The 71,701-nt window shown below is 42.4% G+C and overlaps 3 protein-coding genes across 4 annotated transcripts; 2 read left to right on the top strand and 1 right to left on the bottom strand.

Moving 5' to 3' along the window:
• Positions 1-1,808: 1,808 nt before the first annotated feature.
• On the top strand, positions 1,809-4,655 carry LOC146635220 (interferon-induced protein 44-like). 2 transcript variants are annotated; one of them, XM_085345861.1, is made up of 7 exons: positions 1,809-1,848; positions 1,946-1,979; positions 2,115-2,307; positions 2,928-3,083; positions 3,217-3,388; positions 4,283-4,383; positions 4,479-4,655. In XM_085345861.1, the coding sequence occupies exons 1-7, from the start codon at positions 1,809-1,811 to the stop codon at positions 4,653-4,655; spliced, it is 873 nt and encodes a 290-aa protein (XP_085201987.1). The 2 variants fall into 2 exon arrangements, with proteins under 2 accessions (XP_085201987.1, XP_085201980.1); XM_085345854.1 differs by having other exon boundaries at positions 2,112-2,307.
• Positions 4,656-22,304: 17,649 nt separating this feature from the next.
• LOC146635219 (polyunsaturated fatty acid lipoxygenase ALOX15B-like) lies at positions 22,305-31,537 on the bottom strand. Its single transcript, XM_085345392.1, has 14 exons — positions 31,400-31,537; positions 30,357-30,555; positions 30,133-30,211; positions 29,494-29,610; positions 29,301-29,404; positions 28,535-28,701; positions 28,222-28,362; positions 25,744-25,947; positions 25,461-25,547; positions 25,207-25,376; positions 24,521-24,642; positions 24,292-24,392; positions 22,755-22,925; positions 22,305-22,484 (listed from the first exon to the last, which is right to left on the bottom strand). The coding sequence occupies exons 1-14, from the start codon at positions 31,535-31,537 to the stop codon at positions 22,305-22,307; spliced, it is 1,980 nt and encodes a 659-aa protein (XP_085201518.1).
• Positions 31,538-57,294: 25,757 nt separating this feature from the next.
• LOC146635218 (uncharacterized) lies at positions 57,295-58,764 on the top strand. The gene is made up of 8 exons (XM_085346145.1): positions 57,295-57,373; positions 57,446-57,481; positions 57,559-57,738; positions 57,868-57,981; positions 58,142-58,204; positions 58,288-58,362; positions 58,447-58,554; positions 58,661-58,764. Exons 1-8 carry the CDS (start codon positions 57,295-57,297, stop codon positions 58,762-58,764), a joined length of 759 nt encoding a protein of 252 aa, XP_085202271.1.
• The last annotated feature ends 12,937 nt before the right edge of the window (positions 58,765-71,701 follow it).

Raw genomic sequence — 71,701 nt, 5'->3', positions numbered from 1 at the left:
CCGAAGATTCTGGAATGCGAAGCTCCACAGGAAATGAAGGTGTGGTCTAATTTAACACCCACAGTGTTAAAATGCAGTAACGACTAAAATCCACAGTAACACTTTTCAGGAATCAACTCCCGATGTGTTATTTTAACTCGATTAAGTGTTGAACTAACTCGGAACTCTGTTGAATTCTACTGAAAAATTCAGAAAAAATTCAGATAAAACATTACGTGGCTCTGGTTCTACAGGGATTTAAAAATAGTTACGCAAAACGGAGCGTGCCCGCTCCGACCAGCTTTAACCCTTTAAGACCTACCATAGAACCAAGTCCGCCAGAGCTTATATTATATTTTTACATGTTGTAGTGCCATTTTTGGGAGAATTTCAAGTTGCTATACATCAATACAACCATTATAGCCCAGATTTTCATAATATGTATGCATTAAGTGCATAGTACTTACATAAATTGCAAAAAAGTGCAATAAACTACAAAAAAATTGAATATCGTTTTTGCTTTTTTAACATATATTTCTAGTTACAGAAATTTAAGAGGCTTATCCCTCAAAACTGTAAATACAAAAAAGTTGCACAAAATAGTTTCCTACCACAGGAAATTTATTTTGAGTGTCTTCATAGTTTTATTTTTGAAATACACCAATTTCTATACACTGCAGGAAAAACGAAAATAAATATTATAGTGCAAATTTGCAAAAAAGCAGCATCTGCATCAAAATAAACTATTTCCAGCAGTGCAATATGAGTCCTAAGCATCCCAGAAACGACACAGAAAGTCATAAAGTCAAAGATAACTTTTAAAAACACCAGTATAGGCTCATGAGGCCTTGATGGTAAAAAACTACATTTCCGCGAAAATGACATCACTTCCGGTTTCGGGCAGGTCATGGCGGACATGCGATAGTTCACGCTGATGGACGTAGGAAGTGTTACAAACAGCTGATCGGATCGGCAAAGCGTGTTTCTGGAATATTATGTTTTTGTTGCTGCAATTGCTTTTTATGCAGTTTTTGCAAAGCTTTATGTGGAAGGAAACTGTGACCTAGGACAAGCTGATGGTATAAGATGTAAGTACAACTCCTCTGGTTTCATATGCAAAAAAAATTATTGCGCTAGCTTACGTGGTTGCAGAGCTACCGGGATTTAAAAATAATTACGCAAAACAGAGCGTGCCCGTTCCGACCGACTTTAAAGGGTTAAAGGGTTAAATCCAAACCCTGAATAAGCCTAGTCGCCCATGACAAGTTCACATAATAACAAAGTAATTATGCTTTGTTATCCTTGTGTGAAGCATTTTGTGATCTTTTATCTAGAAAGGTGCTATATAAAAAATTTTTTTACTTACTTATAAGTTTTAAAAAAGTAATAATTTGCAGAACCCCTTGTGGGAATACATGACTTTATATGATAGAAGTATATCAAACTCAACCAAATGAAAAGCCACAGTTAAAATTTTATCATTTTCCAGAAATCATAAAGACACAGTGACACAGCACACTGTTAGGATGTAAGATTAAATATTTTCAGTAAACGTGACAGTGGAAACATCAATGTGTTTCTGTTTTCATGTTATCTATAAACAAGATGAAAATGAAAGTAAACTGTGACAAAGGGGAAGTTCTAGAAGTCACATGTTCTGCTAAATTGAAAGAAAAAAACGGATTTGGAAGACTTTAAAACTGTAGATAGGTTCACATTCTGGCATTGGGTGGCAGGCTTTGTCAAGCAAAGGTAGGTTCATTTTAATCCAAAGCAAGAATGAAATCGTTTCTGTAAACTTTGAATTAAATAGAATAAATATTTCAGTTATGGGTTCTTCGTCTTCAAAAACAGTTGCTCCATCTCTATGTAAGTTTATTCAAAAGCTATAATGATACGAGTTGTCATCCAAAAAAAAATGTACTATACATAAATATTATTTTCTCTTTAAACTGTTTCATGTCAGTTCTTGAAAACCCGTGGAGGCAAATTAACAATGGGTGAGTGAAGCTCACAGAAAAAAATACATTTGAATTATTTCCTCTGTTTAGTCAGTAAACTACCCAGTTGTTCCATGTCTATTCATTTTTTCCATGTAAGGTGTGAGATAATGTAATATTTCCTTTCCTAAGCAGAGAGAACTCAACTGATCAGCATTTTGTGGAGAACTACAAACCTGAGGTTGAAGAACAAAATCTTAGGATCCTTCTTCATGGTCCAGTTGGAGCTGGAAAATCTAGTTTCATCAATTCTGTAAACAGTGTCTTACAAAAGAGAGTATGTTGCGAGGCTTTGGTGGCTAACTCTTGTGACTGTTTCACCAAAAAGGTATGGACAAAGTACAACTATGCCAGTAACAGTTAATATGTGACTCACTAAATAACTTGTAGGCAGAGCAGTGATCTGGCTTTATCCATGAATGTGCAAGTTGGTGAAGGCTTTTTACTGTCATGTATGCCAAGTTAACATGTGGTGAGAACTGGAATCGGATAGTCTTATGTTCCACCAAATGAATGCACCATGTTCCTATCCTATCAGTAGCATCAATGAGCTAACCCTGTAATACTTGGTGCTAATGAGCACTAGCTATTACTAGATGCAATAGCTATCATTGTCTGATTTTGTTAGCCCCTCCTGCCTCACAAGCTCGTGTTACAAATGCCGCTTTCTAGTAGTAGTGGCACTTTAGTTTCTCTATCAGATTCACCCCTTGCTCACCACCTCTGGTTTCAAAAGGCCAAAATAATAACTTAAAAATTTTCACCTTGAAGTTTCGGTATGAAATTCCACTAACCCAGCGGTGATGCTGTGGCGGCAACAAATTATGAAAATAACAAGAGCTCAATAGATTCTAAAATTCTTCTGAATTTATAATCATTATGGGACCTGTTTCTGAGAGTGTTTGAATGTTAAAATAAATAAATGTATTCTCCATATGTGATCCACAGTATACAACCTACAAGATCAAAAAGGGAAATGCCTTTTACCCTTTTGTCCTAAATGACATGATGGGGTTGAAAAACACAACCAGCAGAAGAAACAGAAGGATTCATGTGAAAGATGTCAAACAGGCGCTGAAGGGCCACATAAAAGATGGTTACGTGGTAGAGTTACTGCATTTTTAAAATTCTGACATTCAGTTAAAAGAATGAGATTTTTACATTATTATTATTATTATTATTTTTGGTAATTCATCATTTTACATTATTTGTTTTATATTTACACTTTATCTTTTAGTTCAACCCTGAAAACAAACTGTCAAAAGGCGATAGATACTACAACAGAACTCCAACTGAGAACGACAAAGTGCACGTTTTGGTTTGTGTTGTTGATGCCAACACTGCATCTCTGATGAATGATGCCACTGTGGAAGCAATACAGGACGTCAGAGATGAAGCCACTGAGCTGGGTGAGCAAAAATCACTCCTTCTTCTTTTTACAATGGGAACTAACTGCCTTAAAAAAAATCTAATGTAAGCCATCAGTACTTGTTATTGTTATTGCTATTTCAGTGTAAACACCCATCAATAAAGAATAACACTTATTCACATTGTTAAGCTATAAGTCAGCCCTTAATTCCTTATTAATGAAGCATTACTCTTAGTATATAATTTATAAATACAGATAGAAATGTATTAATTAGTAAGCTCACACGTAAAATATATAATTCAAAGTCAAAATATGTGATTTTTTTTAGTTAAATACCTCCTCAAAAAAGAGGATTATTTTTGTCTTATATAGCATTTATAAGTGAAAATTAAAGTAAATGAAGAATTGAACAAATAAGAGCTATCTTCACAAGAGCAAAATAGCACAAAGCACAAAGACATAAATAATATACAAACAGTATACAAACATAACCCACCTGAGATTTGCAGAATGTAGGTAGGATCAGAGTCTAAAACAGAGTTTGTAAAATGGGTTTAAGAGAGAGCTACACTGAGCAATTGGAGCCACAGCGCATCAGTTTCTTTGCTAAAACACCCACAGATTCCCCGTGTATATCCTGTACATTATCTCAGCTGTCAATACTATTCCACCAACATCAGACTCGTATGTGCCACGCAGCAGCTCCAAGTACCTGGTCTTTGGATTCACAGTTATAATCACAGTTCACAAATCACAGTCACAGTTGTAACCACAGTCACAGTTGTAACCACAGTCATTTGGAAGTTACCAAATTTTTCATGATTCTTCCAGATAGAAATTGGACCACCGTCTTTTATGTACAACTAGAAGTGTTAGGAAACACTTATCTCACATCACAATCCATTCACTCAATATTTGTATTTTATTTTGTCAGAGATTCCACAAGTGGCAATTTTCACCAAAATTGACGAGGCTTTTCCTGAGATAAAACATGATGTGACAAATGTCTACAAGAGCGAATGTCTGCAGAAAAGGGTACTTTATTTTAATAGAACTGTATACAGGAATGCATTATAACTGTCAAAATAATTCTCATATTTTTTATATTTCTTGTTTGTTTTTTAATTTAGATTGAGGAGTTCAGCAAACGTGTGGGCATCCCTATTAACTTTATTTTTCCAGTGAAGAACTACCACTCAGAAACAGAACTGAATCCTGACATGGATGCTATAATAATGAACGCCATGAGACACATCATTGACATTGGAAATGACTCCCTCAACAGAAAGTTAAGATCCCAGACCTAGACATCCACTGTACTGAAAGTGTGGTTTTCGTTAAAACCATCACAATAATTGTATGTTTTGTGTGGGAAGCATGGTTCCATCAAAATTCTGAAATCAAGAAATTTAAGGTCTATATTTCCCTGAAAAAAGATGTGTTTTAAGACTAGTAGAAAAATATGAATCCTCTAAATTTGTTTTGTAAATGTTTATTATTAAAGTTTAGTTTCCTGTATTACCAGATGCTCTGCCAAAGGCCAAAGGGAGACTGAGCCTTTAAATACACACATGAGGCAATTAGGCAGATATGAAACCCCTGGGTGAACAAAAATTCATCTGACTATAATAAAGGAAACAAAACAGAAGGAAGAAAAGGAACAAAAATGCCAACAACAAAACCTGTAAATGTAATAAACTACATAAAAACGATAAATTTGTGAAGTAAATAACTGAGATCTCCATAACTACAATATTTGTCTTTGTCTAAGTCTGGAAAACACACAAAGCTTCCAAAAAGCTTGAGCTTGTCAAATAAAGGACACCTGGATTGGCTGGAGGACTGTTTACTTAGCCTGATAGGCCGAAGGACACTGTCTCAGCTAAACTATGGACACGCACACACACACACACTTACACTGATAAGCACTCACTCATCCCCCCTCCCTTTCCAACGCCTTCGATGCTTGTGCCCTACCAGGGAAGATAGCAGTCAACTGGACCAGCGCAGATATACTGCAGGACCGGATGCGCTGTCTACACCGGCTCTCTCTTACCCTTTACCCGCCCCTGTTGCTTGTCTTGTGTTTCTATGGTGTATTGATAGTCATGTGCTTTTGTGCTGAGGTGTTTTTTCTGTTATCAAACTGTTCTCCCACTAGGAGCTCAGTCTGAGTGGAGTTTTTTTTCTCCTCCTCTTACCTCATGTAGTGTATTTTCGTTGTTTTTTCCTATCAGCCTACCTTTCTGACATGTCTGCCCAATGTGATGTTTGTGTAAAGTTGGTCAGAAGGTTCCTTTGTAAGTGCGCATGCGCCATTAGCGTGCTGCCTGCTGTAACCCTAATTTCCCTCGGGATGAGTAAAGTATTCTGATTCTGATTCTGATAAATTTAATTAGTTAAATAAAGTTAAATGAAGAGAGATCATTAGAAAGAATGAACATGATTTGTTGATGTACAGAATTTTTATAGACGTATTTGGCAGACTCCCATGGCCCGTCTCGGCAGTGATAGAGATTAGAGCAGGACCTGCAAAGAAAAGGAGAGTGATCCTACTGTGGTAGAAGTCCTGACCTACAGGGAATGGGACATAAGTACATTAGCAATAATGCACACACAGGAAAGCTGGGAAAGGTCTGGTTAGCAAGGGCTAGATCAGCAGAATAGAGAATGAGCCTGCTTACTGTTGTCACATAAGATGTGACAACAGCTGGAACGGAAATAGAGGAGAGTCAGTGATAGAGCTGAGAGTTAGCAAATAAGCCAGGAGAGAAGACGTTAATGCTTGAGGCTGCTGATGGCTGACAGAACAAAGAGAGAGAAGAGTGCTAGGTTCAGGGGCGTTGATGGGCAACACAGAGCAGAGGCCTGTGAAAAGGCAGAATGTTACAAGGGACAGGAAAGAGAAGACCCTGACTTTAAGCTCTGGCTGCTGTAGGCTGGAAGGAAGTGGAGAGACAGAATGAGGCTGAGAGTTGGCAGAGCAGGAATAAGGAGGAAGACTTTTAAACCACCACCAAATATATGCCAACTTGTCAGGAGTTAAATTAAAACGATTCTGTTTCAGTTCTGGTCATGTCAAATGACCAGTCGATAAACTCTCAGGTTAGTAATAAATGTATTACATGTATAATAAAAAGCGTCATGTAAACAAATGATGAACCACACGGCAGTGACATTGATGGTTTAACAGAGTGTATATCAGAGTATATGAAGTTCTGCACTGACAACTCTATTTCCACCAAACAGGTAAATGGACCGGTTCTTATATAGTGCTTTTCTACTCTACTTGAGCATTCAAAGCGCTTTATACAACTTTATACAACTAATTCATTCATCCAATCACACCCAGCACTTTTTCTAATGTGTTAGTGCCTATTTAACATTCATACACATTTACACTCGGATGGATGCATCAGAGAGCAACATGGGGTTAGTATCTTAACCAAAGACTGATGCACTGTGGCTTCATATCATGAAGGTTATTTTCAGCACGTTTAATGAATGAACCCATGGTGCTTTTCATGAGTACTAAAATTGAAGAGACTTGCAGTTTCTATACACCTAAAATTACCCAGTAAACTTTGCCTTCTCATACTGTGGGGATCTCAGCAAGTGTACAGGACTCACTCAACACTTAAATCTGTGCCCTGTTCCAACTCAAGATGCTGTAGGTCCGCAGAGTAACACTCTGGGTCCGCTGGCACAGTGTAGCTCTATTAACCTGTGCTCGATTTCTCTGTGGCTTTCTTGTTTGACCCAAAAACAAAATTGTAGAAGTGAAACTTAAAGTATTCGAGAGCTAAATTTTAAAAAGCATAAAATACATTATAGAAGCATACAAATACAAGCAAATACATTCATCTATAAAATATAAAATTCTGTTTCAATTTAGTGATGATCATTTCCAAACCAATACATTGGATTTCAAATTATGCAAATCCAAATTAATTTTTTAAAAACATTTATTCAAGTTGAGCAATTCAGACTCAATCTGAGCAATGCGAATTCAAATATAACTTATTTAAATTCATTTTCTGATCTGAAGTACTGACATCTGCTGGTGATTTGAGGCCTCCTGCGATAATCCATCACTATCGATAGGTAACATTATTTTACTTTGTTGTCACTTGGATCTGGAGTTTTATTGTAAACAAACACGGAAACTCAATTAAAACAGAATAGGAATAGAATTTAAACAAAGGAAAATAACAAAATACATAATAGTTTGCTCTTTCAAACTGATCCAATTCCTTTTCTGCAACAAACATCAAATATTGGTTAATATGTTGATCTTTCAATATGACAAGTAAAAGTTTTTGTTGTACTGACCTTTCATTTGCACTTAACCTTCCTCTCGTGTTAGGGTCGGCACCGACCCATTTTAAATTTCAAATACATAAAAAATCACATACATTTGTTTATTGCAGTGGTTCTTAACCTTGTTGGAGGTACCGAACCCCACCAGTTTCATATGTGCATTCACTGAACCCCTCTTTAGTTAAAAATAAAATGTGATTTTTTTCAAATTCAAGACATAGATATGTTTTTTACTGGTGCACAAAATGAGCCGTGCATGTCACAGCGGAGGCTCTGCCGAACCCCTGAGACCAACTCACCAAACCCCTAAGGTTCGATCGAACCCAGGTTAAGAACCACTGGTTTATTATATCAAGGCTTTTTGACTTTGTTAGGAACCTCTATTTCTACCAAATAAAAAAAATATATATATTTTCACTAAATTATAAAATGCCCTAGTTGAAATTATGACCTTTGTGTTGTTAGGGTCGGTTTCGACCCAGGTATAATATTATGAGTATAAAGCAATAATTAAAGCCAAAACTGAAATCATAAGTGCACTGTCAGCTAAAACACTTACAGCAAGCTCCTCTCCTAATCATATGAGCTTCAGGGGATTCTTATTTTGCATGGTTTTTGCAGTATACCTGCACAAAAACCAAACAAAATAAACACGGGCATATCAAGACGTGAGGGGAATTCACTATTTGAGTGGCCATTTGACTTCCAGATTGCACATTTACAATTTGCAGCATACAAAAACTGAGAAGAAGATTCACAGTGAGCTAAGTTCAGGATCATATTTTGGTGAAAATGAAGGAGAGGACACAGAGCAGCATAGCGATTCAGATGGCCAGGTTTCTAAGGAGGTGTAATGATACCTGCTATTGTTGAAGCTACCCAAAGGGGGCGCTCTGGAATCAATAAGATATACAGAATAGAAGAAGTGATCGTTGTAGAAAAAACAATAGACAGCTAGCTGAAGCTAGCACCAGGAGCAATTCTTGATGTTTTATTCATAGAGGAATAAGAACATTACATGGTACCAGGAGTCGGGGTAAGAATAAGAAGCAACGCAACAAGATGGATGCAATAAAACCGCCAAGTCCGTTGAAACTGACTGGAAACGTGGATGCAAGTTGGAGGACTTTCAAACAGCAGTTCAAACTGTATATTGCAGCTGTTGGAGTGGATCATCGGGCAGATGAAAGGAAAATAGCCATGCTGCTCACCATCGCCGGTGTTCCAGATCTACTGGCATTTAGATCAACTGGCGTTAGTCGAACAGATGTGTGGCAGACTTGCGTTTCAGGAGCTACTACTGACAAACCAGCAAAAAAAACTCGCAAATGTGTCATCTGTTTATCTCAAACACACTCCGTCAGTCTTGATGCTGTTGAACAACAAAATGTTTAAAAATGTGGCGAGTAGGTCTTTGTCATTACAGAGCAAACTATTCTTATCTCAGCAATGATCAATAGTGATTTATTTAATTTTATCTTAGACATGTTTATCTAAAAACATTGGTTGTGTTGATTGTGTTGCAGATTTGTGGAAATAACTTGCATCTTCCTGTAGCTGACCGCAGTTCAGCTGAGAGGAAGTGAGCTGGAACAAATGCTGTTTGACTGATTACATCTCTCTGCTTTAACCACTGATGTGCTGTCATGGCTGAAAGACTTCATGCAAGTTGACCATCACTGACTTCCTGAAGACACTACCCCCAAAAACTGCGAGCCACCAGTCAAAAAACGCACTCTTACCATCATAGATACCCATAATGCACTCAACGTATTTTTAAATTTGTCTGTGTTTTCTGACTTTGTCACGATTTCCCTATGTAGCATGTCTCTGCCTGTGAGTAAAAAAAAAAAAAAAAAACAAAGGGTGGAAAAATGTCTCATGTCAACCAATCAAAAAATGACATGGCACACCACATTTTGTTGTTTAGGAAGAGGGGGGAAGTTTTAACAGTGATGGCAGCGAGAGAGCAAAAGAGAGAGAGAACATTTTGATATGTGCGAGATTTGTGACATTTAGTGTGTTTGAAGTATAAAGTTAGTGTAGGATGGTAAGAACTCGAGGTTATGTGTCCAATGCCTAATGTTTTCAGGGCTTGGGCAAACACTCTAGACTTAAAGTTAGTGCCTTGGTCTGTTTGCACAACCTTAGGCAGACCAAAGGTTGAAAAGAATCTCAACAGCACTTTGACAACAATCTGAGCTGTTATCCTCCGTAGTGGGATTGCCTCAGGAAACCTAGTTGAAACACACATGACCGTCAACAGAAACTGGTTTCCAGTTTTAGATTTAGGTAGAGGACCCACACAGTCAACAATCACTTTTTGAAATGGCTCCTCTACTACTGGGATAGGACAGAGAGGAGCTGGTGGGATTATTTGGTTTGGCTTGCCAGTCATTTGGCACACATGGCAAGTACGGCAGTATTGAACAACATCAGATTTCAGTCCTGGCCAGAAGAAATGTTTCAGAATTCTGCTGTATGTCTTGTTAACCCCCAAATGTCCTGACCATGGATGGTCATGTGCTAAGGACAATACCTGGGTACGATAGGCAGTAGGTACAACCACCTGATAAACTGCAGACCAATCTGCGTCTTCCGAGACCTCACTTGTCCATCTGCACATCAGAAGACCTTCATCTGGGAAGTAAGCCAGCTTTTTCTTCTTGGCATCCTGTTGATTGAGGGTAGAAGAATGACACTTGGACAGGGTTACATCATTTTTCTGTGCAGTAATGAACTCCTCACGGGAGACTGGCAAATCCAGGATTGGTTGTGTTTTGTCAGCAGGTGGAACTGTGGCCTGAACCTTAGATCCAGAGGTAAATTTGATCACATCACCAAAGGGATCTGACCTCATAAAGGAATCGGCCAAGTCAGGACCAAACTTTTTTGTCAGGGCCCTCGTAACTACACAAGCTGGAAAAATGGCAGGCTGGTCTTGGGCTGAGTCAGAGTCCAGGCTCAGCTCGGGTTGGTCTAACACTTCAGGAACGGGGATGACCTTGCCTCCAGCAAGGTCATTACCTAGGATGAAGTCAATCCCCGGGATAGGCAATGCAGAACGAATAGCCACTTTAACTATCCCACTGACTAAGGAAGACTGAATGTGAATAGTGTGCAAAGGGGCAGACACAAATCCGAGTTCTACTCCCTGGACAATGACACTAGACTGGCAAAATGACTCCTCTGAAAACGGTAAGACATGTTCCTCTAATGATGGACTGAGAGGCCCCTGTATCTCTCAGTATTTTTACTGGTTGATGATCTTTTGCATTCCCAGTCAGTGAAACCACTCCCTCTAGAATGAATGGTTTGAAACAGGGATCAGGGTGGTTATTGTTCGGTTGAAGTGCCCTCCCGTTCTCTGTAGCTTTAATCAGTCCCACCTCTTTTGGTTGCGAGGATAGTTGCTGTTTACACTTTAATGCCTGACAATCTGCAATAAGATGACCCTTTTTATGGCAATAAAAGCATTCACGCTCACCATGGGGAGGTGAAGGTAACCTCACTGGCCTCGCAGCAGAGCAACTATACTCAAGCCGTGCTGAGCGCAAGGCTGTGGGCCTATCTGGATGGGAAATAGGAGTAAAAACATTCTTATGTGTCAACACAAACTCATCAGCCAACACAGCTGCTTTTGACATTGGCGTCACCTTCTGTTCATTTAAGAACATTATGACTCTCTCAGGTAATGAATTTTTAAAATCCTCCAGTAGCATTAACTCGCGCAGAGACTCATAATCATCCACAACTCTGTTAGCAGCATACCACTTATCAAAAAGAGCCCCTTTTTCATGTGCAAACTCCACATACGTTTGACTGCTGGACTTCTTGTGGTTCCTAAATTTCTGCCTGTAGGCCTCAGGTACCAGTTCATAGGCACGTACAATTGTTTCCTTCAATACTTCATATTTCATGCTCTGCTCTAACAGAAGTGAAGCTACTACCTCCTGAGCTTTGCCCACTAATTTACACTGAAGTAAAATGGGCGACATATCTCTTGGCCAGTTCAGAGCAGTAGCTACTTTTTCAAAAGCGTTGAAATATGAATCTACCTCAGTCTCACGAAAGGTAGGTACTAGAGCAATATTTTTGCTAACATCAAAATTTTTGGGGAGACTTTTGGGGTTTCTTTGGTGGCATCTGTTTTCTGCCCTGATGACAGCTTCAGTGCTTCTACTTCAAGCTGCTTTAACCTGATTTCCTTTTCAGCTTCCATCTCAAGCCTACGGACCTCCAGCCGGAGATCATAACCTGCTTTACGCACCTTATCCTTCTCTTGTGCCTCCAACTGTAAACGTAGTAAGCGAACCTTAAGCTTTGCATCACTGCTAGATATTTGGGATTCTGGAGTGAAAAGCTTAAAGCGAGGTAGAGTTTGGGGAGCCACATCCAAGTTAACTTGGGCACCCAGAGGTGTAGCAAGCAGAGCTTGCTCTTCAGTTCTCTCTGGAGAAGCTGGATTAGCAGAGGCTCCAGGGGAAGCTAAAGGGTCCTGAGAAGGTACCTCAGTTGTAACAGGGCTAATTAAAATACCCAACTCGATTAACCCCTCCAACAAAGCCTGCTTAATATCCTTCTTCACTCCATATTTTGGTACGGAAAGTTTATACTGGGCAGCAATACTTAACAAGTCGTCTTTGCGACACAAGTCAATTTTTTCAACGCTAGGTTGAGTAACAAAATCAAGCAGGTCAAAACTCATATTCGACAGCAACCATGAAACGTAGACACCCTAAAAAAAAAAAAATAAATAAAAATCACGGCACACTTTCATTAATATAGGTTGTCCACAGCATAAAACGATCCCAGACGAGCCCCCACTTGTGTTACGTCCCCCCCACCATGGTAGAGGCAAAGGTAGGTAGGAGACAGCAACACTGGACAACCACAATCAATGAAGGAGGAAGACCACAGAACAGTTAAGTATCAGGCAGGATTTATTGGTTGCTTGCCTGGATAGTCAAACTTAACAGAAAAGAGGTGGGGGAGGAGGACTGAGCAGTTGATCCAAATCAAAGAAATTAATAAAACAAAAAGAGGTCGATAGCTTCCAGGGCCTAACTGAAAGAAAACATGCAAAACAAAAGGCCTACCTAGCTACTCGACAAAAGGTCAGTGAAAACATACAAGAGTGGCATCAACCGCATAACCTAGTGTGACTAACAGTAAAACCTACAACTAGTGATGTGACGTTCTGTATCGAGGCTTCGAAGCGTGTGTCGAGTAATGGAGGGGGCGTTTCCACGATGCGCGTATCGAGGCTTGCTTCATTTATGGGAGGAGCTGAAAATGATGACGTCCGAAGCCTCGCTGCCCGGCTGTACCACGTGACTGGTTCATGAAGTGGTTTGAACTTTGCCGCGAGATATGACAGCGATATAAACCCCTCAGACTTCATTCAAAATGTGGGCGTTTGATGGAGAGTTGGGGTTAGTGAGAGTTTGGAGACAGTTTGGAGGTTTATGAGAGTGAGGAGAGAAAGTCAGGAGAGAATGGAGCCAGCTAAGAAGAGGAGGATGTCCTCCCCTGTGTGGGAACATTTTGATCTTATTCCTCCCAACAAGGTATGTAAATTTCTACAGAAGATGTATTTTCATAATACTGATGGTGCAATACAATTCATGTTAAGCTGTCTGTACTTTTGTACAAGGTGAAGTGTTTGCTATGTGCCAGGGAGCTGGGATATAACAACAACACCTCATCCATGCTTAGGCACTACAGAGCTTTGCATGAGAATAGGGGGAACACCGATTGTGGAGCAAGACCAGGTGAGCCATCAAATGCAATGATAATATAGCATGCAGTAATGTTATTAAATGATATAACAATATTATACAACTGTAATAAGTTACGTGTGTGATATTTATATTTGTGCTTTGTCTTTATTGTCTTTCCTCAGGAGAACAATCTCAAATAGATGAAGACCTGGTTAGCATGGTGATTGAGGACTCCCAGCCATTTAGCATTGTGGAGGACAAAGGATTTAAGATTTGTTAAATCATTAAATCCTAGCTATGTTCTCCCCACTAAAAAGGTCATAAAAGCAGTGAAAATTTAGTTTTTACAGAATAAAATGTGAACAGGCAGGACTGAGGCTCAAAGCCTCAGTGTGTAGCTGTCCATACCTCAACGTTACAAAAGCACAACCACTGTCCACACCCCAGCCACACCTCACCTCACAGTAAATGATCGTTTCCATTTTAAGTATTTCCAAATGATCATTTTCCATACTGCCAGTATAAATATACACAGTATACTGCCACCACTACAATATACATGTTTTACACACTCCTTTTGTTGTTGACATTTACAGGCTGTGTGCAAAAGGCCACACTCTTCAAATTCATGCCAACTAATATTTTTACGTCCAGTAGGTGTCCTACTAGAGCAAATGAAGCTTCAAGAAGCTTTGCGCTGGGATGAACCAATTGGATGAAAAGCTTCAGTGCTTCATGAAGCTTCATCTGCCCATCACTACCTACAACCAGTGTAGAGGGTACCCCAGCTTACCTGTCCAGCCTGCCACCACACACAATATAAATAAGTCTGTTCAAAAATGTTTGTCAAAGCAGAAGCCAGTAGCCACCAGCTGGCCAGGGAGCTGCTCATTTGTAGTAATCCTCGGCGTGTGATTGGCCAACTGGGCCCAGACCAGCCAATAGACACATGCCAATAAACTTCAAACTGGCCAATAGGTGGAGGCTTGACACCTGAATGTAATTTCTTTTCTACTTGAAAACACTTGAAATGTTTCATTTTGCACAAGTATGCACACCTTAATTCAGCCAACTTTTTTTTGTCACTGATGTGCATTAGTGGATACTATGCCTCACCTTATCTGCAGTAATGGCTGACACATTTATCTCTTGTGGACGCTAAGCTGTATAGGGATTGTGTACCAGTTCTATGCATTGCAATGCTGGAGTGAAACTATTGCTTAATTGCCATCCAGGGTGGGGTAGTGTTGCGGGAGTTGACAGGGTGCCATGTGAGGAGTATATGTGGTGTGTGTGAGCATGCGCGTAAAGAGACGCTGTGAGCGAAAAATGTTGAAGGTAGAGACGGCGACTGGGGGCAGTGTTCTAACGGGCTACAGCCGATGCAGTGTGTAATGAACCGCTGCTCTGTCCCATAAATTATCGTTATGGGGGTTGTTGGAGCTTTGTGCGCAGTAGCATTAATGACAGATGCGCTCAGAGGCGTGCCCCGTAACCTGTATAGAGCAGGCTGTCGTGCACAGGAATACGCTGTATAAAGTCCATGTAAGTTGCAATAATACTTTGATAATATGTGTTAAGTTTGTTCCTAATGTAAGGTATGTTACTGCGTTTGGATTGTGAGCTATCTGAAAACTTTCTTGTTCTGTAATTACGTTGCATACATCCATGTGCTATTTTTCAGCAACGAGTGTCACTCAAGCAAGCAGCCCCCCATGAGAAACAGGCCGAACGTTTAAGTGTTCACATGAGTTTGCACCCTAGTCAAGCAGACTGAGGTATGTGATGCGATGTGATCTGTTGTTATATTTTATTCAACTGAACTGTGAAACACTTTGATGCCATTTAAAGCAACCCTTTTTTGTTTTATTTAATCAGTGACTGTAAATCTCAGAATTTACTTGTTTTGAATTTACCTGATTTAATTTAAGCTTATTTTTTTGTTATTGCTTATTGTTATGGTTCAAAAGGACTGTATGGGTATCAATTTTTTCTTATTTTATAGTTTTCACGGTGGTCAACGATGTCCAGAGAATGAGCCATGTTTGGTGAGGAAATAAATGGCTGCACCCGTTAGAGACTCTTCTGTCGTTCTTGATGCCAAGGGTTGCTACACATTGTGTACTGAAATGTGCAGTACCATTAGTAAAGCCTCATCTCTTCAGTATTCCTGGGTGTCTTGGCTGATTTCTGCCTGCCTCACTACTCCACAAAAGTGAAAAGAGTTAACCCCGAAGGAGGACAAAACTTCGGCCCTGGAGGAAACATCTCCCCTTGCGTCTCCCGACCACGGTCAGGGGAAAGACGGCGAGGAATGGTTAACACAGGGCTCAGTGCTGGTTCTAATAGTCTTAGCTGCTTCAAGCTTTATTTGTGAAGAGCACAGCAGCTTACAAAACACGTAGCTAGCTTTTACAGCTGCGATGTAACATTTTCATAAGCTAAGATGACCTTAAAATAACGGGGCTACGTGCGGTGATGCTAGCCTTAGCCATGCTAGCACGTTACCTTCAAAAGGTAGTCAGACTAAGTAAACAGGCACACAGTCAGAGGTTCAGCTCTCCGTTTAACTGCAGGGTTCCTTCATTCATCACATATCCGGGTCGAGCTGAGTGTGAATCATGAGGCTGAACGGCCTTTGTACGAGCACACATGCAAGCTATGAGCACAAAAGGAAGCAGAGAAAAATCTAGGCAGACAGCCTGTGTGGCTAATTTGCATTGCAGCAGGATTTTTAAAATGAAGCTGCTAATCAGCTGCTAATCCAAATGTTAATCCCTGAGCGAACAGGAAAGGGAAATGGATTTTGAAATGAAGAGTGGGATCACCATTTTAAAAAGCATTTTAAAAATCAGTTTATTAATGTGCAGTGTTGGGTAAGTTACTTTAAATTAGTAACTTAGTTACATTACTAGTTACTTCTATCAAAAGTAACTCAGTTACTTCAAGTTACTCGTTACTTTCACAGTAGCTAGTTACTAGGGAAAGTAACTTTGGTTTTACTCATAATTCTCTTGTTAACGTGTTGCTTCCGTAACTGGATACCAGCCAGATTGCCAGTCTTCTAGCTTGCTTACTTGCCACAAGTGCACTGTGCCACCTACCAAGAGAAAGGAAAAAATAATGTGCACATTTCCACGAGAGAAATCCCACGCCTGGACCGTCGTTGACTGCCGCATGATTCTAGCCTGCTTTTTACATCCAACACAAAAACTGCAGTCATGGTGCTTTCGATTGTACTCAGAACTCGGAAATTCTGCCTTCTGAATAGGAAGATGTAGGTAACACCAGACTGCAGATGAGCTGCATACAGAGCTGGACTGGGACAAAAAAAAATCGTCCCGGGGAATTTGACTAGAGACCGGCCCACCATTATAGGAAAAAATCATAAAGCCTTTGAATGAAAATAAACACTGTTGTAACAGTGATGTACACTGTTTTGATGGTATATATGCATTAATCTGTCAATCGTTTGTTGTGATATTCAGATAATTATTTTTTTAAAAGCGAGACATTTTAAATGAGAATAAGAAAGAAAAGTATTTCCTTGTGCCCCCTCTCCCTGTTAATGCCCTACCTGGCCCCCTGGCAACACTTTGCTAGACCCGCCCCTGCACAGTTACCAGCTGTCAGCTACCTAGAAAAGGATCCTGGTGTTATTTGTCTCTCAGAAACAGTTCATAACTTCCCTTCAACTCATTCATGTCACCTAAAAGGTAAACCTGTTTCTCCATCACAGCTCTGATGATCCAGTAAGGACATCTCCTGGTTTCATCTTCATGTTTCCCTCTCACCAGATAACCAAACCATATCATGACCAGCAGCTTTACAGCTGTGGCTCCAGCAAACATCAGCTGATAGTAGAAAGTAATATTAGATAAATTCTAACAACAGCTGATCAAGCTTAAACGTGCTGCTGTTGTTTAGCGCGACATCCGCTGGTTTACTTTCTGGCGCAAAGTGGGCGATAAATAAACAAGAGAGAAAAGCCGATCAGCTGATCATTGATCAGTTTCATGATTGAAGTAGAAACAGGAGAGGGAGGGGGGGGAGAATGAGAGAAGAAGAGGCAGCTGTGCAGCGCAAACACAGAATAACTTCAGCTTTGTGTCTTTTTCATTGTAGCTGAAGTCCGGGACAAACTGTTCCTTTTCACCTCAATAAGAAACCCATAATATTTTCTCTGAATACGAGAGGATTCCGTTTTTTTACAGGACGATTGGCAACTCTAATAATTAACCTATGAACAAAATAAAGTTCAACATCAGTAACATAGCACCCACCCAGCTGTATAGAAACCCCGTCATGCTAGCTAGCACGCAGTACGAAAAAGTCAGTATAACGAAAATAAACTCCACCTAAACTTGGTTTATATCTGACCCAGATGGACTGCAGGTCATAACTTCTTACCTGAAGTTCAGTTCACCTGATACTCGGACCGGCGGCCGCTTCGGGTCTCTCCTCTTGCCTCCCTTTTCCTTCATCCACCTGCTGGCTTCCACCACTTGCTAATGTTACTGAATCTGTGGAAGCTCCGCGATAGCCACCACACGAAGTAACGAATAACGAGCCTATCTAAATCCCAGTAACGAGTAACGTGTTCCTGGTTTTGGCATAATAACTAGTTACCGTGCTCGTTACCACAATAATAACGTAGTTACTGTAACGCGTTACTTAATAACGCGTTAGTCCCAACACTGTTAATGTGGAATTCAAAAATGAATATACAAATGCAGAATTTATTCTACAATGCGATATTTAAGCACATAATTCTTTATTTCGATGCACGTGGCTCTTGTGGTCCTCCATATATGTTCTCATGACTCAGTGGTAACTGATGGATGCACAATAGAGCAGCTCTGGTATCTATATCAACAAATTATTTAAATAGCAAGAGCATGTTGTGTTTTTTAGGCTCAAAGGCTTAATTTTCGTTATAGGCTCAGTTTGTTTGGAGTGAGGTCTAAGTTTAAGTATTCTTTTTATAATGCGCTGCTTGAAAGTTTGATTAGATTTGTGTTGGGAGCCTGGTTTGGCTTCCTTACACTAAAGTCAAAATCCATCAGGCTTATACAACTGTTGACGATCCAGCCCATATCCTTTTTCCAGAGTACAAGTTGTTACCCTGTGGGAGACATTATAGTGCAAGAGAGGATTTTCATCATTGTGCTGAATACAGGTGCTGGCAGCAAACTTCAGTGTGAACATGTCAAAGCTTTTTATAGAGTGCATTTTAAATGTATTGCAGGCCCTCTGTGCAAATTAGAAATACTAAAAACATCCCAAATGTTCAGGACCAGGATATATCGCCATGGAAACTGATGTTTGCAATGAAAAACGAGTACGTATGAGCTGTCGGTGTTAATGTCTCCATGTGTGTCAGTGCTGTAATCTGATGGATTCTCTTTCTCCTTTGAATGGCTGTGTTGCTCCAGGAGGAACTAAAGTGGAGAAATCCTTTGGCTCCAGGTTTATCCATGTGGCATTAGAGTTACATGGAAAATTTACATGTAATTAAATGAGTCAACCTTTTAGGTAGAAAATGTTTTTCAGGGTAGCTGCGCACACTCTCACAAATGTTTCTATGAATTACTAAATCACCCAGAATATCCTCAAAGGAGGATCGATCACACTCAGAGCAAACCTTCCCATTCCTCTCTCTCCACTTCTATCCTCCTCTTACATCTATGACAAAGCATGCATGGACTGTATGGGGAACCATACCTTAACTGTTGTGCTCACCTTTTTTTTTTAAACATATGATGTCTGTGTGCATTACTTACATAATATCAGTATGCCATGGATTTTATGACTCCTCTGTTGTTCTTTTCTCAAAGAAAAGACAGAAAACTTCACAATATGTGAAGTTACAGCACAGCTGTAAATGTGTACTTCTTTTTTCAGTCAGGGTGCTTTCAGAGCATCTACACTAGCTCATATTCTCAAGTACAATCAGTAAGTGTACTTTAACATTTGAGACTCCGATCGAGTCGTACTTAGATCATGTGAACTATTAATGGACCTTTTCTTGTATTATGCATAGAACTTATGCAGAGCAGTTGTAATTTATTTGAACAAATCTAGGGAGAAGCAACTCCTTTTTAGCTTCTGTGATGCATATACTTCGTACACCTTAAACTAGATGTTAGTGTTGTCAAAGTTAACATGTCTCATGTTACCATCTTCTATTTCTAAAACTCAGCTTTGGCCCTGTAGACTCTCAGATGGCAACACCAATGATCTAGATATTCACAAATTTCATCAGGCCTTCTTTAACGTCTTAAGTATTGTTGTTTTTATGTTTTTATGTTTTACATAAAAAACCTTCAAATTTATATATTTAAAATGAAAGCAAAGTGAATTTTTCTTTTCTGATGTTGCTGCAGCAATCTCAAATCCTAATTATTCTGGGATATTTATTGTCAAACTGCGATTTTCCAAATGTGCGTGGAGTAAAATGATCCTTTTCTTATGTAAATGTTGTGACCATGAATCATTCAGGATTAACAACACAAACTGTTTCACTAGCAGAAACAGTCTGTCTTATAGTTCTCACACATTACCATTTGTTTTACAAATACATTCTTCTTCATGTCTGTTTACGTGGTTTTAATGAAACTGAATTTCAATAGTACAAGTAGCGTCTAATTTTTCTTTGCTCTCCAGTACAAATGCAAGAATTTGCAGGCTTTATTGAAACTGTCACAATTTAACACTCAATGCCAAAAGCCAGGATATTCCAAGTTTCTAAGAACACTGCTTCATATATTATCAGCTCCTAAAATCCCCTTTTTAAAGTAATGTAGAACATGATCTCTCTCACTCTCTGTGTCTCTAAAAAAAACCCAACAAACTGGCAATCCCCATAAACAAGGGGAGTAGTTCATGGCTCTTTATCTGCAGCAACACCATGCAAAACATGTATGTTAGACTCTTTTACCAGACCGTGTTGTTAGCCCCAACCTCCATCCCGCAAGCTGTCAAATGTGAGTCCCTTGTGTTTTTACCACCAGACTAAGTTTGTAGTCCTATCTACTAATATTATTTTATTATAGCACAAGGTTCAGTTAGGTTACTACTTTGACTTTCTTACTTTGAGCACATGTCTGAGCCCATACTTTATCAAACTTTTACTCAAGTATTTTTGACACTAGCAGCTATACTTCTACTTAAGTAAAACATGCCTGCACTTTTGCCACCTCAGTTGCCACTCTTCTGGAGTTTGTAGAACTTTTTACATGGACACTTTGCGGGTTTACGTGTTATCCCTGATCACAGTACTAAAGAAGTTAACATTCTTGACATAGAAGTAACCAAAAAAGGCAAATCTTCTCTTTACTACAAAGCTGCTGATTGGAAAACATTGTGTCATGCTGGAAGTTTTCATCCTATCCACCTCTAGAAAAAAGTTCACCTGTAAGCCAACACATTAGACTTAAACAAATTTGTGAAATTCCTGAACAATATTCAATTCAATTCAATTCAATTCAGTCATTATGCAAATGTACTGTTTATAAGGTTGAGGAAACCTGCAGTCAGCTGAGACTGAAGAAGTCACCTGGATTAGTGACGAAACATTTCTCCCACTGAAAATGAGAAGAACAGAATCAACTTTTGGGAATTTACTTACCTGTATGATTGAGCATGCGTCAAGATACCATGGCCAATGTTTGCCAATGTTCAGATATTGTTACAATGGTCACTGTGTAGTTGTAGTACAACTGAGGAACAAAATTAATGGACATGAGATTCAGTCTTATTGTGCTTCAGTTGTCATGTAACGATACTCACTAAGGTCATTTATGCACTTTCTGACAATGAGATGCTGGTTATGATGGGGAGAGACTGATGAGTTTGTTTCTTTGTTGAGGAAGGAGGATAAATCCTGCAATCAAAGCTGGAAAAAAGCTCATGATATGTGCCTCTTAATTTTATTACACAGATGCCGGATTTAGGGTCGTACCTCTCCCTGAGAGGTGAAACCTGCCAGACCGGGGGGGACACAGACAGAGATGAAACTAGCACCATTTATTGCTCAATAATCAACTATTAGAAAAAAAGAAGAACTGTCAGAAAGTGATTTATGAAGTCACACAGAATGAAAACAGTGCTTTAACCTTTGAGTTTAATGTTAAAATCATGTGATCATAATGTGGCAGTTACATAGTATTTTGTCCTCATCACATAATTTCAGAGATTATGAAATGAAACAATATATTTGAGGGGTATGCTATTGTCTCCATTTCGCTTTGTGAATCTTGTTTAAAAGTATGTCAATATTTGGTATGGATTCATTCCGCATCAAGGTAGATGAATTCATTTATCAGTGTAAACTAAACATGCAGCACAATGCCAAAAAAGTGGAAAATAATTCTAGTGGAAAGAAAAAAAATACAAATAAAAATTAGAAATCCAGAAGATCCAATACTAAAATAGCAGAAAAACACCCCCTTTTTATCCCAATAATGTGGAAGCTTCATAACAATTTGTATAGTTTTCCTGTTAGTTAATCTGAAGTTAAATATTACATAAAACAAAAGCTAAATATATAGAATCAGTTTCTCCCACTGAAAACAATACATCCAGATAAACAGAATGAACTTTTTGGGTTTTCCTTATCTGGATGATTGAGCATGCATCAAGACATATAGAATCAGTTACACACTTATCCCTCTGGCCCATTTCCTAAATATTAAACACACCCACAGCAATAGTATTTTTTTTTAAAAAGAATTAATTCATGTGTCAAAACAAAAGAAAAGAAAACATGACTGCAAAGACCCTGTTCATAAAAAACATCTTAGTCACATCTATTTTTAATTTCCCTGTTCATTGATAAGCTAAGAAATAGTTTTTCTTTTTCTTTCACTGTACCCTACTTTTCTTTTTTATTAATATGAAGCCCTCTAATATTCAGATGGACACGCTGTTTTCAATGAACTTTGGATCCAGGTATGTGTACGGCAGGTCCAGTCTCTTGTTTCGGTGTTCAATGTCTGCACTCAGTTTTACCAGGTCATCTTGAAATTGTTTTATCTTCTTGAGAGGAACCTCCTCAGTGAAGTGATCTTCAGGGTAGTTGCCAAGAAAGACCTGATGAGATTGATAAGAGAAACATTTAGTTATTTTAATAGACTATAATAAACTAATTTACTACGTAGGAAATTTGTCTTGGACAAACAGTGCTCTACATAGCTGTTAATAGTGATCAAACATAGACTTTTAACATAAAATAGCATAATTTGACCACAGGGTGATCATTATAGGAGATAATTTATGCTGTACTGTCTAATCTATGTTTCACAAAATGGACATAGCTTATATTGTATGTTCTCAGTTTTGAAGTCTTATCAGAGCACTTACGCAGTCAGCTGATGACTTGCTCAGTAGCCACATCGTACCCATGCCATGAACTGTCGTGTTAACATCAGGGAATGTTTCCAGCATTGTGTTCCTGTTGGCGTTCCCCTTTGTGGTTGGTGGGGGACCCTGCATGGTGGTAGGATAGTTGGGCATCCAGGCACCAAAGTCAAACTGCATTGACAAAATATTGGATAGGTCATTCACAGACATTAATATGAGGAGTATTACAGTATGAGTTTAGTAACCTTGATTTTAACACAGCACATTTTTCTGTGTTTTTGATCTAGGGATGATAAAATCAGTCAGTCTTTCGTTTAGAGAGAAACATTTCAAATACTATGCTATAAAACATACAGACATTATACAGCGCCTCTGCGCTTAATGAACTAACTTCATAATCCACTGACTTCTCATTTTATGTTACCATTTCAATGTCAGTATCAGCTTTATTGAAACAGCATGTTACCAGCACATTACCAGCACATTTTTATAGTTTTGAACCTGTCTTGACCAGCAGCTTTGACAACCTGAATGCAAACACATATACTATGTTATTTTTTTAAACAAAATATGTATAGTTTGTAAGGGGGGAATTTTAGAAAACATAAAAAGATGAAGCACAAATAAAGCACAAAAGCCTCCTGCAGAGCCCCAAGCCACACCGGATCACAAACCCAAGGGAGCCACAACCACGCCAGAAGATCTGGCCATGTGCCCCAGAACCACCAAGTACAATACCCAGGAGGCAAAGGAGGAGCTACCTCCTACCTTCTATGACCCTGTCCTACAGAGACCAAGCTTCAGCAAGCCCCAGACTACACACACACACACACCCATCCATGTCAAATTACCCATAAACTTGATGTGCTTAACATAAACGATAACAATGTCAAAGCTTTTGCACATCTCAGAGTATACACATATCTAACGTATCTGAAGTTCTTTAGTTTGTTAATGTTTATTTCCATTTTATTCCTTTTCATGTCAGTTTATAAGGCCACTCTTAAACAGAGAGATGTTTAACAAAATACTCAAATGTAATAAAATGTCATTTTCCAAATATATGTTATGTTGTGCAGTAATCCAAAGAAAAAAACCACACTGGATTTTTGCCAAAGGAATCAGAGTGATACTATCTTTATGTAAAGGATGAGCAGGAATAAAACTTGAATGGAAGGACTTTGGAAAAATAGGCTAATATAAAAACTGACCTTCATTTGATCAGAAAGACAGACAGACACTTTGACAAGGGAGAGACTAAAGCTATAAAAACATACAAGAGGAAATCATGGAGCAAAACATAAATCATTGTCAGACAAAAGGAATTCATTAAAAAAAATCCTGAATAGTGAGATCATGGTCATAGACATTCAACATAACAACATAACAATCATTTGTTAGCTGCTAATGGGCTTGTATAAACTACCTGACAAGCATCAAAGTTTAGTGGAATTTATCTGTCCAGGATTCAGCCAGGGAATTGTAGAATGTGATCAAACACCACCACTGATAATCATAGTAAATTAGAAGACTTCACCTGTCCAGTGTTGACAGCTGAGTGCTGGGCTGAGCAAGTGAAGATCACCATGGTGACAAACTTGACCATCTCTTCCACAGTGTTGAATTTATGTGGAATTCCTGTTGATCATAGTGAAAAAACTCTATTACATCAACGTACACCCAGGGGAATACATTTCAGTTGCATTCTGATAAGATGCAGCATCTATATTATCATTATGAAGTGTGATACTTTATTGGAAGGTCACCTGTCTCTTCTTTGGAAAGGAATCCATGTTCATAAATATCATGAACCCATTTATTCACTTCAGAGTCTTTCTGGACCTCAGCATCAGACTTGTAGTAGTGGCCCAGCACTCCCAAGACAAACCTTTGATAAATGATAACATGCAGTCAGTCACGCTCATGGCTGCATTCTAGTTATGATTAGTTCTTTATTTTGTAGTTCTTTTTTTTAATGACTTTTTCTATACTTGACAGACATAGTGGAAAACAGGAAAAGGTAAGATTTAACAAAAAATATTCTCTCATTATTGAGGTTTACAGTTTGTGTGTAAACAATCAAACAACAGGGGCACCTCAGATCTACTGGATAATCAATAACCCATTGTAAAATTGTTTTGTTTTCCACTATTACCTGTAGCAACAGCATAAAATTAACTTTGGAGTGACATAAGAGAATCAAATTCAGCAAATAATGTGATGGGTTTTCTAGAGTTGACCAAAATTGCAAAGACTTATTTATCAGTGTGTGTGTGTGTGTGTGTGTGTGTGTGTGTGTGTGTAGCATGGTGCAGGATTAAAGTTATTTTACAGTTTTTCATATCGTTAGCTTCATAGCATAATTGCCTAAGTCATTTGACTAAGTCAATGACTTAGGCACTTATGCTATGAAGCTAACGATATGTTTTTTCAGACAGAGTGGTAATAGAACCTATATATGATTCTCCAAAGCCTGAGTCCATCATCCCTGTAGTAGAAGTTTGGCACATTTTTCAGGCCACGCATGGAAATATCATCTGGGATGCAGAGTGAGCTGTAGGTCAGTGAGGCCAGCGATTTCTGCAGGATTGTGAAGGCACCCTCTCCACCTGAAGCTGCAAACTACACAACAGTCAAATCTCAGTGAGAAATAAATACTTTATGTCGCACTGAAAAACATGTTTAAGTTTGTTTGTTTTATCATACCTTAGTGAAAATTCCATCATTATCTATAAGATGTGTCCGAGCTAAGGAGTTGATGTGAAGAGTGTAACGAGTGTGAGGCTTGAGAAGCTGACAAAAAGAGGGAAAGTCACGAGTAAAACCTTTTTTTCTTCCCTCATGTTTTATATTCACATGTTCTGATTTTGTGCAAACATTCTTTAAAGAGAAATAAGTTAAAACGATGATGTCAAGGTCACAAGTAAGGATACTTTCTACTTTCTTACCCCAAAGGAAATTGACATATGTCTGAAACATAAAGATTTACCTTGTAGAGAGGATGCACCATGGGCAGGTTGCGCAGTAGGGAGAGTGTAAAAACCTCAGCCAGCAGGTGAGTGCGGAGCAGGTGAACATTAAGTTCATACAGGTTAAAATCTGCACTTCTCACAAAGATCTTAGCCAACAACCAGTCGTACTGAGAATCAGTACGAAGAAAGATGGGGTTGTCGTCTGCTGGTTTCTGCTTCAGCTGCAGGAGAAGAAACAAATATGTATTCATGCATTTGATTTAGTACCAGTATTGATCAATAACCATCAAGCCTCCTTTGTAAATAGTGCTTATTTATTGTAGGCTTGTAACTGATGCATGTTTGTCTCTTGTCATGAGAGTATCAACAACAGTGACAAATAATGAGACATTACACCTTTACATCCAAAGCTGTATCTGATATGAACAGGGGAAAGTCGCCAAGAGAATAAGCCGGTTAATAAGTAGTGTTGAAGTGCATGACATGAGTGCTAGCATGGTGAGTAAAATGTTGTCTGGAAGAAAGAAAAGAAAAACATGCCTACAGTGCATTTTCTTTCTTTGAGGAAGCAAGTGGAATGTCCTTTTATAGTGGGAACAGAGGACCCTGTCACAGTTCCTCAGTCCCCTGAGCTGCTTGTTACAGGCTTTGTTTTATCTCTGTCTCTCTCTCTCCTTTCTCCGTGCTTGTGTGTCTGTTTGTGGGTGGAACTCAACGAGAGCTCCTCCCTCTGGCTTCACGCACCTGTAGAAATCAACCCCCTGTCACAGATGATCTCATCAGGAAGTCACTACTTAAGGTGGTGGCTGAGAGTCAATACATGCTACCTATCACTAAGTGCATATACCACTCTAGTGTTTATGCTGTAAATAAAGGCACTAAACTTGAACGCTCTGAATCCTGACTTTGAGTCCACTCCACCCAGTTTTCTTGACAGACCCGGTAAGTTATCTGGCTGTTTCCAAATATCAAGAACTAACCATGGCAAAATGTGTGGCACAGACCTAACTTTACAATTCTAACTGCCGAATCATACTTTCCTTGCACAGTAACATTATTTTTATCAGGTCATATATGGGTGAAATTCTCATTTGTTGTTAGATTGCCAAATGTCTTCCCCAGCTAACTTGTGTATACTGTGAAATGGTACTGGTTTCTAATCCATCAGTAAATTATATAATGGGACAATGCAAATATGTATAACTAACATTTCCTTTCTCCAGTAACAACCATGATCTAGGCAGTTAACCAGATAACTGTAATTTAGTAACACAGCATGTTCCTGACCAGAGATGGGGAAAAACTGTAATCCAATTACTTTTTTCAAGTAACGCGTAATGTAAGGGATTAGAATTGCAAAAAAGTAATTTGATTACTGTTACTTTCCCGTAAGCATGCTGCGTTACTGCATTACTGCATTACTAAACCATGATATTGTTTGTGAGAGTGTCTCGCGACAATGACGTATAAGCGTGTGACGTCCGTGGCAGCAATGGACATGTGCAAATCAACAATGGATAATATGGAGTGCAGGAGAGACTACGACCATGCAGCGTTTAAAGCGTGGAAGTGCTCACTTCAAGTTTCATTCCGTAAAAAGTGACACAAACATTAGCATCTGCTGTACATTCTGTGTGGGAAGAAAACTTCTTTCTACAGCGAAAAATTAAACTTCAAATCTGAGCGAGCAGCAAGCACGCTGCCACGGGAATGTGAAATTCACAGACAAACCCCCGGATCCCCCCGCTGACATAACCGCTGTGGCACCGGGCAAACCTCCACCCGCCCCACTCCTGCTAAACAGGTGAAAACAGATTTAAGAGTGACAGGAGTTAGCTTTGATTTTATTTATTTATTGCTGTGTTTTACTTGCATCTATTTGAAAGAGTGAGTGTAAACACAAAACATTATTTTATTTTTTATGCTGGAAATAGGTTTAAATTAAATTAAACTTTTCCATTTGAGTGCATTTTATATGATGGATTTTGCAGGAGAAATAGAATTGGGCTGAAAGGTCTATTGCTTTATTACGTATTCAGGTTGTGCATCATGTTTAAAAGCAACAAAGTAATAAGTAACTAATTACTTTTGAAAATAAGTAATCAGTAATGTAACAGGATTACTTTTTTGGAGACGTAATCAGTAATAAGTAACTAATTACTTTTTCCAAGTAACTTGAACAACACGGTTCATGACAATGACAACTTCATCACGACTAAGTGAAGCTTGTGGTCATTTCACTGGTACTAGGGTATGCAGTATATGCCCTGCATTTTTAGCTGATAAACATACATGACACAGAGAACATACAACAGAACAACATTATGGAGGAGGGCAGCCTGTGGTTAATTTTGCTTCGAATAGAAAACTCAAGCTAGGTGTAAACACAAGCAATTAAAGTACCACAAGCATCATTGTGCTTATATTCAGAAGGGAGATGTTTTGTATCTTAATGTGAAGGAAAGTTCTGTAGATCAACTTGTAGCTAAACTCACCTGAATAGCAATCGGTTTCAATTTACCATCAGTTTCCCAGAATAGGACGAGGGGGGCCATCAAGTACTGTTTTCTCTCGTTGATGGTGTTTGTTTGGATTCCATCCAAAAGTTTGTAGTCACACAGGAAGATGTTGCCCTTCTGTTTGAAATTTTATAAACAAAATAAATTGTTTGGCCTCACACATGCATACTTTATGTGAAAATTTTAACATTAACATGTTAATACAATCACATGGCCATCCATGCAGGTAAGACAAACCAGATACATGATACACTTAGTCTGCTTTATTTCAGGAGAATCACACAGTTACCTCCATTTCATCTGTCAATTTATTCTGACCATCAGGGAAGACCATTTCATCAGCAACAGGAAAGTTCTTGGGCAGTTCTACACAACGTTGGATCATCATGGGGTTAATGCCATTCAGAAATTGGTAGCCAAAGAAAAGATCTTCCGCCCAGTGTTGAATGACATAATCTGTAAAAATAACATATTATTTTACTGTGGGGCCACACAAAAAGGAAAATATGCGTACTGAAAACTGGTACACATTTTTTACATTTGCAGAAAATCTACTTATGATTATTTATTTCATTTCTTTTTTGTTTCTTTAGGTGAAATAATGGAAACTTTCCATATAAGTCGGAAACCACTCTTTAGTGATTTTCAGCTGCTTCCCTCTGGTCGTTGGTATAAAGTGCCTGCAGTGAAGCCCAAGAGACGTAGATTTTCTTTTGTACCTGCTGCTATTATGATGGCTGCCATCAGTACTGCACATTGCACTTTGTTGATGATAAAGTTTGGGCTGTTCTCTCTGGCTTTTTTTTGTTTGTTTGTTTGTTTGTTTTGTTTCTGTGTATGGACATACTGCAAATCATTTTCCCATTGGGGACAATAAAGTTACCGCTGACCAATAAACAATTCAACACTAAGTAAAATCTTGGAAAAAATTTGTAGTAAATTCTGTGATCTACTGATAGACTGGAAAGTTGAAGGCAATGTCATATCGGGATTTGAAAGCTTTTGGACATGCACTAAAAAAGAATTCTGAACTTACAACAATGAGATTTCTTTACCTGATGTCTTAGTGTGATGGGCGTAAAAAAGACGACGCATATCATCCGTAGAAGTAAATCTTTTCTTACACTCAAGTAGTTCTGCAAGTTCCAGCTCTACTGGTCTAGAAAACACAGGCACAGTAACTTTTTTCAGATGCATGCTTAATCTTGTCAATAAATGTGTACACAGATGAATGAAAAATATCTTTACCCTGTCATGTAATTGTGGGCCAACTCTGTTTTCTTGGTTATAGAGAAGCAGACATCATAGGGCAGTGAAGTGTCTGTCCTAATGCAATGGGGAATTTCCTCTTTATATATATCCCAGCTAAGACAGAAAATAACAGGGGTAAGGGACTTAGTGAGTATAGATTACTAATGCATCTGCAACCTGAGTAGAGAATAGAAACATAAATATAATTAAAATTATAGAGGTGCTCAGATCAACATTCAGAAAATTCCCATGACTCTCAGGTGATCTGCATATTTGCTTGGAGGTAGAAAGCAAGCAAAGGTTTGTTAAAATAGTGATAAATAGAGTATATCTTTTTGAATCTGAAAACAAAGACACCAAGGTTCTTGAAGAATAAATGTCACATCATTTTGATATTTGTGAAAATTCATCTCAAGTATTTAGAAATCACTCCACAGGCTGTGAGAGAATAGGGAAAGGGTTCTCTTTTCAAGTTGAAGTACAACCTGTTCAGAAGCTAATAATAAAATAACGGTCCAAAAAATTGCATAGCGCATATTTAACAGGTTACTAAATCCTGGCATTTGTGGGAGAGTATTTTGGGTTTCCTTATTCTTTGAGTAAAGAAATGTTATAACAAAACCTTGAACTTCTTACCGATACACACTCTGTTCCCACTCCAGGTCCTGCTGCCGACTGTACCCACCAGGAAGAGGGTTACCATCATCGATTTTTGCTTAAAAGATGAAAGAAAAATGGCATGTTCAAACTCATTTCAAATACTGTATTGGTTGGAATTTGCTCAATCCTAATTATAGTTTTGTATTATTATTTTATATCTTGAAATACATACATGATGTCAGACAAACATGTCTACAAACCTGTCCCCTCTCTAAAGTAGTGCACCTTGCTGTCAGTGATCCAGTGATAAATTGGAAAGCTGTAGGTCTTATCCATAGGGGAAATGACTTCCACCTTGGCAGGATACCATGAGAGTTGGACAAACAAATCCTTTTTCTTTAGCTCTATGAGCACCAGATCTCCAAGGAGGGTTGGGCAGGAGACAGTTAACCGTGTTTTCTGGAATATTAATGATAGAATGTCTCTGAAAAATCTACAGGAGATCAAGATCATCATAAAAAACTAAACAAAACAAAACAATCCTAGGCTGCATCCTCCAATCCAGTCTCCTGGCAGTTTGTGAAAAAGTCACAATTTACTTTAATCTATTGATTTGTGTTGCTGAGCATACATTTTATTTGTGTTTATTGTATTTTTTGCATGTCTATGACCAAGACTTTAAATCAGCTAGCTCTCATGAGTATTGATTCATGTCTATTTATAAAAAGCAAGAAAAGCAGCCCTTCAAAATTCAAAAAAAATTGGTTTTTCATGCCAGAGACCCAAGTTTGACGCATGAGTTTTCATATATTATTATTATTATTATTATTATTATTATTATTGTTATTATTATTTTTTTGATTATATTAAAATATATATTAATGATCATAGTTTGTTTTAAAATACAATGGTTGCCATGTCTTTCAAAATTTTCCATTCATGGGACCTTTTTGCTTTTTCTACACCAAATACTTATGGCAGATACAAATTATACTTGCTACTGAAAAACATTACTTAAAAATGCTTGCTCCTGATAGCATTTTGTTTATACAGTTTGTCTTTTTAAACTCTTTCTTTGCATGAGAATGGTAAAACTGTAAGTATTGAAATTATAAAATGTCATAATGTCTGTCATAAAATTCTGAATTCATGTCATCAATTAAACAGTACACGTGTAAAAAAACACAAATACAACCATTCAAAAATGCCATATAAAATATAATGGGGTCACTAGCTCATATTAGTCACAAAAATAACTTTGTTATTTGGGGGTTAAACATGGAAAAAGATATTTCAGGCTTACTTGTCCTCTCTGGAAGTTTGATTTGAAGTTTACGAATTCACTCTTCCCTGCTGTGCCGACAAGCCTAATCAAGACTTTATTGTGAGTACCAGCACCTGCTAGATCTCCAGTGAACAAGACCACTTCGTAATCGCCCATTTTCACTCTTGAAAGTACACAATTCCTGATGAGAAGAGAATTTTAATAACTATTCACAGTACTGATTAAATAAAAATGATAATGGCAGAAAATATACTGTAAGAAATAATTATTAAATTATTAATTGCACTTGTTTTGAATGATTGAAAATTAACCCTTACCTTCTAAGCTCCTTTTTCGAAATAAGATCTTACCTTTGCTAGTGAGACCAAGATGGTGCTTTGAAGCTCTGCTCCGTGGGTATGAAAAATCAACACTTGATGTATCTCTTTATATACAGTTTTTGTGGGGGGTGTCATGTCCGTGTCGTGTGTGTGTGCATGTTTGAAAGAGCATTGGAACACAGCCAGGAAAACAAAGTGAAAGAGACATTCGAGCGTTACCGAAACTTCACATAATTCTAAAGAAACACTATACTTTAATCCAGGAGCTCTAAAATGGATGAGAATATCTGGCACAAAAAAACTGTGAGTTCTCAGGAACTGACTTAGTATTTGTTGTACCAGTCCCAAAACTGATAAACAAACTGTCAGTTATGTGGTGTTTTTTTTCTCACGTAAGATGATTTCAGGTCATGCACGTTAGGATGCACCAGTTCCAGATGTGAAGGCATTAAGCCACAAAGTTGGGTAGTTACAGTTTTTCAGTTTAACATGTAACATTTTAGGTTAAAAAAAATATAGAAATTGGATTCAAATCCAGGACCTCTTATAGCTTCTATTAAAATGTAGATTTTAAAGAGGACATGAGGCTTAGGGTCCAAACTTTTTTACACTGAGCATTTCAAACCACACCAAAGAAACATATGACCTCTTGTCATAGATAGATCATCTGAGATGCTCTTTTAGCAAATGTTTGGTCCATTTTCAGTGTCATCTTCCTGCCATGGCATTTGTCTCTGCCAACTTTTCCAGTTTACATTTTTTTTTCACTTATTTTTATAAAACTTTCAGTCACAACATGTTATATCATCTTTAGATAGGAACAAACTTAACAACTTGCTAGTAACTTTTAATTCAATGAAACCTCACAAATAATCTTAGATGGATATCATACACGTTGATGCTAATCTGTATTATAATACCTGGGAAAATGGCCACACTGATCGTTTTAATAGCACTGAAACGAATGTGCATGCATTTTACCTGTCAGCGGCACCTCAGTCTTCGTAAGTTTTAGAAAATAGATAATGATGTCACTTCCCTTTTGTCTCGTTTTGTCTTTGTGTCTTGTGTCAGCATCTCCTGTGGAAGTCAGTTTTGCCTCCATGTTTATTGACCTCTGTGTTTCCCCAGTAATGTTTGTCGTTTCCAAGTTTCCTAGTTCCTTCCTTGTCTGAGTTTTTGTGTTTTGTATAAGTGAGTTTCTAAGCATCAGCAATAAAGCTGCCTCCTTTAGTTCATCCCTTGTCTCAGAGTCTCGTATCGGGTTCTACTCTGTCTGACAAACATCTGTACCTCAAAAAAACTCGCAAACTCTTCAATTTAATGCAGCTTTCCCACATTAGTAAGTATAACACGGTAAATTAAGGTGTGGTATGTAACCATGGTCAGATATCGTAAGGTTAGTACTATGCTAACTACCCAGATGCTTACTCTGGATGGCATCTCGTTTAAATTACTGTAAATCTCTTCTCTATGGTCTACCTCATAAATCTCTCCATAAATTGCAATTAGTTCAAAATACAGCTGCTCGTATTATATCAAGAATTAGATCCACTGAACATATAACACCTGTTCTTAAACAGCTCCATTGGCTTCCAGTTCACCTCTGTGTTAATTTCAAGATCCTGCTTCTTACGCATTTACAGGATAGCTCTAAATGCGTCAGGTTTCCGAGGAAAGATGGCGCCGGTGTGTATGGCAGGCCGTCCTGGTCCTCGTCTGCGCCTTGGCGTAGTACTCTTATTGTTTTTGGTTTTATGCTCACTAGGTGGCTGTGCACTAATAACCTATGACAGACATATGCTTTTGAATCTCCGATTCTCTTACTCCCACCGTCCGGATCCATGTTGGACCCTGCATGACGCCACCCCTCTATGGCCAGACTCCTTCACCAGTATGTCCTGCCTGCCTCTCTCCAACTTGCACAGGAAACGTTACAGGAAACGGGGTAAAAGGAGTGGTTTTCGCGTCCGTTTTAAGGCTTACCTCAAAGCCAAGGTTACGGATTATCCATTTGCAAGCCGAGATATTCTACGCTTCATCCACTCCTTCAGAGGCCGCCCTGATGCTAAACTCCTGAGTCATCGGTGGATCTGCCCCGCTGGTTTTCAAACCTACCCTGCCCTTCCAGTGGCTTGCCTCCCTGTTCGGTCCTGGATAACGTCCTCCGGTCGTGGCGTCCATCACAACAACCTCAGCGTCCTGCGACGTGCCACCGCTGGTGACCTAGCTCCTCGGACACGGATGGCTTTATTTAATGTCAGGTCGCTGACGAACAAGGCTTTTCTTTTAAATGACTTTTTCCTCGCCGCGGGACTGGACGTTTTACTCCTGACGGAGACGTGGACTTCTCCCGGTGAGTTCATCCCCTTCTCTGAGCTTCTCCCTCCAGACTGTGTCTTTTTTAGCTCGCCGAGGCTCACTGGCAGAGGTGGTGGCTTAGCTTCGGTTTTTAAAAACAAACAAAGTTCGGCTGCTACCCTCCCCAACCTACCCTAGCTTTGAAGCACAGCTATTGGAGATGACTGGCTCTTTGACTACTCTGTGTGTTGTGGTCTATCGTCCGCCTAAATACAACAAGACTTTCATCTCTGAATTCGCTGACTTTTTAGGATCTGTTCTTTTAAATATGGCTGTGTTCTTATTACTGGCAATTTTAATATACATGTCTGCTGTAAGAACGACCCATTGGCTAAAGATTTTCTTGCATTAACTGGGTTAATGAACCAACCCATGCTAAAGGCCATACCCTTGACCTGGTCTTTTCATATGGCTTGGACATTTGCATCAAGGATCTAAACAATGCCCGGTCATCTTTGACTTAGGTAATACTGAATTGCACTTTGAGGCCCTCCTTCGCCCTATGCGTACAGTTAATGCTGAAACTGTGTCAAATTTTTCTGCTTCTTTTTTGAATTCTGCATCCACTACATTTGATTGTTTTACCTCTCATATGGTTGAGGACTTTGCCAACACCTTGTTAACCATATGCTCCTCTATCCTTGACCAGTGTTGGGTAAGTTACTTTAAAATAGTAACTTAGTTACATTACTAGTTACTTCTCTCAAAAGTAACTCAGTTACTTCAAGTTACTCGTTACTTTCAAAGTAACTAGTTACTAGGGAAAGTAACTTTGGTTTTACTCAGAATTCTCTTGTTAATGTGTTGCTTCCATAACTTTGCCAGTCTTCTAGCTTGCTTACTTGCCACAAGTGCACTGTGCCACCTACCAATAGAAAGGAAAAGATAATGTGCACATTTCCACGAGAGAAATCCCACGCCTGAACCGTCACTGACTGCTGCCATGATTCTAGCCTACGTCACAGCGTCATGTGCGCCTTTTACATCCAACACAAAAACTGCAGTCGTGGTGCTTTCGATTGTACTCAGAACTCGGAAATTCTGCCTTCTGAATAGGAAGATGTAGGTAACACCAGACTGCAGATGAGCTGCATACATGGCTGGACTGGGACAGAAAATCGTCCCGGGCATTTTGACTAGAGACCGGCCCACCATTATAGGAAAAATCATAAACCCTTTGAATGAAAATAAACACTGTTGTGACAGTGATGTACACTGTTTTGATGGTATATATGCATCAATCTATCAATCGTTTGTTGTAAGATTCAGATAATTATTTTTTAAAAGCTAGACATTTTAAATGAGAATAAGAAAGAAAAGTATTTCTTTGTGCCCCCCTCTCCCTGTTAAAAACTATTCATATGGCTGTCATTGAAAACAATGTTCCACATGTGATTATTGCTGATTTATAAGATAAAAACTGATAATGGTCAGATAGAAGCTCAATAAACCTCTCATTCAACCTCTGATAATAAAATATGGGAGATTAAAAAAAATAAGAAATGGTGTGAAAATGATTTACATCCACCCCTTTAAAACAAACTCACAAAGCTCCTTGTTAAGAAAATATGCGAGAAAGATCAAAATAAAATTATAGTAAATGTCCAGCGAATAAAAACTTTAGAAAAGCTGTCAGTGTTAGCAGGATGTTTTCTGTCAATGATCACATTGTTTAAGTGGATAATTTGAAGTTTCTCTTGGAATTAGGTGTGAGGAAGGTCTAAAGCTTTAGTGGAGCAGGTGCGGTCAGCTGTGGTCCTCCATGGTGGAGCTCAGTGTTCACACTGACAGAGCTCACTGTGTTCTCTGTGAGTGGGAGTTTCCAGGTTAATGAGTGACAGCTTCATGTTTGTGTTTGTTTCTTTGGTAAAAACCACAGGTTCAGGTGTTAATTTCACAGGAAACAACATGAGTGAAGGTCACCTCCCTCTGGGAGGAGCTTCTCTGGGACTTGGTGTCTGTGCATGTCTGAACATGAATGTGTTCACAGCCTGTTTTCCTTTGGAGGACTCTGTGAGTCTAACATCATCAGGTTAACCTGTCACCATCTTCTCAGTGACAGGCTACAGAGATTTCAGCAGGATATGATGGAACAAACTCAAAGCAAAGGAGAGCAGCTCCCTGCAGAGCAGAAACCGCTCTAACAGTGGTTGATTTATTGTTTGATCTGCAACCAGTATATTGATAATTCTATCAATATATCAATATATCAATTAGAGATGGCACGATACCACTTTTTTATGTCCGATACCGATATCATAAATTTGGATATCGGCCGATACCGATATGAATCCGATATAGTGTGTTTTTTAATCAATAAAACTGTTTTTTAATATCTTGCTGCATTTTCTATAAGTTCATACTCAAGTTTAAATAAACAACAACACTAAAGCTATTCTGTTATACCTGTACGTAAAAAATACACTACACCCAAAATATTTCATAGTTCAGCAACACTGATCAATCTAATAAACTTAAACCTACTCCATCCTCCCTATTCTGGTATTTTAAAGAGTACTTAGCAGAAATATTAAGCAACCTAACTAATAGTGTTGTAAACTCCCAGCAAAAAAAAAAAGGCAACCACCCACCCTCCACCTCATTATGCTTAATCGATGTAATCAACTTTAATTTGATGCAGGGTGAAAATTAAATAGATTCAACATCTTTCTTCAACAGAATTGCAGAATTCACAAATGGTACTTTCCCAAAGGAAAAAGTAGTATAGCTTACTAGGGAGTATTAGACTTAACAGTTACTATATACAGGAATGACTTCTATACATTTTACATCAGATTAAACTTTGGGTGTAAGATTCAGATAATTATTTGTTAAAAGCTCGACATTTTAAATGAGAATAAGAAAGAAAAGTATGTCTTTGTGCCCCCCTTTTCCCTGTTCATGCCCTATCGGCCCCCCTGGCTAAACTTTGCTAGATCCGCCCCTGCACAGTTACCAGCCGTCAGCTACGTAGAAAAGGATCCTGGTGTAGAAAGTAATATTAAATAAATTCTAACAACAGCTTATCAAGGTTAAACGTGCTGCTGTTGTTTAGCCGCTGGTTTCCTCTTTCTGATGCAAAGTGGGCCAAAAACAAAGAAGAGAAACAGACTTGCGACAGAAAAGCCGATCAGCTGATCATTAAGCAGCTTCACGATTAAAGTAGCAGGAAGAAGAGGCAGTCGCTCCATATATCGGTTGTTAAGCTTAACGTGGGAATGCTCTACAAACATTCAGAGATGAATTTACACACTTGCTTTTAGGGATGGGTATTGATAAGATTTTAACGATTCCGATTCCATTTTCGATTCTGTTTAACGATTCGATTCCTTATCGATTCTCTTATCGATTCTTTTTTTTTAAAAAAGGAGAACACTAAAGTCGATTAGCTTAGAACTGTGTTTTATATCTTCTCTTTGAACAAGATAGAAATTTAGGAGTAACATGGCCTTACAAACCCAGCAGTGAGATCTTAAGAGATCCAGCCTCTTCAATGGGGTGTCACAGGGTCCCCAGGAAAAAAAATGTATATGTAAAATAATAAAATAAATATTCTTCTGTAGCAATAACAAATCCATCCATCCATCTTCTTCCGCTTTATCCTGGGCCGGGTCGCGGGGGCAGCAGCCTAAGCAAAGAGGCCCAGACCTCCCTCTCCCCAGCCACCTCCTCCAGCTTATCCGGGGGAACACCAAGGCGTTCCCAGGCCAGCCGAGAGATATAATCTCTCCAGCGTGTCCTGGGTCTGCCCCGTGGCCTCCTCCCGGTGGGACACGCCTGGAACACCTCACCCAGGAGGCGCCCAGGGGGCATCCTTGTCAGATGCCCGAACCACCTCAGCTGGCTCCTTTCGATGTGGAGCAGCAGCTGCTCTACTCTGAGCCCCTCCCGGATGGCCGAACCTCTCACCCTATCTCTAAGGGAGAGGCCAGCCACCCTTCGGAGGAAGCTCATTTCTGCCGCTTGTATCCGCGATCTCGTTCTTTCGGTCACTACCCACAGCTCGTGGCCATAGGTGAGGGTAGGGACGTAGATCGACCGGTGAGAGAGCTTCGCTTTTACACTCAGCTTCCTCTTCACCACGACGGATCGGTGCAGCGTCCGCATTACTGCAACTGAAGCTCCAATCCGTCTGTCGATCTCCGGCTCCCTTCTCCCATCACTCGCGAACAAGACCCCGAGATACTTGAACTCCTCCACTTGGGGCAGGAACTCATCCCCGACCCAGAGTGGTCACTTCACCCTTTTCCGGCTGAGAACCATGGCCTCAGATTTGGAGGTGCTGATCCTCATTCCCGCTGCTTCACACTCGGCTGCGAACCGTTCCAGTGCGAGCTGGAGGCCCTCACCCGATGAAGCCAACAGAACCACATCATCCGCAAAAAGCAGAGATGAGATTCTGAGGCCACCAAAGCAAAAGCCCTCCGCCACTTGGCTGCGCCTAGAAATCCTGTCCATAAAAATTATGAACAGAACCAGTGACAAAGGGCAGCCCTGGCGGAGACCATCACCCACCGGGAACGAGTCCGACTTATTGCCGGCAATGCTAACCAAGCTCTTGCAATGGTTGTATAGGGATCGAATGGCCCGTAGCAATGGGCCAGACACCCCATACTCCCGCAACACCTCCCACAGGACACCCCGAGGGACATGGTCGAATGCCTTCTCCAAGTCCACAAAACACATGTAGACTGGTTGGGCAAACTCCCATGCACCCTCAAGTATCCTGGAGAGGATAAAGAGCTGGTCCAGTGTTCCGCGACCAGGACGAAAACCGCATTGTTCCTCCTGTATCCGAGGTTCGACTAGCGGACGAACTCTCCTTTCCAGCACCCTGGCATAGACTTTCCCAGGGAGGCTGAGGAGTGTGATCCCCCTGTAGTTGGAACACACCCTCCGGTCCCCCTTCTTAAAGATAGGGACCACCACCCCGGTCTGCCAGTCCACAGGTACTGCCCCTGATCTCCACGCAACATTGCAGAGGCGTGTCAACCAGGACAGCCCTACAACGTCCAGGGCCTTCAGGAACTCGGGGCGGACCTCATCAACACCAGGGGATCTGCCACCAAGGAGTTGTTTAACTGCCTCAGTGACCTCGCCCCCGGAAATTGGCGGGTCATTCCCCTCATCCCCAGACTCTGCTTCCTCCTCGGAAGACGTGTCAGTAGGATTAAGGAGGTCCTCGAAGTATTCCTTCCACCGCCTGACAATTTTCTCAGTCGACGTCAGTAGCGCTCTGCCAGCACTATACACAGTGCAGGTAGAGCACCGCTTTCCCCTCCTGAGACGCCTGACGGTTTGCCAGAATCTCTTCGAGGCAGTCCGAAAGTCTTTTTCCATGGCCTCTCCGAACTCCTCCCACACCCGAGTTTTTGCTTCAGCCACTGCCCGAGCCGCATTCCGCTTGGCCTGTCGATACCTGTCGGCTGCCTCCGGAGTCCCACAGGCTAACCAAGCCCGATAGGACTCCTTCTTCAGCCTGGTGGCTCCCTTCACCTCTGGTGTCCACCATTTGGTTCGGGGATTACCACCGCGGAAGGCACCAACCACCTTGCGGCCGCAGCTCAATGCAGCAGCTTCGGCAATGGAGACGCTGAACATGGTCTATTCGGACTCAATGTCCCCAGTCTCCCTCGGAATGCTGTTGAAGCTCTGCCGGAGGTGTGCGTTGAAGATCTCACAGACTGGGGCCTCTGCTAGACGTTCCCAGCACACCCTCACTACGCGTTTAGGTGCACCTAAACAGCTCAGCCCCTCTCTTTACCCGAGTGTCCAGAACATATGGTCGCAGGTCTGGTGATACGATTACAAAATCGATCATCGACCTACGGCCTAGAGCGTCCTGGTGCCACGTGCACTTATGGACACTCTTATGTTCGAACAAGGTGTTCGTTATGGCCAAACTGTGATTTGCACAGATGACAGTCAGGACCCGTTTCCCGACCCTAAGGAGCAGGGAACAAACCCTCTCATCCACCGGGAAAAACCCCAACGTACCGGCAGCAAGCCGAGGGGATATTAGAATATCCACCCCAGCCCGCCGCCTCTCACCAGGGGCAACTCCAGACTGAGTCCAGCCCCTCTCCAGGAGACTGGTTCCAGAGCCCAAGCCGTGCATAGAGGTGAGCCCGACTATATATAGCTGGTACCTCTCAACCTCACGCACTAACTCAGGCTCCTTCCCCACCAGAGAGGTGACATTCCATGTCCCTATTGCCAGTCTTGGTAAATATGACCCCAAGCAGTTCCTATGGAATCTTCTATGAAGCGTTAATTCTTAGCAACTCTGACTGTCCTAACTTACACTTCTGATGGATCAAGAATTACTTTTTACACAGTAACATACATGATTTATAGTCAGTGCTGCACATAAGTGGTCCGCAAATGTGTATTCGCTGTCAAAATAAAAGTATTCCCGGAAATTTAGAGAATACACGCTTCTTTTGCGGTGGAGGAACACCTAAGTAATTGCTTACGGAGCTTGCTTCTTCGACATCTTTAAGAGTTCTGAACAAATATCTGTCCTCTTCCAGAACATCTAATGTATGCAAACAAGCATTCCAACTTCTTATCTGGTATGCATCTTTTATGTTGACAGCAAATGCGCACCTGAGGACTATTTATGTGCAGCCCTGTTTATAGTTTGCTATGCATTTCAAACATTGTCCTTTCTGATTTTTTTTTTAAATATTTAAAGTAACATGGCTGCTATGAGGCCAGCTAGGATCCCCCCCCCCACTGAACAAGGCCAGTCAGATACAGAGGAGTCCTCGGATGAGCCCTCTGAAGAGGAAATGGATATTAAGTCTAACAGAATGAGCCCCTCTTACTGCTCTAGCCACAATATTCTGAATTACTCAGCCAGGGCTCGCACCTGGGTCTAGTACTGTCTCCCCAATAGATGCATGGAAGATGTTCATGTTAGGATGCCTGGGTCGTTGACCCAGGGTTTTTGAGTTTATTATATTATTTATCATTTCTAGTCTTTGGGTTTTTGTTAGACTCATGTCTTATGGTTTGTCTCTGTGTAATTCTTAGTTGCTGTCTCCCCTGTCCGCTATATCCCCGTGTCCAGTCAGTGTCTGTGTCTGCCCTGGTCCCACGTCTCTGTTCCTTCTGTTGTAGTGCCTGCATGTGAGTCTGTGTCTTTGTTCAGTCTGTGTTATGTGTTTCCTGTTTTACTTTGAAGGTCTCTGTCTTATCTCAGTGTGTTCAATTTACGCTTCCTGGTCTCGTCAGTTCTGATTTGCCCCAGCTGTGTTTTCCTCCTGTTGTCCATTTCCTGATTGCTCCCTCTATGTATTTAAGCCCTGTGTTTCAGTTTGTCATTGTTGAGATCTACCGTTTATCTAGCTGTGTGTTCTGTCAGTCTTCCGGTGTAAGTTTATTTTGATATTTCCAGGTATGTTATATTTGAGTTTAACATTAAAGCTGTTTTGAGTTCAAGTTTTGCCTCCGAGTGTCTGCACCTTGGGTCCTATTCCTGTCTGCACGCAGCCGTTCCATAACAGAAGATTGCGACCATACTATGGACCCAGCAGACATTGAACTTCAGGAGCGACGCCGAGCAGCCTTTGCCCAGCTGGAGGAGGAACTCCGCTGGAAGCCATGGCTCACCCCTGACGTTGGGCGCATTTTCCATGGCACTTGGCTGACTCTCGGCGGTCCCTGGAGCTGCCAGAAGTCTCCACCTGTTGCTCCGCTGGCACTCAAGATGCGGCCGCTTCAGTTGGGAGTCCTCCATGTGCCTTCAGGTGCTCACGTTCCAGCCTCAGCGTCACGGTTCTCTGCACCAGAGGCTCAGTTGCTCACGCCGCCAGCTACCTCTGCCCAAAGGAAACGGCGCTCACTTCGCCGTCATATGGACACTTCTGAGCAACCTCCGTGGGCAGCAGTAGTACAGCCGTCTCGTACACCTGTATCTGTTCCTCGGGTGAGGGGGGCCAGGGCCCAGCCAGCTGAGGCTCCGCTAGTCTCTGCGCCCGTACCTACTCCGCGGGTGGGAGCGGCTACTGCCCAGCAGGCCCCCGCACCTGTTTTTGTCCTTGCTGGAGGCTCAGGTGAGCCCGTCCAGCAGTTTTCCTCAGGTTCGGTAGGCTCGGAAAACCTAGCTCAGCCGTCTGCTCATCCACCACCTCATCCACCATTACTTCCATCGTTACAACAGTCAATACATATTAAACTTCTCTCCATAGCTCAAACATTAGCTCACCTATTGGCTCAGTCACCTGCTCAGTTACCTCCTCAGTCATTTACTCAGCCACCTGTTCCTGCTGGAGGGTCCGAGGGGCCCGTCCAGTCCCCTGTTCCAGCTGGGGGTTCTGGAGAACCGCACCAGCCTTTGTCTTTCTGTGCTGGAGGGTCCGAGGGGCCCGTCCAGCCTTCTGCCTCCGCTGGAGGGTCCGAGGGGCCCTTCCAGCCTTCTGCCTCCGCTGGAGGGTCCGAGGGGCCCGTCCAGCCTTTGTCGTCTACAGCGCCACGACCTGCGGCTCCCACGCCGTCGCCTGCTGCGCCTTCCTCCTCGTCTGGTCCAGCTACGGCTTCAGCTTCACCTGGTTCTGCCTTGGCTCGTCCTGCACGTCCTGTCCGACCTGCTCGTCCTGTCTGTCCTGCTCGTCCTGTTCGGCCGCTTTCCAGGCCGATGACTGGACATCATTGCCGTCATGGACGGCCCCCTGAACTACGTCGCTGCCGGTTCCTCCCGCCTGCGCCTGTCGTGAGCCTGTTTTTGTTCTGTTGCTTTCCGGGCTCCAGTGTTCGCACCTTTGTTTTTGTTTTTTTTTTTTGTTTTTTTGTTTCTGGCTCCTTGTGTTTGGTTTGGTTTGTTTCGAGCCCTCCGTCCTGTTTCCCCTACCATCCACCCTGGTTGGGTTGTTTTGGTTTTTTTTGGGGTTTTTTTGGCGTGTTGGTTTGGGCTGTCTGGGAGCCAGCCCTTTAGAGGGGGATACTGTTAGGACAGTGGTTTCTGGGTTCGATCGAACCCTAGGGGTTCGGTGAGTCGGTCTCAGGGGTTCGGCAGAGCCTCCGCCGTGACATGCATGGCTCCTTTTGTGCACCATTAAAAAACATATCTATGTCTTGAATTTCAAAAAAAAAATCATACTTTATTTTTCACTAAAGAGGGGTTCAGTGAATGCGCATATGAAACTGGTGGGGTTCGGTACCGCCAACAAGGTTAAGAACCACTGTGTTAGGATGTCTGGGTCGTTGACCCAGGGTTTTTGAGTTTATTACATTATTTATAATTTCTAGTCTTTGGGTTTTTGTTAGAGTCATGTCTTATGGTTTGTCTCTGTGTAATCCTTAGTTGCTGTCTCCCCTGTCTGCTATATCCCCGTGTCCAGTCAGTGTCTGTGTCTGCCCTGGTCCCACGTCTCTGTTCCCTCTGTTGTAGTGCTTGCATGTGAGTCTGTGTCTTTGTCCAGTCTGTGTTATGTGTTTCCTGTTTTACTTTGAAGGTCTCTGTCTTATCTCAGTGTGTTCAGTTTACGCTTCCTGGTCTCGTCAGTTCTGATTTGCCCCAGCTGTGTTTCCCTCCTGTTGTCCATTCCCTGATATGTATTTAAGCCCTGTGTTTCAGTTTGTCATTGTCGCGATCTACCGTTTATCTAGCTGTGTGTTCTGTCAGTCTTCCAGTGTAAGTTTATTTTGATATTTCCAGTTATGTTATATTTGAGTTTAACATTAAAGCTGTTTTGAGTTCAAGTTTTGTCTCCGAGTGTCTGCACCTTGGGTCCTATTCCTGTCTGCACGCAGCCGTTCCATAACAGTTCATGTCTGATAATATAATAGAAGAGGTGCTGACATGGAGGCACAAAGAGTAGCCATAGACAGGGGAAAAGAGTGGAAAAATGTAATCAAACATTAGCTCCTGGCCTTCATTTGATTGACCTCTCTTGCAGGAAGTGAGAAGAACTGGGATGTACCAGTCGGTGTGTTTTTTGGGAGTCCTCTGCATAACCCATTGTACAAGGTCACTATGTCAATTCAAAGATTTAAAGATATTCGCTGTTTCTTGCACTTTGATGACAAGAGGACCAGAGCCTACCGACTGAAAACAAACCACATAGCAGCTTTCTGCTACATATGGGGCCTGTTCCTGGTCAACTGCAGGCAGAAATTCATCCCTAGTGATTGTGTTACAGTGGATGAACAACTTGTGACTTTCAGAGGGAAGACCCAGCTTCTGCAGTATATGCAGAGCAAGCATACAAAAGTGATACAAGTGATACAAAAACTGCAATTTCTTAAAATTAATGAAAAAATAAATAAAAATGCAAAGGGCCACATGTCACAAACATGTTTTATGAGGAATACCTCAAATATGAAAATATAACAACTCTTCGTTTTAAAGATTTTGAAGAATAACAACCGAGTTTATAGCAAAATGCATTGTTTCTATTTGGGGTCATTTTTGACCCCACTTGTGGAAGAGTGTAGGTATTGGTAGGTTGTGCATCCAAGGGTTAAGTTGCTTGAAGACATTTCACCTCTCAACCGAGAAGAGTGTCCCCCCAAAAGGGACATGGACCCCCTAATGATCCTCTACCTAATCACAATAGCTAAGGTGTAAAAACAGGTGTAGGTCAACATCAGCCAAGGTTTCAGGTGAGCTCATTGTGAAATCTAGCCCCATAAGACCCTAGTCCTATTATGAGAGGTCAAAACGCTGTGGTCAGCAGCACAGGAGCACCACAGGGAACTGTGCTGTCCCCTCTTCTCTTCACCCTGTACACCTCTGACTTCTGCTACAACTCTGAATTATGCCACATTCAGAAGTTTGCAGATTACACAGCCATCATGGGGTGTATCTGGGATGATCAGGAAGAGGAGTACAGAAGTCTGGTGAGGAACTTTGTCACATGGAGTCACACAAACCACCTGCAACTCAACACCTCAAAGACTAAGGAACTGGTTGTGGACTTCGGGAGGTCCAGAGAAGGTCCACTGCCGGTTCAGATAGAGGGGGAGGAGGTGGAGGTGGTCAACAAGTACCTCGGGCTGTGGGTGGACAATAAACTGGACTGGTCATGCAACACAGAGCACCTGTATAAAAAAGCCCAAAGCCGACTGTACTTCCTCAGGAGGCTGAGGTCTTTTAACATCTGCAGGAGGCTCCTGAGGATGTTTTACCAGTCGGTGGTTGCTGGAGTACTTTTCTATGCTGTGGTGTGCTGGGGGAGCAGCACAGCAAAGAAGGACTCATCCAGGCTGGAGAAACTGATCAGGAAGGCTAGCTCTGTGGTCAGCATGAAGCTGGACACTCTGGTGACAGTGGCAGAGAAAAGGACACTAAAAAAACTGCTGGACATTATGGACAATGCTGGGCATCCTCTGCACACGACCATTAACAACCAGAAGAGTCTGTTCAGTGACAGGTTGCTTCTCCCCAAGACAAGAACTAACAGACTTAAAAACTCCTTTGTCCCACATGCCATCAGACTGTTTAACTCCTCTCTGGAGGGGAGAGGGAGGGGAAACAGGAGGACAAAGGAGGGGGGAACAACTAAGCTGTAGTGCCTCTTCACCTCACTGTGCAATACCTTTTGTGCAATACTTTTGTTAATAGTCAATGGTGCAATAGACCTGTATTTTTATTTTTATTCCTATTTATTCTATTTATCCCCTTCGTATATTTTATTTATATTTGTCTCTGTATTTACAGGGAGTGCAGAATTATTAGGCAAATGAGTATTTTGTCCACATCATCCTCTTCATGCATGTTGTCTTACTCCAAGCTGTATAGGCTTGAAAGCCTACTACCAATTAAGCATATTAGGTGATGTTCATCTCTGTAATGAGAAGGGGTGTGGTCTAATGACATCAACACCCTACATCAGGTGTGCATAATTATTAGGCAACGTCCTTTCCTTTGGCAAAATGGGTCAAAAGAAGGACTTGACAGGCTCAGAAAAGTCAAAAATAGTGAGATATCTTGCAGAGGGATGCAGCAGTCTCAAAATTGCAAAGCTTCTGAAGCGTGATCATCGAACAATCAAGCGTTTCATTCAAAATAGTCAACAGGGTCGCAAGAAGCGACCTCTCAATTTTAAATACACATAGACATTGAGGGCTAGCAGGAGGGCCTATGCGCTTACCTGCTGCTCTCTGGCAGGTAGCTCCATGCCCTCCTGGGTTTTAAATGCACCTTAGAACACACATGCATCAACACTACAATGAGCGGGTGGAGGGAGGTTTGGAGTCTTCTCTCACCCCCGTTCTCTGCGGCCTGCTGGAGCGGGGGGGCTAGGAGGAGGAGTTGGCCGTCCGACTGCGGTCTGGAGTGTGGGGCCTCCCTGCTGCTGCGGAGTCGGGGCGGTCTGCCTCTCCCCACCGCAGGGAAAAGGGTAACACCACCTGGGTCTGGGTGCAGTTCCCCCCTCCAGGGGTACCTAGACCCGGTTCGTAGAGTACACCTGGGGAGTGTGATCGTGTGTACAGCGTCTCTTTATGTTTGTCTCCACGTTGGTTGAGTGTGGAGTAAGTGTATATGAGAGTTTTTTTTCTGCACTGTAAAAAACCTGCACCGAAGCTTCTGTTCATCCATCTGAGTCATGCACAATGTTCCTTATATCATTAAAATGTCTAAAACGAGTAAAATCACAGAATAAATGTTGGAAACTTTCCACTGATAAACAAAATGCTAGTGGGTGTGGCCTTCTCTCTCACTTTAATTTCTTCTAAAACGAAGCTCAGTGCGTAACTTTCTTTTTCCCTCTTTTGGAATTTTATTTTTTAATACTTCAGAATAACTGATAATAACCAGTGAAATTCCCTGACTCCCAAACAACTTCACTTTAACTCATTTGTTTGTTTGATTTTTGCTCAGACTTCACAGAGCCATCACACTGAGGACAGAGTACAGCGATAACGTGAGAACAGAAACTTTGCACATTTGACATTCAAATCAGCCACAGCGCAGGGCCTGCTCTAAAAAGACATCTGTGCGCTGAGTCTGCTCTGGTGTCCGGTTTATGTCTGTGAATAGCTGCTGTTATAGCGCTGATATGACTCAGTTTCTTTTAACAGCAACAGCAGATTTCCCCCTGTATTGATTACAGAAGCTTTTACTTCCCTGTTCTAACAGGAATAAAGTTTCAAACTTACAGTATGATAAACTTCCTCCTCTATCTTTGGTTTATGTTTACTCTAATTTGAAGGAAAACATCACGAGGAGAAGGAATGATGTGAAGTTTTCTTACTGTCTCCCTTCATAAAGGATTCTCCAGTGTTCAGTCTGCTATTAGGAGTCATGAGGGAAGCACTCGTGGATGTTTCACCAGTATTTAAAGAATCAAATCAGCTCAACTAATCAACTGAAATGTGTGCTGTATTTCTACCTCATGGTTGCAGTTCAAGGTTCTTTACTTGTCACATGCATAGTTATACAAGTATAACACACAGTGAAATGTAACCTGACACGCTCCTCGACATGTGAAAAAATGGGGGGGGGGGGGGTAGAGGAAGAACATATATATATATATATGTATATATATATATACATATATATATATATATATATATATATATATATAAAACACCCAGCACGCCCCTGCGGGCGGTTTATCCTTCAAGCTCGGGTCCTCTACCAGAGGCCTGGGAGCTTGAGGGTCCTGCGCAGTATCTTAGCTTTTCCCAGGACTGCGCTCTTCTGGACAGAGATCTCCGATGTTATTCCCGGGATCTGCTGGAGCCACTCGCCTAGCTTGGGAGTCACCGCACCTAGTGCTCCGATTACCACGGGGACCACCATTACCTTCACCCTCCACATCCTCTCGAGCTCTTCTCTGAGCCGTCATTGTGGATGTTGGGTATCGAAGAATCCATATATATATATATATATACACATATATATATATATACACATATATATATATATATATATTAGGGGTGCAACGATACACAAAATTCACGGTTCGGTTCGGTTCGATACTTTGGTGTCACGGTTCGATATTTTTTTCGATACAAAAAAAATGTTCATGCCTTTTTAATTTGTCATTTATTAAAATTATAAATATATATTTTAACTCAAAAGTACAGTTTTTAAATTTAACCCTAACCCTTGTGCGTGTTTTTTATTTTGACAGCGAATGCACACCACTTATGTGCACCCCTGGTTATATAGCTCGTCATATTGCAGCCACAGAAATTATTTTGTCCATGAAACCATAAAGCTGCACTTTCTTTTTGCCTTATAGTCTGATTTGTCATAACTTCTCCGTTTTGTGGTAAGCTTTTCTTTGGCTGTCACTTCTTCACCCTGACCTGTCTTATTTGGCTAAGCAGAACTAAAATATATATTCAGCTGCTTTTACACGCGCACTCACATAAGCTCAGCGATTCTCTGCGCGATCACCTTCTCACATGTTTAAGCTTGTTGCGGGAGATTTCACTTGTCATGTTTGCATAGTAAGCTAACGATTAATAAGACAATGTCAGAGGAATTGGTGCACAAATTATCATCACTCACAGATCAGTGCTGTCACTCTCTATACACAGTTCGCACGATTGCAAAGTGAAAGCAAAAAAAACAAGCGCAAATTCAAACGCGATTTCAATATGTCACATATTGACAGTGGCTCACCCAATGACATAATTACCCAGCTACATTTCTGAAAGAATGCAAAAGCATTGACATATATTTTTCCTTCCTACAATAGCCCGACAGGCAGGGCAGAGATAGCCCCGGGACGTCGGGCTAGCGATATTGCGAGCCCTGTATCTGATTGAGGAATCACTCATCTTTGGAAAAGAGAGTTTATTACAGAAGGTCTCTGTCTTATCTCAGTGTGTTCAGTTTACGCTTCCTGGTCTCGTCAGTTCTGATTTGCCCCAGCTGTGTTTCCCTCCTGTTGTCCATTCCCTGATATGTATTTAAGCCCTGTGTTTCAGTTTGTCATTGTCGCGATCTACCGTTTATCTAGCTGTGTGTTCTGTCAGTCTTCCAGTGTAAGTTTATTTTGATATTTCCAGTTATGTTATACAAACATAGAGAAATGTCTCTTTCCAAAATAAAAGCTATACTATACGCTTCTTCTGGGCTATATTCTCAGCAGCATATTAAACATATCAGGTCTCCATAAGGAGAATCCTGTGCTAACAGCTGTCTAAATGACTCGGCTAAAGTTTGTAGCATGCATGCTTGTTGTTTTTGTCTTTGCACTAGGATGATGTCGGCGTATTAAATGTGCAGTCATATTCGTTGTGTTCCCACTAGTGCTTTCAGGTTAATCTCGTTGAAATGACCTTAACGCCACAACACGGCAAATCTCCGTTAACGAGCTACCGCCGATCGCCCCGTGCATGGGGCTAGACGGCCAACACGTTAACGAGCTAACTGCGCTAACACACTAGCTCCCACCCATGTAATTGAGCATTGCATGGCACATCCAACATACTGTTTTACTCTAGTCCATGACGCGCTTACTTTCAGGGTCATACGTCACATGAAAACCAAAATAATTCCAAACGCCAGATCTGAATGAGGGTGGGGGAGGTCCACTTCTGTCTCGCTAGCTTGCCCTGCGCTCTTCCTTCTGACCATGCTGTCAGAGCGCTCAGTGAATCTGCGTTCGACTACTCCGCCTAGGCTGCACTCTCGAGCCTAGGCGGAGTAGTCGAATGCAGATTCACTGAGCGCTCAACACGGACAGCATCGTCAGAAGGAAAGTTGATAAAATAAATTACAAATTTTGTATTGTTCGATACATATGCGTACCGAACCGAAAGCACTGTATCGAACGGTTCAATATCGATACGAATATCGTTGCACCCCTAATATATATATATATATATATATATATATATATATATATATATATATATATATATATATAACAACAACAAAAGAGCCAAACGGGACAGGCAAAAAAAAGAAAAAAAAGAAAAAAAGAACCGTGTGGAAAAACCAAGGCGCAAAATAACTGCCCATGAACTGAGAAAAGTCAAGCGTGCAGCTGCCAAGATGCCACTTGCCACCAGTTTGGCCATATTTCAGAGCTGCAACATCACTGGAGTGCCGAAAAGTACAAGGTAAGAAAGGCTGAACCACCACTGAACAAGACACACAAGCTGAAACGTCAAGACTGGGCCAAGAAATATCTCAAGACTGATTTTTCTAAGGTTTTATGGACTGATGAAATGAGAGTGAGTCTTGACGGGCCAGATGGATGGGCCCGTGGCTGGATTGGTAAAGGGCAGAGAGCTCCAGTCCGACTCAGACGCCAGCAAGGTGGAGGTGGAGTACTGGTTTGGGCTGGTATCATCAAAGATGAGCTTGTGGGGCCTTTTCGGGTTGAGGATGGAGTCAAGCTCAACTCCCAGTCCTACTGCCAGTTTCTGGAAGACACCACCTTCAAGCAGTGGTACAGGAAGAAGTCTGCATCCTTCAAGAAAAACATGATTTTCATGCAGGACAATGCTCCATCACACGCGTCCAAGTACTCCACAGCGTGGCTGGCAAGAAAGGGTATAAAAGAAGAAAAACTAATGACATGGCCACCTTGTTCACCTGATCTGAACCCCATTGAGAACCTGTGGTCAATCATCAAATGTGAGATTTACAAGGAGGGAAAACAGTACACCTCTCTGAACAGTTTCTGGGAGGCTGTGGTTGCTGCTGCACGCAATGTTGATGGTGAACAGATCAAAACACTGACAGAATCCATGGATGGCAGGCTTTTGAGTGTCCTTGCAAAGAAAGGTGGCTATATTGGTCGCTGATTTGTTTTTGTTTTGTTTTTGAATGTCAGAAATGTATATTTGTGAATGTGGAGATGTTATATTGGTTTCACTCGTAAAAATAAATAACTGAAATGGGTATATATTTGTTTTTTGTTAAGTTGCCTAATAATTATGCACAGTAATAGTCACCTGCACACACAGATATCCCCCTAAAATAGCTAAAACTAAAAACAAACTAAAAACTACTTCCAAAAACATTCAGCTTTGATATTAATGAGTTTTTTGGGTTCATTGAGAACATGGTTGTTGTTCAATAATTACATTATTCCTCAAAAATACAACTTGCCTAATAATTCTGCACTCCCTGTATGTGTGTGTGTGTGTGTGTGTGTGTGTGTGTGTGTGTGTGTGTATACATATAATATTCTGTAACTCTGTAACTTCTGTCGGTGCTGTGCTTTTGGAAACCGAATTTCCCAGAGGAACCCACCCGAGGGATTAATAAAGTCTTATCTTATCTTATCTTATCTTATCTTATCTTAAAAGGCCCAGGATGTGTGTAGGCGTTAAGGTGTCTGGGAAAGGATCTCAAAACTGAATTATAGATGGCAGACAGTTGGTGACAGACAGTTTTTCACTATGGCTGAATGTTAAATTACCGTTTGAAGAGTTGAGTGAGAGATCTGATTTTTGTAGTTTTGTCCATTTTGGAAGTTGCCAAAAAAAGTGAATGCCAAAACGGCCTTCTGGGCCTTCTTTTGGGACTTCTGAATTGATTTGAATTCCTTTTAGATTATTGAACGTGTTGCACAACACATACAATTGAATGTGTGTTGGAAATATTTGATTAACCTTGGATAATTTTTATTACTCTTATTGCTAAATTACTTTACTTTGATGGGACCCATGCAAATGGTTTTCTATAACATTATTTTAAATGAAATTCATTATAAAAATCAAATGTTATGACTTTGGTTATTGGTTTATTGGCTGTTGTATAAAATATGACATTAATTATTTGACTTTTCTATTTATGGATTTATTTTTAAATTGTAATGGCAGTAGAACGCTGTTCCAATTTAACTGTGAATGCTAATTTATGTTTTTAACCTTGATTAAGTCAGAGGTTTTTTTCCCGTTATCAAACCCCTGATCAGCGCAGGATGGCGAGCCACCGCTGTATTGCGGTAGGACTGATAAATCTATATGAACTGATAAATGGACTTCAACTTCCTACCTGTTCGGAAACACGGCTTATTGCAGATCAACTAAACTGAACTGACTAGGAGTAGAAAGCTGCAGACTCTCGCTCACGCTTGCCTGGGAAAATTAGACAAGTGGGGACCGTCTCTAGTGGAAAGTTACTGAGACACTGTTATTTAGACTAGAATGAGAGAGCTTCTGTAATAAAACTGTCAGGGGCATACCACCAATTTGAGATCTGCGGCAACGTGTCATGTAGGACGCAGCTCCCTTCTAGAAGTAATAAAGTGTTAAATGGTCTACTGAGAAGTGTTTTGCCTTCCATCGGATGCCTCTGAGGAATCAAAAGAACTTGGTGAAGTGTTGATATTTACAATGTATATATATTTTTCTTTTGTTTATCTGTCTATAAATTTCATCTCACCATAAGATACATAATACAGTGGGGCAACAAAGTATTTAGTCAGCCACCGATTGTGCAAGTTCCCCCCCCCCCAAAATGATGACAGAGGTCAGTAATTTGCACCAGAGGTACACGTCAACTGTGAGAGACAGAATGTGAAGAAAAAATCCATGAATTCACATGGTAGGATTTGTAAAGAATTTACAAGGATCATAACAGCAGTAAGATAACTGGACCCAGCACCCTTTTCCACAGAGGGGTTTTTCTGCAGAGGATGGACAGTAGAAGAGTCATAAGTATTCATACCGCAGGATGAAGGCCTGAAGTGAGGTGATGGGGATTGATAGAGGCCAATTCAAGTGCTTCTGACCACTTCAACTGCCTGCAAAATAGCGGAGAGACCCTCCTGGATACATCAGAGCCACTGCAAAAAGGTTGAGGTCCCAGGAAACCCCAGCACCCCCAAGACAGCACATTAGGGAAATCTCACACTTGGTTGTTTCAGTGGTGAGGGGGGAGTGCTGATTGAGCCCCCGTAGGGTAAGCTCGCACTTCAACCTCCAGCCTCTGATCAACTCTAGGGCAACCAAGTGCGAGGTGTGACGGACCTGTGTGCAACTATGGGAAGGTGGACCCTTTTTGTTACCTTGACTACGACGCTCACTTTTACAGGACCCCAGCTGGTGCCGGAAACAGCTGAACCAGGTGGCAGGCAGAAAAGGTGGACACACGACAACTCTCACCTAAGAGACATGACGCAAGACCACATCCATCCGTGGATGAACAATGCCTGGTACCGTTATATCCACGACAGAACAAAAGCAGAATTGGCAAATACAGACTATTATGTCTGTTCCCATATACAGTGGGGCAAAAAAGTATTTAGTCAGCCACCAATTGTGCAAGTTCCCCCACTTAAAATGAGTTCAGTAATTTGCACCAGAGGTACACGTCAACTGTGAGAGACAGAATGTGAAGAAAAAAGCCATGAATTCACATGGTAGGATTTGTAAAGAATTTATTCATAAATCAGGGTGGCAAATAAGTATTTGGTCAATAACAAAAATACAACTCAATACTTTGTAACATAACCTTTGTTGGCAATAACAGAGGTCAAACGTTTACTATAGGTCTTTACCAGGTTTGCACACACAGTAGCTGGTATTTTGGCCCATTCCTCCATGCAGATCTTCTCGAGAGCAGTGATGTTTTGGGGCTGTCGCCGAGCAACACGGACTTTCAACTCCCGCCACAGATTTTCTATGGGGTTGAGGTCTGGAGACTGGCTAGGCCACTCCAGGACTTTCAAATGCTTCTTACGGAGCCACTCCTTTGTTGCCCGGGCGGTGTGTTTTGGATCATTGTCATGTTGGAAGACCCAGCCGCGTTTCATCTTCAAAGTTCTCACTGATGGAAGGAGGTTTTGGCTCAAAATCTCACGATACATGGCCCCATTCATTCTGTCCTTAACACGGATCAGTCGTCCTGTCCCCTTGGCAGAAAAACAGCCCCATAGCATGATGTTTCCACCCCCATGCTTCACAGTAGGTATGGTGTTCTTGGGATGCAACTCGGTATTCTTCGTCCTCCAAACACGACGAGTTGAGTTTATACCAAAAAGTTATACTTTGGTTCCATCTGACCACATGACATTCTCCCAATCCTCTGCTGTATCATCCATGTGCTCTCTGGCAAACTTCAGACGGGCCTGGACATGCACTGGCTTCAGCAGCGGAACACGTCTGGCACTGCGGGATTTGATTCCCTGCCGTTTTAGTGTGTTACTGATGGTGACCTTTGTTACTTTGGTCCCAGCTCTCTGCAGGTCATTCACCAGGTCCCCCCGTGTGGTTCTGGGATCTTTGCTCACCGTTCTCATGATCATTTTGACCCCACGGGATGCGATCTTGCGTGGAGCCCCAGATCGTGGGAGATTATCAGTGGTCTTGTATGTCTTCCATTTTCTGATGATTGCTCCCACAGTTGATTTTTTCACACCAAGCTGCTTGCCTATTGTAGATTCACTCTTCCCAGTCTGGTGCAGGTCTACAATCCTGTTCCTGGTGTCCTTCGAGAGCTCTTTGGTCTTGGCCATGGCGGAGTTTGGAGTCTGACTGTTTGAGGCTGTGGACAGGTGTCTTTTATACAGATGAGTTCAAACAGGTGCCATTCATACAGGTAACAAGTGGGGGACAGAAAAGCGTCTTACAGAAGACGTTACAGGTCTGTGGGAGCCAGAGATTTTCCATGTTTGAGGTGACCAAATACTTATTTGCCACCCTGATTTACGGATAAATTCTTTACAAATCCTACCATGTGAATTCATGGATTTTTTTTTCACATTCTGTCTCTCACAGTTGAAGTGTACCTCTGGTGCAAATTACTGACCTCTGTCATCATTTTAAGTGGGGGAACTTGCACAATCGGTGGCTGACTAAATACTTTTTTGCCCCACTGTACATGTATATTTGCGCTCTACTTCTGTTGTTTGTATTTTATCCGCACACTCAGGCTCCGTAGTTGAAGCACTTCTGACTAGCTTATTATCAAGCTGCAGTCAGGCACCCTGATCCTTTACTGCGTTACATTGTGCCATGTGTTTATGAAGTGGCTGTTTGGTTTCTCCAATTTAGAGGTCTGAGCATTCCTCGTTACATTGTACAGTATACACAAGGATTTTAAGTTTGTTGAGTTCTGTCTTCGGGAAGAACCAGTTTTTGTCTGAGTGTGTTCCTGGGTCTAAAGTACACTGGGATGTTCTCCCATCGGGCTTAAGTCTGGGACTCTCCGCCATTTGAACCTAGAACCGAAGAAGCTTCTTGGATGAGAGTGACACATCTTTAAGCAACGTAAAGATGTCCAGATGCTTTTCTTTCCGAGCTCCTTAGATTACGATGACCTGGATGACTGAAAACCTTCACAGACAAACAAACATCAACAACCAGGAAGCAGCTTTACCTCTGATCACACACAAGAGAGATAATCCCATACAGCTTATGACAAAATTTGATCCGAAGTGATTGATGGCCCTAATCACGACCTTTTGACCTCCCGCCCCTCCCCCCCCGGAAGCGTGTAATGAGCGTGACGAATCGCATCCGGAGAAGGGGGGTGGGAAACCCCCCGCGTGACGAATCGCATCCTGAGAAAGGGGGGTGAACCCCGGAAGCGCGCCATCTGTTGCTAACTGTGTCGAATTGCATCCTGAGAAGGGGGGGGGGAACCTCCGGAAGCGCGTCATCTGTTGTTGGGAAAAAAAAAAAAGTTTTTAGAGGGAGGGGGGAAACCTCCGGAAGCGCGTCATCTGTTGTTGGGAAAAAAAGTTTTTAGAGGGAGGGAGTGCAGCGGGGGAGGAGAATAAAAAAGCAGAGAGGTGGAGTCCGTCACAATTTCTAAGGCACAGACGCAAGATGGATTTCCTTCTGCAGCCCCGCAGCGTTCCTGTGTCCGATGAGATCTGCTCTCCCAAAGAAGAAGGCTTTGAATATGACATATTCAAATACAGCATATTTACTATGGAAGGCCTCGATCCGGACCTTATGACCCTACCGGAAATACTCCGGAAGTGTCTAGTCATTTTCAGACCTGTTGCGTCATGTTCCCTAAGCACAGCGGTGATGCAGCAGATGATTCTGTGATGTATAGAGAGACAGAGCGGATGTAATTTTACTTTCTTAAGCTGCACCGGCGTTTGTAATGGAAATAAAGAGTGACTTCCTGTAGAGATTTCAATAGTATTTTATTTTCCTATAATACAGACGCTGTAAAAAAACCTTTAAGATACACCATAGCTTGTGATGAAAAGAAGAACTTTCTATCCGCTTGTAACCTACAGGCTGCCTATGTGTAAAAACGGATAACTATCCCTTAGTGAATACTACTTTTCCTTTTGAGAGACTGAAAAACAAACCAGCGACAGGCGATCTTGTTTCACTCACACACACACACACACACACACACACACACACACACACACACACACACACACACCGCGGGACCAAGGAGGAGTTTTTTTTCTTCAATACTTTAACAATAAGTTTTCTCAATAGATAGAAAATGATGACGCTGAGGAGTCAACATCCGATATTATCATTGCTTGTAACCCGGTAAATAATTTCGTACATCTCCCCATAAAACAAGTCTTAGCGGGGAAAAAAGCTCATATTCGAATAAGTTTATTAAAGCACCCCCCCCCCTCTGTGGGAAAGAGTCAACCATGAGGCGAGTTTTGTCAACAGCAATTGTCCATTTGGTAAAACAAATATCCGTCTCAAAGTCGTATTTTACCGTTGCAGAATGCGGAAAACAGACGGCGTTCGCAAGAAGGCACACACACACACACACACACACACACACACCGCGGGTACTTTTACAATGGGTTTTCTCAATAGATAGAAAATGTTGATCCGCTGAGGAGTCAACAGCCGATATTATCATTTCTTGTAACCCGGTTTCTTACATCTCCCCATAAAACAAGTCTTAGCGGGGAAAAAAAGCTCATATTCGAATAAGTTTATTAAAGCACCCCCCTCTGTGGGAAAGAGTCAACCATGAGGCGAGTTTTGTCAACAGCAAGAACAAGGTCAGACAGCAATTGTCCATTTGGTAAAACAAATACCCGTCTCAAAGTCATATTTTAGAGGGGAAAGAGTCAACCATGAGGCGAGTTTTGTCAACAGCAATTGTCCATTTGGTAAAACAAATACCCGTCTCAAAGTCATATTTTACCGTTGCAGAATGTGGAAAACAGACGGCGTTCGCAAGAAGGCAATCAAAAAAAAAAACAACCCTCTCTAACTATCGGTATTGTCAAGAGAAAGATGCGAAAAACAGATGCTTCGCTAGACTAGGATAAAATGAGAGAAGAAACGGGAGGGGAGTCGCTATCTGCTCAGCCCTACTGTGACAGTTCTACCAATCGCGAGGAAGAATCCGTGAATATTATGTCAGCATTCCGTTCAAACAACGCCGCCGATCAGAGCGCCAGGGCCATCTCGCCAGAACTGTTCATACCTCACCCCGGTAAGTTTTTTTCTTTACGACTTTAAATTATATATCAACAGAGATGTCAATAAGTTGATTACTTTCTTTTAGATTTCTACATCAATGATTTCACGCAAGTGGACTACGGTACGATTAAATAAGTATATACCATTTTTTAAATAAGTTTAGATAGACTTGATTTAACCAAGCTCTGATACTTACAGAAGCAATCGATATTGCAGTGAGTAACAGCAAAAATCCGGCCGTTTTCCGCGGCGAATTAGAAGCCATATCCCCCGCAGAACCTCCGCTGCCGCCGCGTCGAAGAGAAGAACGAGAAGACGGCGCTATTTTCGTCTCCGCATACCGGGAGAACCGCGGAGAAAAAAGTTTTAAAATCGAAGGTAAACAATATGATGCATTATCCGCCATTTTGTTGAATAACAGGATGTGACGGAGTAATCCGAGTGTGCTATACCGCCCCTCCCGACCCGGAGCTGATTTTTAAAAAGTTTTGCTTTATTTCTCGACAGAGGTAATCGAGAATATACAGACCCCACCGCAGCGAAAAGAAGAAGAAGACGACGAAGTTATTTTCGTCAACGCATACCGGGAGAACTGCAGGAAAATACCTTTTAAACCAAAAGGTAAACAATATGATGCAATATCCGTCATTTCGATAAATATCAGGATGTGACGGAGTAATCCGAGTGTGCTATACCGCCCCTCCCGACTTGGAGTGGTATAAAGCGTGCTAGAAAGTTTTTATTTATTAAATCTTTCTCTTTTTGTTTTATTTCTCGGCAGCCGAGATTGCGGATATACCTATACGAACCCCCGCCGCTACAGACAATCGCGCGGAGGAGCGAGGTAAATAAAAAGTTTTTTCATTCTCGAAAAATAGGAAGGAGGAGATTGTTTTCTTAAATCTCTTCTGTTTTATTTCTCGGCAGCCGAGATTGCGGATATACCAAACCAATCCCACGCTACAGACAATCGGGCGGAAGACAATCAGGCGGAGGAGCGAGGTAAATAAAAAGTTTTTTCATTCTCAAAAAATAGGAAGGAGGAGATTGTTTTCTTAAATCTCTTCTGTTTTATTTCCCCGACAGAGACCGATACAGAAAATCAGGCGGAAGAAAATCAGGCAGAGGAGGAGGAGGAACCGTCCAGAGCTCCTCCTCTCAGGAGACTGAGAGCTCCTCTCAGGAGACTGAGAGGTAATTGACGGGGGGGGGGGATGAATCGATCCTATTAAACTTCTCTGCTCTATAAAAATAAAAAATGTAAGGTTTAAAAATACATTCTGTCCGTCTTTTCTTACAGCTCGACGGATGCTTCATAAGAAGAGAATCCTTGAAAACCTCGCTTTCATGTACGCCATAACAGTTCGCACATATGCATCGATATACAGACACAAGGACCTGTAAAGTAAAAGCATGTAAAAGTCTGTGAATTAAGAAATAAAGAAAATCATGTCGGAAGAACACAGCATTCCTGAGGCTTTGTTGGAAGCCGTGGCAGAATTAAACAGAAACGTTGAACATTTAGCCCCACCGTTAGAAAACAATATAGCCCCACCAACAAACGACCCACTACAACCTTTAGAAAACGCATTGCAGGTCCTCCTTCAAAACATTGAAAACGAACGGCTTGCCGGTCTACTGAACTTTGACCCTCTGCAGCCGATAGAAAATGCTCTTCAGCTCTACGACCAGCAGCAGGGGGAGCAGCAGGTGCAGCAGCATCATCATCAGCAGCCCAGGGAGGAGGAGGAGGAGGACCGGCCTGCGGAGCATCAACAAGGAGGAGGAGGATCTCGGGTACAGAACGATGCGGTGACTCGCCGCGAACATTTTAATAATTTCGAAATAAGGCGAGTATTTAACATTCCCTCTCCGGATGAAGCGAGCGACCTCGCTCAATTTTACCTCGATGTCAGGGATAATTTTGTAGATCTAGCGGATAGGGTCAGACCGGAAGTTAGTCGTAACGACCGGGTTCAACTGGAGATCATCAGCGAGCACGCGCGAAATCACTCTGTTTTTAACGTCGACGACGAAAGCGCTGAAAACATTGTACCGGTTTTTGAGGACCTGCTAGCCAGGCTGATACAATCAAACGGAGCGATCGTCGCAGGCTCTCCCCTAGAAATTGTTGTGCAAGTAATTAGAAATCCTAGAGGCGGTGGCAGTAATGACCTGCGTAAAAAGATTCACAAAATGTTAGATGATGAAATTCTAGTCAAAAAGCGTCGCTGTCTGTACGTGGTAAAAAACAAAAACGATAATCTGTGTTTTGCCATCAACCTGATTCACCTCACTCAACCTCATTTCACAGATAAACAGGCCCTGGAACGCGGCAGAGAGCTGCAGCGTTTAGCGGGGTTGAGCGATCGCACTCAGGTAACTCTCACCGACATAGGTAAATTCGAACAAATACTAAAACGTAAAATCGTCGTGTTTTACCGCCCGGCCGAGGACAGAACTCTTTCATTAATCGAAACAGACTACCCGAACACGCGTCACCCGCTGTACTTATTCTTATTCCACCATCACTATTACGGAATAAAAAATCTAAAAACATTTTTAGGAATCCAGTACATTTGCAACGAATGTCACCGCGGGTATTATAAAAGAGAGGAACACTTTTGTCAAAACCGCTGCAACCTCTGTTTTGACCCCGCATGCCCCTCTCACTTTCTGGACTCTGTAATCTGTACGGATTGTAACAGATCATGTCGCACACGTGCGTGTTATTTAAAACACAAACAACCTAGAATTCACTCCGGTTCAGACCTCAGCGTTTGTCAACAATTGTATAAATGTCCGGACTGCAAGCGCCTCTCCTGTCGCGGAATGCACAGGTGCACAGCCGCCAGATGTAAAATCTGTCGCGCGGAGCTTCCTCCCGACAACGATCAACACCTGTGTTACATCCAACCTTTGAAACATGAAAACTCTGATAACGCTTCCATAATCTTTTATGACTTTGAAACCTTCCCAGACAGGGAGGGGGCGCACGTCCCTTACCTAGTGTGCACAAAATCTCTAGAAGGAGAAGAGTGGCACGCTTACGGTGTAGACTGTGTTGAAAAGTTTCTCCAAAGATACAGAAGGAAAAGATATAGAGAGACCACGTTCGTTGCGCACAACGCGAAAGGGTTTGACAGCTATTTAATTCTAAGTCACCTGGTGGGGGGTGGGATGACGCCCTCTCTCATCATGCAAGGCAGTAAAATTATATGTTTCACAGAATCCGATTTCCTTCTCAAATTCATAGACTCGCTTTCTTTTCTCACCATGCGTCTCAGCGCTATGCCCAAAGCTTTAGGCTTCGAGGACAAATCCAAGGGATTTTTTCCTCACAAATTCAGCTCGCGGGACCGCTTAAAATACTCGGGTCCGTACCCTCCTCCTTCAGATTACGGGGTGGAGCGCATGTCACCCCCCGAACGGGCAGAGTTTTTGTGTTGGCACTGCGAGGCCTCCCGGGGAGTGTTTAACTTTGAAAAAGAGTCCCTGTATTACTGCCGAAACGACGTTAATATCCTGAGAGAGGCGTGCGTAAAGTTCAGAGACGGTTTTATAGGCGAAACTAAAGTAGACCCTTTCAGCTGCGTCACTATAGCTTCAGCCTGCATGAAAGTGTTTCTCACCAATTTCCTACCCGAAAACAGTCTGGCCATTCCCTCGCCTGACAACTACGGGCGCAGGTTCAAGGCCTATTCGCACGCGTCCATTCAGTGGCTGGAGTGGGTAGCTCACTCTCAGAAAATTCCCGTTCAACACGCTCTCACAACCGGCGGGGAGAAAAAAATAGGCCCGTACTTTGTCGACGGATACGCGCTGATTAACGGGGAAAAGTGGGTGTGGGAATTTCTGGGATGCTTTTATCACGGCTGTCCAAAATGCTACAGGCCTGAGGAAATCTGCCCTTTGACCCGCGCTCCTTACGGGGACCTGCACGCCTCTGCCGAGGCGAGGCTCCGGGAGCTGAGAAACGTTTACAGAGTCCGCACGGTCACTCTGTGGGAGCACGAATGGAACAAGATGAAAAAATCGAACGAGGAGGTTATAAATTTTATGCGGAGCTACGAAGTCCCGGAACCTCTGTCTCCTCGCTCGGGGCTTTACGGAGGCCGCACTTCGGCCTTGAGGCTGCGTTACAGCGCCTCGCCAGGAGAAAATGTGTATTACGTAGACGTCACATCCCTGTACCCTTACGTCAACGCCAAGCGCGCTTACCCTCTGCATCACCCCCAAATCATCAGAGAGAATTTTGCAGACCCTCGCAGTTATTTCGGGCTGATCAGAGCCACCGTTTACCCGCCGCGCGGGCTCTATTTCCCCGTTCTACCGTACAAAACCCCCGGAGGTAAATTAATATTCTCCCTCTGTCGCACCTGCGCCGAGACCAATCAACAAAGCGGTCCGTGCCTTCACGACGACGAGGCCAGAGCTCTCACCGGGGTCTGGGTCACCGTCGAGTTTAACAAAGCCTTAGAATTAGGTTACAGAGTGGTTAAAATCACAGAGGTCTGGCACTTTGATAGTAGCAGCAGCAATATTTTCGCCGGCTATATTAACACTTTTCTCAAAGGCAAACAGGAAGCCTCCGGTTATCCTCCGGAAGCTCGCGACGAGGATGAGAGGAACAAATACGTGGAAGAGTACCACAGGCATCAGGGCATACGTTTAGACCTGTCAAAAATAGAGGTGAATCAGGCCAAAAGACAAGTTTCGAAATTGTGTCTCAACAGTTTCTGGGGAAAGTTTGCTCAGAGAGCCAACATGACTCAGACCGCTCTGGTCAGAAAGCCGAGTCAGTTTTTTAACTACGTCTTTTCAGGACAGTACGTCTTTAAACACGTCTCTTTTTTAAAGACCAAAAAACAGGAAGTGGCTTTAATTCAGTGGAGCTATAACGAGCGGTGCGTGATACCTCCCGGCGCGACCAATAACGTTTTCATCGCCGCTTTCACCACAGCCTACGCCCGTCTAAAACTCTACGAGTATTTAGAAAAATTGCAGCGCAGCGTTCTGTACACCGACACCGACTCTCTGATCTACGTAGTGAAAGAGGGGGAGGAACCTTTAGAGCTGGGCAACTATCTAGGGGATCTCACGGACGAATTAGACGGGGACACCATCCAGGAATTTGTCTCCGCGGGTCCAAAGAGTTACGCCTACCGGACCAGAAACAAAAAGAAACTGGTGGTAAAAATGAAAGGAATAACGCAGACGAGAGAATGTTGCGAACGTGTCAATTTCGACAGTATGAGCGGGTTGGTGGAAAGTTACCTTTCTGGTATGAAAGAGGCGGAGCTCGAGACCCCTCAGAACGGTATTCAGAGGGATAAGAGAGGCTTTGTGCTCAAAAACAGAACATTTCAGAAAAAGTTTCGCGTGGTTTACGACAAGAGACGTCTCTTTCCAGACGGTACAACTCTGCCTTTCGGGTACTAGTGTTTTTGTTTTAGTTTTCTTCTAAAAAAATGGAGGAAACTGATTTTGATCACAGACTGAAAGTGCCTTTTTCCTGTCTAGTTGTGGGTCCTAGCGGGTGTGGGAAAACTCATTTTGTAAAGTGTGTTTTGGAAAACTGTGAACGCGTCATGGATACTGTGCCCGCGAATATTGTGTGGATTTATACTTCTTTTCAACCCATGTATGAGGAGCTTTCAAAGACCAATAAAAACATTAAATTTGTCGAGGGGCTGCCTGATTCTTTTGAAGATTTCCGAGACGTTCTGGTGGTGCTGGATGACGTCATCTTTCAGGCCTCAGATCACCAGGAAGTGGTTAAAATTTTCACTCAATACCGCCACCATAAAAACGTCTCGGTCATGATGCTGACCCAGAACGTTTTCCATCAGGGTAAATACAGCCGCACCATCAGCTTAAACTCCAATTATATGGTGTTGTTTAAAAACCCCAGAGATAAGCTGCAGATTGAGATTTTGGCCCGTCAGATTTTCCCTTCGCAAAAAACATTCTTCTCCGACAGTTTCAAAGACGCCACCGAGGAGCCCCACGGGTATTTAATCCTTGATCTCACTCCCTCGTGCCCAGAACGCTACAGAGTACGCGCCGGTCTGCTTCCGGGGCAGTACCCCGTCATTTACCTGCCTAAACCCAAGTAGCCATGTCTCAGCGTATAAAAAGAAACGCAGTCTTACTGCAAGCTCTGTACCACGCGTCGCCGCAGAAACGCAGAGACATTCTCGCTCACAGCTCCCCGGATTTCCTCCAGGCGCTGTGCGAGATAGCTTTAAATCTTTTAAGGGGAAACATACCTCTTTCCGCTCCTCAATACCAAAAACTGAAACGCCAGAAAAAGATCATCAGGCTGCTGGCCGACAAGAAAACGAGTTTAAACCGTAAGCGTCAAGTTTTAAAGAAACAAACGGGCGGGTTTCTTTTCCCTCTGTTGTCCGCAGCCGTACCCATTCTGGGGAACCTGCTGGGAGGAATATTTCAAAAACGCTGAGATGTTTAAAAAAATGATTCTCGTTCCCTCTCACGAGTTGAAAAAACTGACCCGACCCACCGAGCCTACCGTCAGAGAAACTGCCAAAGACGATTTGGACGAAAAGATGAAAGCCATACTGGAGGATCCGCGGCTAAATTCGTATGAAAAAATCAAAAGATACGAGTCTCTGCTGCGGAGATATCTCACACTCTCTAAACAGGACCGGGACGAGGAGAGTAGGGTGACTTTCCACCTCCCGCCAGAGGAGGCGCAGCAGCAGGTGCAGCAGCAGGTGCATCAGCAGGTGCATCAGCAGGTGCAGCGGCCCAGAGAGGAGGATGATGAAATGATGGAAGAAGTATTAAAATCCTTACCCCCTGGAGATCGCAAAAACGCCCGCTACATTATGCAGAAATTAGCTGAGGGTGGAGGAGGATGGACAAAGAGGGGTGAATTTGTTTACAAGGGGGATGCGGTGCGGGGTTCGCACATGATCGATCTATTTAAAAACCTCTCCCTCTCTTTTAAAAGTAAAAACCAAACGCGACCGAAAGGATGGAACGCATTTTTAACTACTTTGGTCGAAACAAACATACCCTCATCCTCAATACATAACCGTAGAGCTCGCGATCAGTATGCGCGTCTTAAATCTGTGGAGGAGGAGGAGGGAGGACAGACACCTGCGCGAAGGGGGAGAAAACCTTCTCGGGTCAAAATAACGCTTTCCCCGACCTGGACCTCTATGTAAAATCAAATGTTTTTTTGTTTACAAATGAAATAAAAAACGCTGCAACAAACTTTTTTTTGTTTACGTTTCTTTATTCGATACACACATCTTTAAACTTTTGTAAGGAGCACGCCCCGTGATGACCTCTGCGAGAGCGAGCGGGGCAGCGTCCTTTCAGAAAGTCAGACACCATATCATCATTTTTAAACACATCGTTATAGTACAGAGAAAGTATTTTACCGACGGATAACCCCTGAGCCTTGTGACATAGATAAAAAGTGCAATGTTGCCCGCAAACGACAGACATAGGGTGCTGAAGTTGACGATCGTGATAGAGTATTTTGTCAGAGCGGCCTTCCAGAAACTCTGAGATGACCGAGGGATAGTGAGCAAAGTCGGGAGGGAATCCGTAAGAGTCAAAAAAAGTGGAGGAGCCGTCCTTTTCCAGAGTCAGAGCCAGCCAGTGTTCTCCCCTCAAGTGCGAGGGGTGAGTGTTTACTATAAAGTAGGCGGGGGGTTTAAAGTCGCGCCTCAAAAAGGCCAGCTGGTCCGAGGCCCAAACCCCGCAGAAAACGTCTCCCAAGGCGCGATGTAGAATGTGCTCCAGCTGAAGGTTATCCATGTATATATATATATATATATATTTTTTTTTTTTTTTTTTTTTTTTTAGTAATAATCCACCAGCACCTGTCTTTTAGAGTCAATCTCCAAAATTGAGTCGTAGCAGGCGTACACTATGAGAGTTGTGGTCTGAGGCAGAGGAACTCTGAATCTCATCTCCAGCCTCAAATTCCCGTTGGAGACGGGAGACAGGGCGTCAGCATCCTCGCTGGGTTCCAGATTAAAGGCAAACAGGGCGTAACCTTCATTAAATTCCCGGCGGTCGATGCTCAGAGGTAAATCTTTGAGGTGTCTCCCCGTGGCGGAAAACATGTGATAAAACTCCCTGACCGAATTTCCGCGGTCAAACTGTGGCTGGAAAGCTTTGGCGGGCACCTGCCTGCCGTCCTGACACAACGCCAGATACTCCACATCGTTGTGTCTAAAGTTGAAAGGCGACAGATCCCTCCTCCCGGTGAAGGCGTCGTGATGAACCATGCCCAGGACCACGTATTTTGGCATGGCTCCCAGAAAGAGATTCTCTTGGTTGCAGATCCTGGAATTTTCAGGGATGGAGTAGGTTTTCACAGAAACGCGCGAAAGAGGATAGAGGGCGTTTCCTTTCATCAGGGCCGCGGCGTGCCCCAGCCTGACGGCCGGCGAGACCGTGACCTTTTTAACAAACAGAGAGGCCGAAGTTATTTTCAGGGCAAACTGCGAATCCCGAGTTCCCATCAGACTGAAGGCATCGCTGTTGCGTATCAATTTAATTCTCAAATCCACAGAGTTCAGCAGGAGCCTCTCGCAGAAGAAAATATCAGCGTGGAGGGGACCCAGCAGGTCCACTTCTCACGACTCGGCCGTGAAAACGGCTCTCTGTTTTATCCTTTTGTTCGGCCCGTTGCTTATAACTATAGAATCCATGTCTCCGGCCGTGTCTTTGTAAAACAGACCGGCGCTGAATTGACTCTTTAGAGTGTCTTCTGAAAAGTTGAGCAGCGTCTCGATCATGGCCCTGTAAGGATGGGTGGCGCTGGACTGCGAAATCAATCAATCCCCCAGAATAACGTCGCACTGACTGAAAATTGTGTTGAGAGGATAATTGATGAGGGCTACCCCTGCATCGGGTGGGATGTTGCTCCCGTCCTTTTCCGTAATTTTCACTCTCAGATGGAGCATGGTGTCGTTCAGATCGAGATACTTTTCCCCGTCTCCGGGGATGAAAAATTCAATGGGTGAGTTGTCGTTCAAAGCAGAGAGGGGCTGACATTCTTGATATTTTTTATCCTCTATGGATAGCTGGGTCATGGGAGCCGAAAATAGATCCAGTTCGGCAAGGGTGCATTCGGCAGATTTCTTGTGTAAGAGAGACATTTTTTATTTATTTATTTATTTTCTTCTAAAATATGTCCGAGCTCCTCTGGGGCTTCCTTCTCTTCCCACTGCCAGCCTTAACTGATTTACTTTTTACTCCGACGCTTTTATTTTTAATCCGCTCGCCCAGAGGGCGTTTCCTCTTCCTGCGGGAGAGGACCATCATACCCCCCGCCCCCTCCTGGCGAGGCTCTGTCAGCTTACCCATCACTCTTTTCACAGCGTCTGTAGCGATATTGGTTGCGGCCGTTTTCAGGTGAGGTTTAGCTACGGCGAACCCGGATTTGAAGAGAGGAGACACGAAACGAAACAGTCTGGAGAAGATGGATCCTATCCCTCTGCAGTACATCACGGGCGCTCCGTGATGTACCCGGAAGGGAACCTCCCACCTGCCCCTCATAATACCTCACAAAACGGTGGGGGTCCTGCGGGAGACGCGCCGCCATTCTCAAGCCGGTTTAAAGTGCAGCTTGACTATCGTTTTCCCGTAAACAAAATCCACGAATCTGTCGCGGTCCGTTTTAATTTCTACGCGTATGGTTTTAATGTATTTTTTAGATACGCGCAAGTAATGGACCGTATTATGTCTGATGCTGATCACGTCTCCGTAATCGCCTTTCACGTTAAGGACGCTGAGCAACGGTGAGTAACTGTCACCGACCGGCTGGTACTGAACGATGTCGGTGTAGAGAAACAGGTTATATACGCCCGCGTTCATATCGCACGGATACGGAGTAGAGCGCTTCGACAGAGTCCACCACTCGTTCGTTTTCAATCCCAGCATGTAAGCCAGAGGAGGGAAGACCTTTATTTTATGGCTCCCGACTCCTTTGACATCCAGACGTTTGGTGATGTTGTTGAATGAAGCCTCGAAGGACGGGTCGTACTTTTGGATCGCCGGCACCAGGTGATCCAATAGATCTTTAACGCGTCCGTAATGACCTCCCCTGCCGAATTTTAAAATCACCAGGGGCTGATCTTCCTCCGTCGTCCGCATCAGCTCCAAGTAGGAGGCGTCCGGCGGTAGATTGTACCATGTGCGCGGATAAATGAATTCGCATAAGCCCACGCTCCATTCTCCGGTCAGCTCGAGGGGTTTGGCCAGATCCACCGTGTAGCAGCCGCTGGTGTTATCTTTAAATAAGCCCTTGCTGGCGTTGGAAGGCAGGGTCACGTAAAACCCTTCGGACTCCATGATGAATTTTAAAAAATGAGCCGAATGATGCGAGGGGTCTCTTTTTTTATACGCCTACCACTTCCGAGGCTTTCACCCAGCTGTTGAATTTATCCGGCCAGTTTTTCCACTTGACAAAAACCTGTTTTTCCCCTCTGACTGTGCGCCGCTTTAAAATCTTCTCCACATGAAACGCTTTGTCCTCGGTCAGTTTCACTTTCTGCAGCTCGGGCTCATAAAACGACCCTTCGATAGGCTCCCCGTCATAATCTTGTAGCTTATACACGGGTGGCGATCGGTGAAGGACCCGGATCACAGTAAAGATTTCGTCCGTGAAACTCTGTTCGTATTTTTTATCAAATACTCCTCTCAATTTGGATATTCTCACCAGATCAGCCCTCTTAAATTTCAACTTTATTTTAGGACGGGCGGGTGTCTTTCCATACAAGTTGCGAAACACCTGATCCGCGTTCTCGGGGCGCACCTCGGCAGGTGCCATTTTAATGCTGCTGTGATAACTGCGGTTATATCCTTCTAACAGGTCGGGCAACACCTCCAGATAGCGTCTGATATTGTGCGCGGTGAAATATCTCCACATCCTCGTTTTCAGGGTGCGGTTAAATCTCTCCACCACCGAGGCCTTTAGATCGCTGGCGGTAGCAAAATGGGAGATGCTGTGATTTTTCATCAGAGCTTGAAAACTCTTGTTGAAAAATTCTTTTCCCGCATCGGTCTGTAAATTTTCCGGTATTTCACTCTCTCTCAACACAGATTCGAAAGCTTCAGTCACTTCCGAACCCGTCTTCCTTTTCAGGGGGCGGGCGTAAGCCTTTTTTGAAAATACGTCTATGACGGTTAATAAATAATTGAATCCGTCGTTGTATTCAGACAGGTGTCTCATGTCGCACAGGTCGGCCTGAAGCTGCTTCAGGGGTTTGGTCACAAACACTCTATTTCTCTTAAATCTTACTCGCGCCGGCTTGTGTAGGGTATAGGCGTCCTGCTCGGATAAAAAATTCTGCACCTTGCGGATATCAACTTTTTTACCAGTTTCATCTTCTAAAGCACGACGGAGTCTATTTACTCCTCCGAAACTACCTGGGTGATGCAGGTCGTAATACACTTTTTTCATCTCACTTTTCTCGGCCATCTCGTCTTCTGATAAAAAGCTCGTCTGCGTTATAACGTCGCAGGAGTCGGCTTTTATTATTTTATTCAAAAACCAAAGATGAATGTTTTTTATTTATTTTTATTTTTTTTCGAAACCAGAGGGCTTAATGTGCAGAAAACAGGAATACATTATTCAAAAACCAGAGATGAATGCTTTTTAAATATTTTTTATTCAAAACCAGAGGGTTTAACATGCAAAAAACAGGAATACATTTTTATTCAAAAACCCTGAGATAAAACACACTTATAGAATACAAACAGGAGTACAAGTAAGTTACAAAAAAAACAAAAAAAACAGGAATACATTTTTATTCAAAACCCTGAGATAAAACACACTTATAGAATACAAAAACTCTCTTTTATTCAAAACCAGAAGGTTTAACATGCAAAAAACAGGAATACACTTTTATTCAAAACCCTGAGATAAAACACAGTTATAGAATACAAAAACTCTTTTTTTATTCAAAACCAGAAGGTTTAACATGCGAAAAAAAAACAGGAATACACTTTTATTCAAAACCCTGAGATAAAACACAGTTATAGAGTCAAACGGTTACAAAAAAAACTCTCTTTTTTTCTTTTTTTTTAAAAACATGAGGTAAACATGTTAAAAGGTTACAAACAAACAGGATACTGTCATAAGCGTCTGTGATGGCGTCAAAGACTTTCCTCACCGATTTCAGCTCATGAAGCAGAGTCTCCGCAACCATCCCAACTTTAACGTCCTCAGTCTTGATGTTGCGGGCAATCAGCAGACGTTGAATGGAAGGGACAAAGCGAGGAGTGAGCAGTTTCTTTCTGATGTTATAATAGTTGTCGGAATAAAAATCATCCTCCAGAATTTGCAGGCACTCGTGTTGTCTCTGGCTGGGATGGTCTATCTTACAGCCATTACATTCGTCGGTGCGATGCTTGTTTATCACCAAGTTGACCAGATGATACACAGCCGTTTTCACAGTGTCGATGAATAAAGAAGACGCCCAGCCGTCCATCTCGTCGGTATGCTGCTGCCGCTGCCGCCTCTGGCGCTTCAGAGGCCCGTAGTAGCCGGGAGTGTCGGGTACCAGCTCGCCCTCGTCAGAAAAACAATCGGTGGAGCTGGTCTCCTCATCGCGAAGCAGGGGTGCAGAGTCCATCTCTCTCTCTGAGCTAAAAAAGGCTTTTTGATCGGACTTTTAAAACAGAAGGAAGGGGGGCGTGGTCCGGGAGGGGCGGGGGTTTTCAGAAGCTGAGACATTTCCTTACTCCTACAGCATCCCTCCAGCAGCGGCAAGTTTGAAAAAGAATTGTAATATCCTTCCTCACTTGCAGCATTCTTACGACCCACTCTTTGGCTGGTATAACCATCATGCTGCGAAATAATCCGCAGTCGGGGTTGAATTTCTCCATGACAAAAATGTCAGGCGCATCAGATTCATCAGTTGAGCGCAGGCTGGCTCTCATTCTCCATCTCCCCGTGGCTGTGGTTCCTGAAGACCAGACGGTTGACAAGATTGTTTTAGTCTTGATCAGTTGCTCATCATTGAAGCGTATGCCTCCGTTCCGCGGCGGGGGAGGGGGAATAGCTTCTATTTCTTCTTCCGTAGCTTTTTCTGGAGCCGGGGGAATGTTTTCTTTATTCTCAGCGGCTGCTTTCTCCTCTTTTATTTCTGGAGCTGGGGGAATGTTTTCTTTATTCTCAGGAGCTGCTTTCTCCTCTTTTATTTCTGGAGCTGGGGGCTCATCATCTTCTTCTTCTTCTTCTTCTTCTTCTGTAACTGTGTAGAGAGGATGATGATCATCATCATCATCAGCTGATTCAACAGCTGATTCATCAGGGGAGGAAACATCCTCTACAGAGGGGTTTTTTTCTTTATCCTCATCATTCTCAACAGCAGGGTCAGTATCCTCTTTTTCATCAGAGGAGACAGAAGGAGGGGAAGGAGGATCTTTTTCATCATTCTCATCATCAGCAGCATCATGCTCTTCTTCATCACCGAAGCCGAAAGGAGAAGGAGGAGGAGGGGGAGGAGAATCTACCTCTCTCCGGGGTCTTTTAGCGGCAACATCTTCCTCTTCAGGAATGGGAAAATCCTCATTTGCCTCTCCGATAGCCATCGCAACCAGCAGCTTCAGCACGGCCCAGTCACTGGGAGTCAGCTTCACAATGCTGCTCGATTCCGTCAAGCTTTCTCCTTCGTTCAACTGATAAAACCAGAGCTCCCCTGATTCATATTTGAATATGTAGCCCCACTTTCCACAACCCTCAGCAGGCAGAGGCCATTCTCCTCGCAAGTTTCTCGGTGCTGGAATTTGGCTGCGGAACATGAAGACGCTCTTACTTCTTCCTTCTTTCCGCGGAGTGGCGGTTGCTTCGGATCTGGTACTGTAGACAGAGACCGGCGTATCGCTGATAATCGACGAGGCCCACTCGCTGCTGCTGCCGCCCATGCTCGAGGGTTCTGCGGGAGAGCAGATTTCTTCACCGTCCAAGTAAACAGGACCGCTGCTGGGCTGCAGAAGGAAAGAATCCATCTTGTGTGTCTGTGACTTAGAAATTGTGACGGACTCCTCCTCTCTGCTTTTTATTCTCCTCCCTCGCTGCAGTCCCTCCCACTAAAAACTTTTTTTCCCAACAACAGATGGCGCTCTTCCGGAGGTTCCCCCCTCCTTTCTCAGGATGCAATTCGACACGGTTAGCAACAGATGGCGCGCTTCCGGGGTTCACCCCCCCTTTCTCAGGATGCGATTCGTCACGCGGGGGGTTTCCCACCCCCCTTCTCCGGATGCGATTCGTCACGCTCATTACACGGGGGGAGGGGCGGGAGGTCAAAAGGTCGTGATTAGGGCCATCAATCACTTCGGATCA

Source organism: Diplotaxodon limnothrissa, linkage group LG3 (assembly GCF_057381915.1).
Source record: "Diplotaxodon limnothrissa isolate DT_005_m linkage group LG3, D_limnothrissa_male_GT1.1, whole genome shotgun sequence".
NCBI classification, from domain to species: domain Eukaryota; kingdom Metazoa; phylum Chordata; class Actinopteri; order Cichliformes; family Cichlidae; genus Diplotaxodon; species Diplotaxodon limnothrissa.
This window is presented reverse-complemented; position numbering and strand designations above follow the sequence as displayed.

Excerpts from the sequence above, each read along its gene's own strand:
- LOC146635219 (XM_085345392.1), bottom strand. The coding sequence starts at position 31,537 with ATGGGCGATTACGAAGTGGTCTTGTTCACTGGAGATCTAGCAGGTGCT. Across the intron at positions 30,212-30,356 it reads CTACTTTAGAGAGGGGACAG|CAAAAATCGATGATGGTAAC; the intron begins GTTTGTAGACAT and ends TCATCTTTTAAG. Across the intron at positions 29,611-30,132 it reads TGGGAACAGAGTGTGTATCG|CTGGGATATATATAAAGAGG; the intron begins GTAAGAAGTTCA and ends TTTCTGTCTTAG.
- LOC146635220 (XM_085345854.1), top strand. The coding sequence starts at position 1,809 with ATGGGTTCTTCGTCTTCAAAAACAGTTGCTCCATCTCTAT. Across the intron at positions 1,980-2,111 it reads TGGAGGCAAATTAACAATGG|CAGAGAGAACTCAACTGATC; the intron begins GTGAGTGAAGCT and ends TCCTTTCCTAAG. Across the intron at positions 3,084-3,216 it reads ACATAAAAGATGGTTACGTG|TTCAACCCTGAAAACAAACT; the intron begins GTAGAGTTACTG and ends TTTATCTTTTAG.
- LOC146635218 (XM_085346145.1), top strand. The coding sequence starts at position 57,295 with ATGTCAGCATTCCGTTCAAACAACGCCGCCGATCAGAGCGCCAGGGCC. Across the intron at positions 57,482-57,558 it reads TTTCACGCAAGTGGACTACG|AAGCAATCGATATTGCAGTG; the intron begins GTACGATTAAAT and ends TGATACTTACAG. Across the intron at positions 58,205-58,287 it reads CAATCGCGCGGAGGAGCGAG|CCGAGATTGCGGATATACCA; the intron begins GTAAATAAAAAG and ends ATTTCTCGGCAG.